Source organism: Rhinolophus sinicus, chromosome X (assembly GCF_036562045.2).
Source record: "Rhinolophus sinicus isolate RSC01 chromosome X, ASM3656204v1, whole genome shotgun sequence".
Lineage (NCBI taxonomy): Eukaryota > Metazoa > Chordata > Mammalia > Chiroptera > Rhinolophidae > Rhinolophus > Rhinolophus sinicus.
In genome coordinates, this window is record NC_133768.1 from 92081828 (window position 1) to 92153916 (window position 72089).

The following is a 72089-nucleotide window of genomic DNA, read 5'->3' on the forward strand; positions in this document are numbered from 1 at the left end:
CCTTGATTATAGACTACTTAAAAAGAAATATATACTTTTTAAGGTATATTACCTTTTCAAGGTATATATTTGTAAAAGATCACTAACAAAATATTTCGCAAGGAAGGCCCTGATGAGCCTGCTTTAATAACCAAGACTCATTTACAATTAACAGCCTCCAACTGCATAAACACAATATCCTAATAAAGAACTTTTCTCTTAAGTTAATATACCACTACCCCAACCCTCCTCATCTTGCTGACACTGTATATTGCCTTGAAAGCCCTTGCTTCATAGTCCAGAATAAGGTAAACTTCAGCCCAGAATGCAGTAGAGCTCAGTGGAGAGTTTAGGAGCTATCTCTCCAACCCAAGTGTCCCATGGAAAATGGAACTATGGGTAGTAACAAGCAATACATTCAACCCCAACCCCAACCCCACACATCCCCACACAGACACTCACACCCACATGGTGATCCTTGAAATGGAAGGGGGAAGGAGGAGGCAGGCAATTTGCATTAGACACAGTTTAATCACCTTCAAATAGATTAAAAGTTCTGGTTTACACTTCCCCCCTCCCCATTAAGTCATCCAGACAGGACCCTGGCTTAGAAAGAGAAAAACACAGGTGCTCTAGGAAATATAGCCACATATAATACATAAATCTTCTTCCCTGAAATAGAGCAGGTCCTGAGCAGAGTTGACTGAGGGACACAGCCCACCCACAGGGTGAAGTGACTCTGGGACTTTGCCGGTGGAAGTACTGGAAGAGTGAGGCTTGGAGGAAGCCCCCTGGTGTGGTTACCAAGCCCAAGGTGGGCCAAGGCCTTGGAGTGGGTTACCTGGGAGGGCAGCAGTACTGGGCTTCACTTCTCACTCAGCTGAGGCCTAATGGAAGTACTAGTGGTCGTTTTTGTTTCTTTTTTCTTTTTTTCTTTTTTGAGGGGACATAGGGGGAGAGGAGAGGAGAGCCTCTCTGTGCCTTGGTTTCCCCATTTGTGCATTCAAGGCCTTTGTAGGCCTCACACAGGGAGTCTGAGGGGGTAGTGTTTAAGTGAGCACTCAGGCTTCCTCTGATGAAAAGGAACCACCAAAGTGCAGACTTTTATTACTGCTATTCCTGCTCTTAATGGGAGCAAGAGTCAGAAGAAAACAAATTAAAAGGGGCAAATGAGAAAGGAGTAGAGATGAGACAGAGTGCAAGGGACTGTGACATTGGTATCTCATAAATTCTTATTGAGAATGGCATAGATATTAAAAAGTTTCTCGGTAGTCTATGAGAAATGTAAATTACTATCTATACTACAACTACTTACATATATCTAATTAGAAAAGAGTGGGGCTTGGGGTTTAGATAGTGGATGGGGGACAAAGGAGAAGCTACATGAATAAATACAACAAGTGGAAGCTACCTGACCCATTCCTAAAAGGATTTGCTGGCAATGTTGGCACTTTGTAGCCAGGACAATCCTCCAACCTCATTCTCCATCCTCTTCAATTCAGAAGGCCCCAAGAATCCAGATAGGATTCCCTGGCCAGAGGTCTCTGTGACTGCCTCTGGACTAATGCCATGCAGCAGGTGGAAAGGATTTGAGCCAGTCTCAAGAAACTTTAACCCCAGAATTGGACCAATCACCCCAAGCAGAAGAGCTGGGATCCGGAGAGAAGAAAGGAGAGTCCAAGGAGACTCCATGGCTGAGGCCGTGAAAAACCAGTGCCAGGGCCCAAGAAACCCATAGTTGTAGTTACCATAGGTCACTGACATCTTCTGTGACTGCCTTGAGACCAGGAAGGAAAAAAAAAACTTGCAGCATGAAAATGCCAATGTGCAATTTGGTGAACAAAGACCAAAGAAAAACCAGTAGAGTGGACAGCTTACTTGCTCTCTGTCTCAGGTTTCTCTTCTCCCCTTAAATCTCTTATAGCCCTAATTAAACACAAACAAAAGTCTCTTCCATAGATGGACTACTTGTCAGCTTCAGCCACCTCCTGTGGTGGCTCTGGGGGTTCCGGGGGTGGCATCTTTGCAGGAGTGCTGGTATCCTCTGGCATCTTGTTTGTGCTCAGATGTTCTGTTAGGGCCTGAGAGGAAAACATATCAAACTCAATACAAAGCTCACACTCAAAATCCACATGGAGATAATCAGTAGACACTGAGCTCTTCCTCTGAACCCATCACCACATCTATGCAACCACCGACACTAAACTCAGAACCAAGACCAGCCTATCATCATCTTCTCAGCAGAATGTAACTGGCATTTATTTGAGTTCTCGTCTTAACTGCTGTGGAGATATGCTTCCATTATTATTCATGATAATAATAATAGGACAACAAATAATTACACAGGCCCCTCTCATTTACAACAGAATGTTATAACATACTTGTCTAACAAGGTCTGATCCAGTGGTACTCAGTCTTGTTTCTGCTCTAACACACAGCTCACTAGAATAGTGATTCTAAACCAAAGAGGGTGGGGTGGCAAAATTTCGGGGTGATATATGTAGTTTGAAAATGTCTCCAAAATAATTCTAAAATACCACCCTTCCCCACATTCAACTGAGAATCAATAACCTAAATTGTTATGATTTAAGACCAGATTCATCAGAAAAATGATATTCAAAATGATAATAATATATAAAAATAGTTTTGCTGTACTTCAAAAAAGAAAATTCAAAATTTAGGAAATGCAAAGAAAAGAGCAATTATCTACCTTACAAAAAGCATTCACTTAAAGGTAGGATTCATTTACAATAACTTCAAAAAGAACAAAATAGTTATGAATAAATGTAACAAAAGAAGTGTAAAACTTATCCTCTGGAAATTAAAACCATTGTTGAAAGAAATTAAATAAGACCTAAATAAATGAAAAGACAGCCTATGTTAATGGCTTGGAAGACTTAACTTTCTTATGATGGCTATACTCCACAAGTTGATCCATCAATCCAATGTGTTCCCCACCAAAATTAAAGCTGACTTCTTTGCAAAAATTGAGAAGCTGATTCTAAGTTTCATGTGGAAATTCAAGGGACCCAGAATATCCATAACAATTAAATAAATAAATAAGAAAGTTGGAGGACTCACACTTCCAAATTTCAAAACTTACTATAACACCATAGTTACAAAGACAGTACAGCACTGGCATAAGAATAGACCTATTGATCAATAGAATAGAAACAAACTCTCACATTTATGGTCAATTGATTTTTGAGAAGGGTACCAAGACAATTCAAAGAAGAAAGAAGAGTCTTTTAAAAAATGGTGCTGAGACAACTGGATAGCTACATGCAAAAGAAAGAATTTGGACCCCCTACTACACCATATATAAAAATTAACTTAAAATGGATTGAAGACCTAAATGTAAGAGCTAAAACTATAAAACTTTTAGAAGAAAACAAGAGGCATAAATTTTTACAACCTTGGGTTAGGCAATGGTCTCTTAGATCTCACCACAAAAGCACAGCCACAACAATAAAAAAGACAAATTGGACTACATCAAAATTTAAACCTTTTAAAGGGCACCATAAAAAAAGTGAAAAGACGACTCACAGAATGGGAGAAAATATTTGCAAATCATATATCTGGTAAGGGTCTTGTATATAAAATATATAAAGAATTCTTACAACTCAACAATAAAAAATTGACAAAGGATCTTAACCGACACTTCTCCAAAGAAGATATATATATGACCAATATGCTTATGAAAAGATGTTCAACATCATAAGTAGTCATCAGAGAAATGCAAGTTAAAACCACAATGACTTAAAAAACCCACAATGATTACAACTAAACTACAGAACAACCATCATTAAGAATCACTTGAAGTCTAGCTGAACGGAAGTCCTATAACTAAGGATATATAGAAGAATCCACGTTGAGCCTGGCAGGAAGGATGGAGATGTGAAACGGGCTGGTCCCCCCACCCACTTATGGCTGTTAAAAATCAGGAGGTATATCTCGGCTGCAGAGGTCCCCCCTGAGGAGTGAGGGGGTCCCAGTCCCACACCAGGTTCCCCAGCCCAGGGTTCCACTGCCAGGAAGAGAAGTCCCCACAACTTGTAGCTGTGAAAACCAGAGGAAATTGTGACAGAGTGAGACAGAGGGCTGCTAGAGTCTCAGGCATTCCTCTTAAAGGGCCTGCACACGGACTTACTCAGTGCTGGACTCACTCACTCTGAGCTCCAACTCTGGGGCAGCACCTTGAAAGGCACCAGGGACATATGGGGAGGAACTGAATCATCTGGCTTCAGGGTGAGGGCTGGAAAGGCAGCTTTCTCCCAGACAGAAGTGCTAGCAGATGCCATTGTTTCTTTGGTGAGCCCTCCCCTCTCCCAGCATGCAGACAAAGGCAGCCACCACATCCGAGTCTTCATCAACCTGCCTAAAACTGTTGGCCCCACCCGGGTGATTCCCTGAGACCCCACCCCACACAACTTTCTGGCCCACCCAAGCCACTTCTAGTTGATTTTCCATACAAATAACCTGCTTTGGCTCATGCTGTGGACTTTCCAAAAATCTCTCAAAGATTCACAACCCCCAAATAAGCAGCATCTGGCCTCGGCATGCCCCCTACCTCTTGCTGAACATCCCCAAGTCTGGCACCAGTGGCAGCTAGCCTCAGTTTGCAGCTTAGCCTTTCCCAGGCACCTCCAAGCATAGTGTGGGTGGAAGACATCTGCAATCTGCCCCAGGAAGGGCACAGGCAGCAACTGAACTTGGCCTAGGGTAGGGCCCCTCCCAGGAGGCCCCAGGGCTAAGGACAGCACACCCAGTGACCGGCTTCCAACTGTGCTGGAGCACCACCTGGCTCCCTCTACAGGACACACCCAAACAGCAGATTGGGCACACCAGAGCCCTGCTAAAGTGAATCCCGCTCTGTAGGGTCAGCCCCTGCATAACAGCTCCTCCACTGTAGTCATGGCCAGTCCTCACAACCAATTTGCCTGAGGGTCAGCCCCTCCCATTGACAAACAAAAAGTAACCAAGGCTCAATCACAACAGTAGAGTACACACAACCCACAAAAGGGACACACCTGGAGCACCCACCCAGGTGACAAAGGAGACTGTACCACTAGGCCCCACAGGATACCTATTACATAAGGCCACTCTCCTACGACTGGGTGATACAGCAGCTCTTCCTAATAGATAGAAACAAACACAAGGAGGTAGCCAAAATGGGGAGACAAAGAAACATGCCCCAAATGAAATAACAGAAAAAGTTCCAGAGAAAGAACTAAATAATATGGAGACCAGCAATCTACCAGATGCAGAGTTCACAACACTGGTTATAAGGATGCTCAATGATCTCAATGAGAACTTCAACAAGATAGGAAACAACAAAACGGATATAGAAAACATGACAAAAAAAGTCAGAAATGAAGACTAAAATAACTGAAATGAAGAATAGATTAGAGGGAACCAATAGTAGATTAGACGAAGCAGAGGTTCAAATCAGCAAGTTAGAAGATAAGGTAGCAGAAAACACCCAATCAGAATAGCAAAAAAGAAAAAAGAATCCAAAAAAATCAGAATAGTTTAAGGGGCCTCTGGGATAATATCAAGCATACCAACATTCACATCATTGGGGTGCCAGACAGAAAAGAGAGAGAGCAAGGAATTGAAAACCTATTTGAAGAAATAATGACGGAAAACTTCCCTAACTTGGCAAAGAAAATAGACATAAAAGCCCAGGAAGCATAGATAGTCCCAAACAAGATCAACCCAAAGAGGCCCACACCAAGACACATCATAATTAAAATGCCAAAGGTTAAAGACAAAGAGAGAATCTTAAAAGCAGCAAGAGAAAAACAGTTACCTACAAGGGAGCTCCCTTAAGACTGTCAGCTGATTTCTCAACAGAAACTATGCAGGCCAGAAGAGACTGGCATGAAATATTCCAAATGATGACAAGCAAGGACCTATAACCAAGATTATTCTAGCCAGCAAAGCTATCATTTAGAATCAAAGGACAGATAAAAGCCTCCAAGACAAGAAAATGCTAAAAGAGTTCATCACCACCAAACCAATATTACAAGAAATGTTAACGAACTCCTTTAAGAAGATGGGGAGGGGGGGAAGAGATCAGAAATATCAATAATAAAATTGCAATAACTACGTATCTATCAGCATTTATTTTAAATGTAAATGGATTAAATGTTCAAATCAACAGACATAGAATGGCTGAATGGATAAGAAAACAAGACCCTTACATATACTGTCTACAAGAGACTCACTTCAGATCAAAAGACACACAGAGACTAAAAGTAAAGGGATGGAAAGAGATATTTCATGAAAATGGAAATGAAAAAATAAGGTTGGGTTAGTAACACTTATACCAGACAAAACAAATTTTAAAACAAAGGCTATAACAAGAGACAAAGAAGGAACCAGCAATTCCACTTCTAGGTATTTATCCAGAGACACCCAAAACACTAATTCAAAGGAACACGTGCATCCATATGTTCACTGCAACATTATTTACAATAGCCAAGATATGGAGGCAACCTGGGTGTCCGTCAGTGGATGAATGGATAAAGAGGTGGTACGTATATACAATGGAATACAGAATATTATTCAGCCATAAAAAAGTAATGAAATCTTTGAAACCTATGTAATTTTACTAACCATCGTCACCCCAATAAATTTAATAAAATAAAATTAAAAAAAAAAAATGAAATCTTGCCATCTGCAACATGGATGGACCTAGAGGGTATTATGCTGAGTGGAGCAAGTCAGACAAAGAAAGACAAATGCCATATGATTTCACTTATTGTTGAATATAAAGAACAAAACAGAAAGAAAAAAAAACAGAAAAAAACCATAGATAAAGAAAACAAACTGATGGTTGCGGGATGGGTAGGAGGTTGGGGGGATGGGTGAAAATGGTGAAGGAGGTAAGAAGTACCAATTGATAGTTACAAAATACTCACAGGGATGTAAAATACAGCATAGGGAATATAGTCAATAATATTGTAATAACTATGTATAGTGCCAGGTGGGTACCAGGTTAATCGGTGGGGTGGGGGACAGGGGAAATCACTTCCTAAATTACATAAATGTCTAATCACTATGTTGTACACCTGAAACTAATATATTATTGTATGTCAACTGTAATTGAAAAATTAAAAATATATATATTTAAAAAACACAATGAGAAACCACTTCACACACACTAGAATGACTAAAATCAAAATGTCAGATAATAAGTGATGCCAAGGATATGGTGAAATTTGAACCTTCATACACTACTGGTGGGGAAGAAAAATGGTGCAGTTGCACCACTTTGGAAAACAATCCAGCAGTTCCTCAAAAGGCATATAAGTCCATGCAAAAACTTGTACATGAATATTTATAGCAGCATTATTCATAATAACCAAAAGGTGGAAACAACCCAAATATCCACTGATTGATGAATGGATAAATAAAATGTGGTCTATTCATATAATGGAATATTATTTGGCCATATAAAAGAATGAAGTACTGTTACATGCCACAACATGGATGAACCTTGAAAATACTATGCTAAATGAAAGAAGCTAGTCACAAAAGACCACATATTGTATGATTCCATTTATATGATGTGTATAGATGAGGCAAATCTATAACGAAAAAAGTAAATTACTAGTTGCCAAGGGATGGGGCTGGGGGAACTGATGGGAAAGGGTGAGTAACTGCTAAAAGGTACAGACTTTTTTGCAGGGGAAAATGCAATGATTTAAAATTGATTATTGGGATGATTGAACAACTCTGTGAATACACTACAATCTAGTGAATCATACATTTTAAACAGGGATTTTATGGTATGTGAATTATATTTCAATAAAGCTATTACAAAAAAAAGTAATTTCAGATAATAAAATTTTAAGAACATACTTTGTAAAGTATATCGTGAGCAGGACAGCTGGGCGAGTTCCTACATCTACATATTCCAGTGAGGAAGCCTCTTTCTACCAAGGTAACCACACCACTAACTCCAACCCACTCCCCAACCCCTATCTTTGCTCCCATAGCATTTTATGCTTCCCTCATCAAGGTACTTTGCACGACATCAAGCTATAGCCTGTTTTCTGGTCTCTTGTCCCTATCAGACAATGAGCTCCTTGAGAGCAGGGACATCATTTGCCTTGTTCATTGGCATATCCCACACCTAGTACAGTGGCTGGCACAAAATGTCAAAGAAATGACTAGATCTTAATCTACCTCAAGGACACAAAGATCTGTGGCCATGTCAGGGCAGAAGCAGAGACAGGGAAGCTGGAGCGATTGGACATGAAATTGCATAATTTTATCTCTAAGGCATAAATTTAGCCTACATCCTCTATCATCAACTCAGCCTTCAAGTCTTAAAGTTAGGAACACTTACTGGGCTCTGTGGCAAGAGGCTGCTACTGGTCTCTTGAGTACTGGGAGGTCGACTTCCACTTTCCTCCAGTGGCAAAATACCCCTTCGATCCAGGACACTGAAGATAAGACAGTTAATAAAGCACTTTACATTCACCCCTCCACGCACCCACCCACTCACTGAATCTTGCTGTGTGTACTGGAAAACATAAACCTGTCCTTTGGCAGTCTAGCCTGATCCTAGCACATGCCTCCTGTCTTCCATTCACTTTGTCTTCCACAAACCAGGGAATACTTCATTAACCAGGGAACAAACAAATGAAATAAGAATGAAAGGTCATCCCTTCAACAAGTCTGTGGTCTATGGTCCATGCAGCACCAAGAGACAATCCCTGGGGAGATCTATTTGACACCAAGAGGCCACATTCAGAAGAAGGCATCAGACTAGGTAACAGGGATCAGGTTGAGTTGCTCATCCCAAGAATCCCAGGCACCTTCTAGTCCCCTGAGTACCTGGGAGGCAAGGGGCCACAAAGCACTTCACAGCAGTTCTTCACAATGTTGCCATGGCTGTAGGGATTCTGGACACGATTCTTGCCTGTCCATGAGCCTTTGATCTGCAAAATAAAATCTAAGGCTTACTTTAAAGATTATGTTGAAGATGAAAAAATTCTGGAGATGGATGGTGATGATGGTTGCAGAACAACATGAATGTACTTAATGCCATTGAATTATACTTAAAAAATGGTTAACACAGTACATTTTATATAATATGTATCTTACCACAATAGGAAAACAAAATACATGCATAGAGCCATGGAAAAATGTTCATAGTAGAGTGAAAAAGGCCGATAACTGAATGATATGTATTATTTTCACTTAAAAAATACAAAATATATAGTCACATAAACAAACATGGGAACAAGTCTAAAGTCTAGAAGAGAATATATATCATACCATTAACAATGATGATGTTTAGGAGGTAAAGTTACAGGGACTTATTTACTATTTTTTGTTCATCTGTATTTTCTGATTTTCTACAATGAACGTGGATTAAGTGATAACTTTTAAAAAGCAAGAATTTATTCAGTGCACCTGTCCCTGTCCATTCAAAATCCAGAGGCACCAACTAGCCTTTAAACACTTATGAACAGCTAAAGACCTTGTACCCACCCAACCATTCAACCTCTTCCTAATTCTCTACAGGCATTCAGCTCCAAACAAAGCAGTCTGCTTTCTCTTTCGCGCATCAGATTTAGCAATCTCCCACACCAGGTTTCTGCCTCCCTCGACCTCCCAGGCCCTGGACACTCAGTTCTCTAGCAGGTAATGAGAGAGCAGGCTTTTGGGCGAAGACTATGTGATCAGGAGAAGGGAAAGTTGACTCACGTCTTCATTGGTTGTCTGGTTGAGAGCCACGAGGAAAGTATGAAATCCAGTCAGTCCCACGACGGACCAGAGAGTGAAGAAGCAAATGAGTACTTCTAGAACAGTGAAGTGATGTTAAGGAATGTTGAAGATGCCACACCAGGGGGCTTGATGCCTCAGCTCATACTCATGGCACCAGTCACATCATCTTTACCTCTTGGAACATATATCACAAATGGCCAAGTATCCACATATAACAACAGATGAATTCTAAACTCGCTGAGCATATCCCTTATGAAAGGTAAAGGACTCCTGTTTATTCACTATTAGGAGCTCTCTAATATCGCTAGTGTATCTAATTATCTGTTTATTCATCACTAGTTCTTTGAAGAGGACATTTAGGAGGGGGCCATCACTGTCAATGGGAAATCCATCAAAAAATAAACTTTACAAATGAAAAATTGGTGGGAAAAACAGGATGTGGTTTATATAAATCCCATCTGAATCTCCTTTTCAGAAATGCACCTGCTGTTCAAAATAAGCCTTAGCCTTAACAGGAAAGTGGGACTTCCAGCAAATGACTTAAGAGATGTATTGAGGCAAAGATAGCCCACTAAAAAAGGCAGGGCTGAGCATAGGATCAGAATGATGTAGGAGGGAGACAGTAGAGAATAGGGTATAGGAAAGACCTCCCTTTACATACTGGCCACCTTCCATTCTGGTTGCTAACACTAAAACTAGATTTTCTTATTTTTTCTTTTTTTTTCTTTCTTATTTTAGACTTTGGCACTCTCTGACATCTGAAAAATGAGATGATGGAAAAACTGCAGAGAAAAAGCATGCTGGAAAATAATTTAAGAGGGATTCATAGGGACATACTGCCAGGGGAGGATATGTTCCAGGAGTTTCTTTCAACGTCTCTAGGAAGCCAATTTTCAAAGATTCTGTGAAATTGTGAGGGGGAGTAAAGAGAAAAATTAGTGACTTTAGTAAAAAATGCACACTTATCCTAGTACTTACTCACTTCCTTTCTTCCCTATCCCTTGTTATGAGCTGGCAAGAAATAAGCCCTCACTCAGACAAGGGACTCTCACCTCCAAGCCAGTAAGTTTCCTGAACAAAGGGTTCACATCTCCAGTGCGGGACCCAGCAGCACTGGACTAGAGAGTCAGGCAGAAGCCAAGCATTTGCCTCCCCTCCCCCTTCCCTAGCCCCCAACTATGGGCATGGAGAGGGATTCTCATTCACAGATGAAAGAAATCAGAAATATCTAAGAAAAATCCTCTCCTCATCAATCCATGCCCTCTCTTGTTCAAAATCCTGAGACCTTATCTCTTCCCAGAAAGCTGTCTTGATTAAGACCACTCCTGTAACTCCACATCCCATCCTCCCTTATTTGTTATCTGCTGATGTGTGTGTGTGCGTGCGCGCGCGTGCGCGCGCACGCACGCACATACACATGGGTGTGTATTTTCTATCTCCCAAAGTAAACCATGAGCTACTAAAAGGCATTTCTCTAGTATAACCCCTTCTACCACCTGGCACAGGGTAGGTCTTACAAGGCAGAAGAAGGGAGGATACAGACAGCCAAAATACATCCCCAACTTTTGGGATCACCTCAGAAATGCCCAGTACTCTGGGTACAAACCAGTTATTATGGCCACAGTCCCCAACAGAAGGCCAAGTGAAAAGGCCAACACACTTAGTAAATACTGATTGATGTGAGCTGAGGTTTGGCGCCCTGCTCAAGATCAGACAGTAGTGCTCATTTCTAACTGGTCCTAAGGTGCCTTCGCAATGGTAAAGTCCCACCAGGAAACCCAACTATTCCCCTAAGTTGTCCTCAAGTCCTCTCCCAACCTGCCCCCCACCCACAACTCCAAAAACAGGCACTGCCCTGCATACTCACTGAGGGCCACATAGACGATGTTGAAGGCGAAGACATAGATGGTGAGGAGGGAGAGAGAAAGGATGAAGAGGTAGAAGTAGCGGTAGTTCCTCTTTCCAACACAATTCCCCACCCAGGGGCAGTGATGGTCGAAGCGCTCTGTGGAAGAAAGACAGAGTCTAGTGCCAAAGCCTCCAAAACACAGTGCAACCCCACCATCCACATAATAACTAATTCAAAGACCCCAGGATCATTGCCTATTTCAATTGTAAAAAACTGGTTTCTGTCTTTCAGAATGTTTTCATAGCCATCTCATTTGATCCCCACAATCACCCTGGAAGTTGAGCAAAAGAAGATATTCTTTTCCCCATTTTACAGATAAGGCACTGAGGGGTTGAGTGATCTGTTTCACTGCCAGTTAACAGCAGAGACCTTGCTTTTCCAAAGAAAAATCTTAGTAGGTGGGCCTACGAAGTTGAGAAAGAATGAATAGATGAAAATTGCCAAGGAAATTTTCAACCATGAGTAAAATGTGGTTTTCTTAACCTCCAGTTAGTAAAAGACTATAAAACTACAATACTTAAAATGGTGTGGCACAGCTTCATGGAATGGAAAGTGCCCAGAAACAGACTACAATATATTATAAAAACTTACTGTCTAATAAAGGCAGCATTACAAAACCAGTACGGAAAGGAAGTATTTGTCCATAAACAACTCTGAGACAATTGGCTATTTGGTTAAAGTCAGATTATTTGGTTAAAGTTAGATTGGCTATTTGGTTAAAGAAAATAAAGTTAGATTTTTTTCCCCTCACACTATCAAAATTAACTCCAGATGAATTATAGAGTTAAATGGAAAACCAAAGTGAAACCATAAAATAACCATAAATAATAGATGGACACTTATCCCCCATATAGAGAAGGACTTTATGAACATAAAAGTAATGAGGTGGGGGAACACTGATCGGGGGCAGATGGGTGGCTCCGTTGGTAAGAGCACAAGCTCTGGGCAACGAGGCTGCTGGTTGGAGTCCCACATGGGCCAGTGAGCTGCACCCTCCACAACTAGAATGAAGTCAATGAGCAGCCGCGCAGCTCCCGGGTGGCCAGATGGCTCAGTTGATTGGAGCGCAGGCTCTGAAGCACAAGGTTGCCAGTTCAACTCCTTGACTCCTGGACTCCCACAAGCGATGGTGGGCTCCGCCCCCCGCAACTAAGATTGAACACGGCACCTTGAGCTGAGCTGCTGCTGAGCTTCCAGATGGCTCAGTTGGTTGGAGTACGTCCTCTCAACCACAAGGTTGTCTAACAACGGCAATGGACCTGGAGCTGAGCTGCGCCCTCCACAACTAAGATTGAAAGGACAACAACTTGACTTGGAAAAAGTCCCGGAAGTACACACTGTTCCCCAATAAAGTCCTGTTCCCCTTCCCCAATAAAAAATCTTTAAAAAAAACACACAGATGACAAAAATAGATTTGATTCCATAAACTTTAAAAATATTTTACATGTTAAAAATACTATAAAGAAAATTAAAAAGAAAAAAAAAACACAACAGGAATGTGTGTAAATTTTGTACCTTAGTAAATGGAAAGTCCTTACAAATCAATAACAAAATACTTCTTCAAGAAAATAGTCAAAAGGCCAAAAACAGTTAATAAATACCAGATAAATATATATTTAAATGTTCTCATATTCAGTAATAATTCTGTGCAACACTAGTACAACAATAAGACACTTTGCCTATCAAAATAAGAACATGAAAAGTAATATCCAATGCCAGTGAAGAGGGTAAAATGGACACGCTAATATACTGTTTGTGGGAGTATAAACTGAGAGAACCAGTCTGGAAAGCAATTTAGCAGTATGTAGCAAGCGCCTTAATAATGCTCATGCCCCTTTAGCAGAATAAATCCATTTCAGTAATTTCTCATAAGGAAATAGAGATATGCACAGAAATTTAAGCAATAATTTTTATTATATTTTTGTTGTGGTAAAATATATGTAACATACAATTTGCTATTTTAACCATATTTTAAGTGTACAATTAAGTGGCATTAAATACATTCACAATGTTGTGCAACCATCACCACTATCTATTTCCAAAAACTTTCATCACCCCCAAAGAGAAACTTTACCTATTAAACAGTAACTCTCCATTTTCCCCTTCTCCCAGCCCTTGGTAACCTCTAATTTTCTTTCTATCTTTATGAATTCACCTACTTTAGGTATTTCATATAAGAGGAATCATACAATATGTGACCTTTTGTATCTGGCTTCTTTCAGTTAGCATTATGTTTTCAAAGTTCATCTATGTTGCAGCATGTATCAATACTTAATTCCTCCTCAAGGCTGAATAATGTTCCATTGTATGCATATACCACATTTTGTGTATCCATTCATCTAGTGATGGACACTTGGGTTGTGAACAATGTTATGGACACTGATGTACAAAAATGTCTGAATGTCTCTCTGTTTTCAATTCTCTTTGGTATTATTATGAACAGAATTTTCACCCCAAAATTTATATGTTGAAGCCCTAACCCCGAACATGACTATACTTGGAGATAGAGCTTCTAAGGAGATAACTAAGGTTAAATGAGGCCATAAGGGTGGGGCCCTAATCCTATAAGACTGGTGTCCTCATAAGAAGAGGATGAGACACCAGGAGTGCACAAGCACAGAAAAAAAGGCCAGGGAGGACACCGCAAGAAGGTGGCCTCTTGCAAGCCAGAGAGAGAGGCCTCACCAGAAATCAACCCTGTCAACACCTTGATCTTGGACTTCTAAACTCCAGAACTGTGAGAAAATTAACTTCTGTTATTTAAGCCACCTAGTCTGTGGTATTTTGTTATGGCAGCCCAAGCAGGATAATACAGGTATATATATACCCAGGAGTGGAACTGCTGAGTCATATGATAATTCTGTGCCTAACTTTTTGAGGAACTGCCAAACTGTTTTCCACAGTGTAACCATTTTACATCCCCACCAGAAATGTATAAAGGTTCTAATTTAACCACATCCATAAATTTAATAATTTTGATTGCAGCATTATAATAATGAATAAAATGTAATTGTGAATAAGATCTGATAGGAGACTGCCTAAATAAACTAGAGTATAGCCAGATGATGGATTATGCAGTCATTAAAATAATATATTCAAAAAACATGTATTAAAGATGTATTAAAAATGCTCAGGATATAATGTTAAGTGAAAAAGGCAGGATTGAAAAATCATGTGTGATCTAATTTTGCAAACAAGAGTAAGACTGGAAGGAAATACAGCAAAATGGAGAGTGAGTTAGGGATTAAGTTTTATTTATTTACACTTTCTGTACTTCCCATGTTTTTTACAATGAACATACATTATTTTAATGAACAAAAAAAGTACAAAGAATAAAATATATAATTTCTAAAGAACAATGAGCTGTGTAGTGATCAAAAAATAAGGCTGTAAGAATGGTACATCTCCCAGTTAAAGGGCTACAATTTATCTTTTCAGAAAAAGGAAAGATGTAGATAAAAATGACATGTTCGAGTCTTACTCTAAGAAAACCTGCCATATAAAAACATTGGAAATGCAGATTTATAGAAATATAGTTTACTGTATTTTAAATCACACTTTTTTTTCTGATAATACAAGCAATAAATGCTCATTATAGAAAACTTGAAAAATATTTTTTAAAAGATTTTATTGGGGAAGGGGAACAGGACTTTATTGGGGAACAGTGTGTACTTCCAGGACTTTTTTCCAAGTCAAGTTGTTGTCCTTTCAATCTTAGTTGTGGAGGGTGTCGTTCAGCTTCAAGTTGTTGTCCTTTCAGTCTTAGTTGTGGAGGGTGCAGCTCAGCTCCAGGTTCAGTTGCTGTTGCTAGTTGCAGGGGGCGCAGCCCACCATCCCATGTGGGAGTCGAGGAATCGAACCGGCATCCTTGTGGTTGAGAGGATGCGCTCCAACCAACTGAGCCATCCAGGAACTCAGCGGCAGCTCAGCTCAAGGTGCCGTGTTCAATTTTAGTTGCAGGGGGCGCTGCCCACCATCCCTTGCGGGAGTCAAGGAATTGAACTGGCAATCTTGTGGTTGAGAGCCTACTGGCCCATGTGGGAATCGAACCAGCAGCCTTCGGAGTGAGGAGCATGGAGCTCTAACCGCCTGAGCCACCGGACCGGCCGAAAAATATTTTTTTTAAATGAAGGAAACAAAATCACTCAAAATCCCACAACCTATAAATAACAAACTATAAGCATTCTGGAGTATTTTCTTGCATATCTCTTTATACAAACTTACATTTTTAAAATGTGTAACTGAAGTCACACTATACATGTAGCGTATCTTCTGTTTTATTTCATTTTGCTTTCTGGTGTGAGGTTTTTCCATAAAAGTCTATCATCCCACAATTTATTCGACCATTTATCTACTGGTGGACAATTAGGTTTATAAATTTTTATTATTATTATTATTATTATTATTATTATTATAATCCTGAGGTAAATATTTCCATACCTAAATCTTTTACCACATTCCTAATTATTTTCTTAGGATAAATCCCTAGAAAGGGAATCACTGGCATCAAAGGGTATGCATGTTTTAACGCTTTTATGAATCTTAGTAGGTTGCTTCCCAATTTTTTGTTTTCCAATTTGCCCTCCTACCCATGTAAGACTAAGCATTATCAGGTTCTCCTTGCTTATTTTCTAGATTTAAAAGATCCTGTTTTAATTTTCATTTCGTTGATTTTTAATAGGGATAAACTTTTTAAAAAAAATTTTATTAGGGAAGGGGAACAGGACTTTATTGGGGAACAGTGTGTACTTCCAGGTCTTTTTTCCAAGTCAAGTTGTTGTCCTTTCAATCTTAGTTGTGGAGGGTGCCGTTCAGCTTCAAGTTGTTGTCCTTTCAGTCTTAGTTGTGGAGGGCGCAGCTCAGCTCCAGGTCCAGTTGCCGTTTTCTAGTTGCAGGGGGCACAGCCCACCATCCCTTGCGGGAGTCGAACTGGCATCCTTGTGGTTGAGAGGATGCGCTCCAACCAACTGAGCCATCCAGGAGCTCAGCGGCAACTCAGCTCAAGGTGCCATGTTCAATCTTAGCTGCAGGTGGCGCTGCCCACCATCCCTTGCGGGACTTGAGGAGTTGAACTGGCAGCCTTGTGGTTGAGAGCCCACTGGCCCATATGGGAATCGAACCGGCAGCCTTCGGAGTTAGGAGCATGGAGCTTTAATCGCCTGAGCCACCGGGCTGTCCCGGGATAAACTTTTTTCATGTTAACTAGCAAATTGTATTTCCTGTTTTATGAACTGTCTGAAGTGTCATTTCTACTGAAATGTTAGTGCTTCTTTTTTAAAAAATGAATTTGTATTAGTTCTTTATATTTAAGAATATTAACACGTTGCATACGGTGGGGTTTAAATCCCTCATACCCCTCTGTTCCGGCAGGTTTTTAAAAGAAACTACTTTAAAATGCACTCTTCTCTTTAAAGCGTAAATGCTTCTATGTCATTTATTATTTTTCTATGGAATTTTTTAGGATTTACTCACCTATGATATTAGTAATCCCTCCTGGTGTGATACTGCAGAAAGCAGCTTCCTTTGTGCAGTGGGACACGGCAAAAATTGCATATGTACCGAGTTTCACTTCTCACTTTTTTGATGCGCACACTTTACACACCCGTGTGTGATTTTTTTTTTCTCTTCCCACTATGGGCTCCAGATGATGCATAGCCAAACCTCCCGAGAGCCTGGCCGGATTGTCTTCCTTGGGGGCCCGCTGCGTAGGCACTTTCACAGCTGGTTCCCTATCGCCACTCATCTCACCTCCCTGTCTTGGCCTCTCACTGCTCTCTGCCCAATCTTTTGAAATTCTCGTTATCCGTCCTTAACGCATGGCTCAGAAAAAAACAAAGATTCTCGTGATCCGTACGCAACGTGTTAATAAGGAGAGGGAATTCCTTATGAAAACCTTCACATCACACCTTCTTGAAATATCAAGTTTCCTGGTTCATTTCACATCAGTTTCAATTTATAAAAATCCTATCTACATACAGCCTTTTACCATATAAAATAAGATACATCTCAACCTTTGCCTAAAGTATTGGCTAATAAGAAGAAAGCAATGTACTCAGGCCTGTTCCATGGCAAACATAAAGAATGCTGGGAGTATGCCTATTGATACTATAAGGAATTGCATATATGCCTACCAATAGACATATTTACTCCCTGTTTCTGATCTTTCCCATGGTTCAGCACACACTAGGAAGTGATTACAATTAAGCCACATACATGCAAATAGAAGCACAGACCCGTGCATTATGCACACATATGCCCTCCATCCTTGCAGCAGCAGCGGAGAAAGAAGAAATGAGGGTTTTGGAATCAGACCTGTTTCAGCTTCATCTCTTACTAATTTTATGAACCTACACAAAGGTGCTTCACTTGAGTCTTCATCTGTAAAATGGGGTAATGCCTATCTCATAGGGTTCTTACAAGTCTTAAATGAGAGAAAGGGAAAGTACTTTGCACAGTGCCTAGTATATAGTAGGAACTCAACAAATGCTAGCAACTTTCTTTGGACCACTACGTCTTACATAGCCCTTCCTTCCCCGATGCTGCCCTCCAGTGGACTAGGGTTCTCCTCCCACTATGTAAGGAGGATTCTACTTGAAACAAGTCTAGTAGAGGAAAATCTAGATTTGAAAAACAAGTCAATTATTTCCTCATTTACCAAAGAGGTGTTTGTGTGTGTGTGTGTGTGTGTGTGTGTGTGTGTGTGTGTGTGTGTGTTTAATTTTAGACTGGAAGACATTTAAATTCCAATTTAATCTACAGAAGTACAGTTGATTTACAGTTATTCAAACGCTTACTTCCTATCTAAATCTATCTTCCCACTCCTACTGAGTTTTCCTGAGAAAAATCACCCTGACCCTCTTCTTCGACTCAGCCTTTCCCCCCAGACAAAGTCATAGTGGTTTTACTCACCCACACAGTTGTCACAGATGCTGCAGTGGGAGGCGCGGGGAGGTCGGAAGATCTTGCATGTATAACAGTATTTCAGCTTCACAATCTGGTTGTTTATCTGAAAATTCTTGATACGAGGGGGTGGTCGCTGGCCCTGAGGCACGGTACCATTGGTAGCTTCTGTAGATCAGTAAAGACCGTTAACATCACTGCTTCCCATCATTTGAAGCCAAAAGTCTCACCACCTCTCCAAAACCAATGGGAGTAATCAAAGATTTCCTAGGCCCACTGTCTTCTCCAGACTAGCATTTCCAGACTAGACTCTCAACATCAGTGTGCCCCCAAAATTCCACTAAGTGCCATGCAATTCTTCTGTGTACATATGAAAAAGTGCTTCTTCATGTTTTTTTAGATGATTACAAAGAAAAACAGTCTTAAAAGAAGAAATAAAAATGGCCAAAAAACATGAAATGAAAACATCCAACTTCAGTCATAATCGAAGAAATAAAAATTAACACAAACATAACATTTCCACCTACATTAACAAATATTAAAAAGAATAAAAATACTCAGTGCTCACAAGGATGGGGAGAAGGTATTTTTATACATTGCCAGTAAGCAATGTGGCAATGGTTACCAAAATTTTAAATGAGTTTATTTTTTGACCCAGAAATTCTGTTTTTAGGAACTTATCAAAATTTCAAAGAGATGTGCAAAACATGTTGACACAAGGATATTTGCACAGAGGCCCTTTTAATGGTGAAAAACTGAAAATAACTTCAATGTCACAGTAGGAGGTTGGTTAAGTAAATTATGATACATGCATAGGATGGAATATTACGCAGCCATTTAAAATGTTTTAGACAAGCAAACGATGACAGGGAAATTTTCACAATATACTGAAAAATGAAAATGAATTCCAAAAAGCAACACATATAAAAGGATATTACCTTGCAAAAATAAAATATATGCATGAAAAAAAGACTACTAATGCTTAGAATCAGAAAAACAATTATTTTAAAATAAGACTAATACATGCTTATTGTAAAAATTTTGGAAAAAGCAGAAAATATAAATAAAAAAAACAAAAATCACTGACAGTCTCTCAACTCAAGGGTATTCATGCATTTTGGTGTATTTTCTTTTATCTTCTCTTAACACATAAACATTCTTTTTTTATTATTAAATTTATTGGGGTGACAATTGTTAGTAAAATTACATAGATTTCAGGTGTACAATTCTGTATTACATCATCTATAAATCCCATTGTGTGTTCATCACCCAGAGTCAGTTCTCCTTCCATCACCATATATTCGATCCCCCTTACCCTCATCTCCCACCCCCCACCCCCCGCCCCCTTGAGATATTATAAATACCACATTGTATCCTGTGTTTTTCACTTAAGATTATATAGTAACATTTTTCCCATGGTTGTTAATTTTTTTCTCAAAACATTATTATTGACAATATAATATTCCATAATATGCATGTACTATTATTTATTTAACCATTCCATATAGTTAGGCATTTAAGTTGGCTCTGGATTTTTACTATTTAAATTATGCTGCATGCGAAAACTTAAAATATTACTGTTAAAGCTAAATCCCCTTTGATCACCACCTCAATCCCAATCTCCTCCTCCTTTCTTCAAGAATATATCCACGTGTTAAAATTAATTTTTAAAACATAAAAAAGAAAACTATGTTGAAATCTGAGCAGTAATATTTGAAGTTGCCAACATTAAAATAGCTAGGCCTATATTAAAAAGAAAAGAAAAAGAAAAAAAGAAGATGCACTAAAAATCCTTCTATAGTAATTCATTTAAATCTGTTTATTTCCATTAGCTAAACCCTGAGAGAATTGGAATTACTGGGTCAAAGAGTATGAACCAAAAGCCCATAACATTACTGCCAAATTGCTTCCCAGAGAGATTGTATAAATTTGCATGCCCGCCCATCTGCAGCATATGTGAGTGCCTGTGTTATTGCACATTCGCTGTACAGAATAATTCTAAAAACAGAATATTCTTTTCAATTCACTTTGATTTTTAGACTACCTGCCTTATGGAATGTTTTTCCTTTTTTTTTGCAGAGTATGGTGAATGCTGTGAAATCAAACAATAGCAGTGTGTCAAAAGTCTTAAAAGGATGGGGGATGGCTATTCATTAGAGAATGACATGAGCACCAGCATGTCACCTTTATATTTTTTTCCGTGTGCATTATATGAGGGCACCTGGGAGAGAGAGTTCATGGTTCATCCTCCTCGTGAAGTGCTATGACACAAGGGAATCATCCATCTTCTTCTCTCTGTTCCCCCCCCACACACACACAGCATACGCAATACAATAAGTCCTCACTTATTGTCATCAATAGATTCTGCAACGTTAAGCAGAATGATGTATAATGAAACCAAGTTTACCATAGGCTAATTAATATAAATAAGAGTTAAGTTCTTACAGCATGTCATCCACATTATAACAAAACTATGTTGAACAAAATGATGTTATCTGAGAACTTGCTGTACAGGGCTGAATGCTAAGTGTAGGTTGACAAAAACTTGCCAGAATAAAAATAAACATATGTATGAACTCAAGAACATACTCTTCTATCAAGAGAAACATGCTAAATGCAGAGATCACAACATGACGGCTCAATCCTGGACCCCAGGCCCAAGGATATGGCAAAACAGAGCCAACCTTGTTAACAATCTGCTGTGAGGTGCAAGACACAAGTCAAGGCACTCCAGCTGTGCCAACACACCTTACTTCTGCTTTTTTTCCCACCATTTCCATCCTCACCTCATCCCTAAGCAGTTCAAGCTCAGATGTGCACAAATCTATGCCCCTATAGACCAACTAAAACAGGCCAGAATTTTTCAAAAAGAAATTCACTAAGAAGCTAAAAGGAAACACAGCTAAAATAAAAGAAAAAAAATACAAAAGTTTGGACACTTTCAAAGCACCCTAAAAGAGTATCAAATCAACACATTGTACACCTTAAAATTACACAGTGTTATATGTCCATTATATCTCAACAAAGCTGGAGGGGGAAAAAGAAATCAAGTGGAAATGGGAGGCAATATTTCACTGACAATACTATGCATATAAACATTAGGAATAAAAATATGAGAAGTACAGAAACTAGATAAAGAAAACTATAAAATTTTTATTAATGGGCATAAAATTCAATGTGAAAATATAGAAAGACATACTATCTTCTTGGATAAGTAGATAATAGTATAAAATAACATGTAAATGTAATGCAATACCTATTAGAATCCAAATAGATTGTGTTTTTAATTAAATAATATTAAAATCCCCCCCAAAAACACACAAAAAAACACACACCCTAAAAGTATTAAAGGCGATCCAAGATGGTGGAGTAGATAAATGCTGTGCTTGCCTCCTCCCGTGACCACATTAAAATTACAAATAGGGGCGTTCTGATGGTTCAGTTGGTTAGAGCGCAAGCTCTGAATGACAGGGTTGCCGGTTCGATTCCCACATGGGCCAGTGAGCTTCACCCTCCACAAATAGATTGAAGGACAACTACTTGGAGCTGATGGGCCCTGGAGAAACACACTGTTCCCCAATATTCCCCAATAAAATTTTTTAAAAATGAAATAAAATAAATAAAATTACAAATAAATTATGGAACAATCAACCTGGAGATACATCTGAAGTCTAGCTGAATAGAAGTTTTATAACTAAGGACATAAAGAAGCCACATCCAGACTGGCAGGAGGGGCAAAGACATGGAACAAACGGTCCCACACTTGTGTGTGGCAGTTGAGAATCGGAATGGATATCTCAGGCACAAAGGTCACCCCCAGAGGAATGAGGGACTCTAGCCCCACACCAAGCTCCCCAGGCCTGAGTACAAGGCTAGGAAGAGGAGCCCCCAAATCTGGCTGTGAAAAACAGTGGGGATTCTGATCTTTCCGCTGGGAAATAAGACTGTGGGAGACACAGACATCCTCTTAAAGGGCTCATGCACAAGCTCACTTGCTCACAGACACTCACCCTGGTCTCTGGCAGAGGGACAGTGACTCAGGAGGCATCAGAGACTCAGGAGAGAGAGACACTGAGTTGTGTGGCTTCAGAGCAAGAACTGGAGGGGCAGTCACCATTTTCTCTGTGTAGAATGCTCCTCCCATGCAATGGGCAGGCGGGCGCCATCTTTCCTGTGTTACACACACACACACACACACACACATGCGAGCGCCCAATTTTAAATCTGCATTGGCCTGGTGAACTCCGCTTGCTCTACCCACTCACTCCACCTTGGTGACTCCCTGGGACCCAGCCCCAACAAATTCGCTTAACACCTGCGGCACTTTCTCAGTGAGCAGCAAGCCCACTGCAGTGCCCACCCTACACTCTTTCTTGGGAAACTCTCAGGAGTCCGTGGGAACCAGGATGGCAGCATCTGCCCTCAGGGTGCTCTGAGAATTTTGCTGAGTAGCCCCAGGCCCATCATTGGCACCAAACAAGAATCTACATTAATGTGGTGGAAACGTGTCCCTCCCTGGTGACTCTAACTCCCCATGGCATCCAACTCGCATAACACAAAAGACTCTAACAGCAGCTGAGACTAATGGGAGCTGGCAAGCAGCAGCAGGACTCCACATGTCCTGGGCTTTGTGTGGAGCTACTCCAGGCCCAGAAATGGTGGCAGCCATCCTTGGTTTGAAGCGTTGCCTCTAAAACATACCTCCAGGTCCAGCACAAGCAGCAACCAATCATGGATCACTTTGTAGCCACTATTCCCCAGTTGGTCAAAGACAGTGGGTTAGCTGGGCCTGTACTGGAGCCCCTCCCAAGAGGCTCTTGAACCAACATACCTGGAGGACAGCATCAGACCACAGCAGAGTACCACCCAATTAGACCCACAAGTGGCATGACCAAAGGGTGGCCTCAACAAGCACCAGGGCCCACTGGGGCAAATTCTGCTCTGTGTGGTAAGCCCACACACATAGCAGACTGTAAACTGTGGGTGTGGCCAAATGCCACAGCCAGCCAGCCTAAGGGTCAATCCCACCCACTGATGTGCCAATAGCAATCAAGGCTCAACTATACTAGGAGGCCATATAAAACCCATACAAGGGACACTCCTGGAACACCCAGCGCAGGTGACTACAGAGACTGTGCCACTGGGTTCCACAGTGCACCAACTACATAAGGCCACCCAGCCAAGCCTGGGAGACATAGGAGATCTACATAATACATGGAAACAAACACAAAGAGTCAGCCAAAATGGGGAAACAAAGAGATGTGTCCCAAATGAAAGAACAGGAGAAAAATCCTGAAAAAGAATGAAACGAGAGAGGCAAGTGACGTCATAGGAATGGCAGCAGCGAGGTGGTCTTCTTGAGTTCTTCTCCGGAAATTACCACAACTTGAACATCTATAACCCATCAAAGGACTCTCTGCTCATCACACAGAATAGCTAAGAGACTCATACGAGGATTACTTTAAGGTGGGCAAACTGGGCGAGCAGGGGAAGAGGGAAGGGAGCAGTGTGGAGATGCAGCCAGCATCCAAAGCTGCAGAGATGCAGGGGGTCCCGGGACAGAACAGAGACCACAAGAGCCAGGAAATAGACTCTTTCCCTGCTTCTCACAGCTGATCTCCCCAGCTGAGGAATAGTGTCAGATTACAGAGGAGCAGTAGCACTCAGGATCTGGGAAGACCTGGTTTGCAGCTGCTGTCACCCAGGGAAGAGGCTGGGAAGAGTGTGACACTGCTGGGCTGGGAGAGAAAAGACTACTCCATCCCCAGCCTCCACCCTTTCTGGCCTGCCTAGGGCAGGGCAATTACAACTGCAGAGACACACCTAGGGGTCAGCAGCAGGTGGCAGAGGCAGCTCTAGGCTTTCAGTAGCTCAGAAATCTCACATCCTACACACACACACACACACACACACACACACACATTCATACACAGAAGAAGTGCCCTAAGACTCAGGAGACCTGGACACAGGGCTGGCTGTGTTACTCTCAGTGCGCATATGTGCAGGCAAGAGCAGAAACTGCACTGACTTTGTAAAAACTACCATCCAGACCCCATAGCCCCACTCATCTAGAACTGCAGTGCCAGTGTCACTCTGGGCACCAGGTGGCTGGCTCTGCCTGCACAAGATGCAGAGGACTCTTTGGTACAGCAGAGAACAACCTGGAGATTACTTGGTGGGCTTAAGCCAAGACTGGTGCTGCTATTTTTGTTTTGTTGTGTTTTTTGCATTTTTGATATTTTTCCCTGTGTTGAGTGTGGGTTATCGGTTGTTTCTACATGTGACTGTACTTGGTTTCTTCTTTGTTGTTGTTGTTGTGCTTGGTTATTTGCTTTGTTCTGAAATTGCCCTACACAAGGGCCCAGCCTAAGAGGCACAAGATTCAATACACCCAGAGGTCAACTCCAGACCAAACCAGAGTACTACCGCATTTGACCTACAAGTGACACACCCAGAGGGAATTCTCTCAAGGCACAAGAGCCTGTAGGGGCAAAGCCTCATTTGAGCTGTCAACCCTCATGTAGCAGATCATCCACTGTGGGGAGAGCCAAGTCTCACAACCAGTCAGCCTAGGAGTCAATCTCACCTACTGACAAGCCAAAAGCAATTAAAGCTCATAACCCTAGTAAACATCTATGCACCCAACATACGAGCACCTAAATACATAAAACAGATATTGACAGACATAAAGACAGAGATCAACAGTAACACTATCATAGCAGGGGACATCAACACACCACGGACAAGGGACAGGTCTTCCAGACAGAAAATAAATATGGAAAGAGTAGGCTTAAATGACACATTGGACCAGTAGGATTTAATCGATATTTTCAGAGCATTTCACCCCAAAGTTGCAGAATACACATTCTTCTCAAGTGCACATGGAACATTTTCCAAAATAGAACACATGTTAGGCCACAAAACAAGTCTCAATAAATTTAAGAAAATTGAAATCATGCCAAGTGTCTTCTCTGACCACAGTGCTATGAAATTAGAAATCAACTACAGGGAAAAAAATTGGAAGACACAGATATACATGGAGGCTGAATAACATGTTACTAAATAATGTATGGGTCAACAATGAAATCAAGGAAGAAATCAAAAGGTATCTTGAGACAAACAAAAATGAAAACGCAATGACCCAAAATCTGTGGGATGTAGTCCTTAGAGGGAAATTCATAGCAATGCAGGCCTTCCTAAAGAAACAAGAAAAATCACAAATCAATGGGTTATCCTTACACTTAAGGAATCGGGAAAAATCACAGCAAAATAAGCCCAAAGGGAATACAAGGAAGGAAATAATAAAGATCAGAGCAGAAATACATGAAATAGATACCAAAAATGCAGTACAAAAGATCAGTGAATCCAAGAGCTGGTTTTTCAAGAAGATAAACAAAATCAACAAACATTTACCCCAACACACCAAAAGAAAAAAGAGAGAAAGGATCCAAATTAATGAAATCAGAAATGAAAGAGGAGAAGTGACGACACCACAAAAATACCAAAAATATTTAAAAATTACTATGAGCAACTATACGCCAAACAAATTAGACGATCTGGAAGAAATGGATAATTTCTAGAAGCATACAACCTTCCAAGGCTAACTCAAGAAGAAACGGAAAACCTGAATAGACTGATTACTACCAGGGAAATTGAATCAGTAATCAACAAGCTCCCAACAAACAAAAGCTCTGGACCAGATAGTTTTACAGGTGAATTTTACAAAACATTCAAAAAAGAATTATCACCTATTCTCCTCAAACTATTCCAAAAAATCCAGAAGGAGGGAAGGTTCCCAAACTCCTTTTACAAGGCCACTATTACCCTGATCCCAAAATCAGAGAAAGACATAACAAAAAAGAAAACTACAGGCCAATATCCCTAATGAACATAGATACAGAAATCCTCAAGAAAATATTAGCAAACAGAATTAAGCAATACATCAAAAAGATCATACACCATGAGCAAGTGGGATTCATCCCTGGTATGCAAGAGTGGCACAATATCCACTAATCAATTAATGTGATACACCACATTAACAAAATGAAAAATAAAAATCATATGATTATATCAATAGATGCGGAAAAAGCATTTGACAAAATCCAGCAGCCATTTATGATAAAAGCTCTTAAGAAAGTAGGAATAGAGAGACCATATCTCAACATAATAAAGGCCATATATCAGGGAGCACCGAAATACACCAAGCAACTACTAACAGAACTAAAGGGAGAAATTGACCAAAACACAATTATACTAGGGGACTTAAATACATCATTGACAGCTATGGATAGATCATCCAAACAGAAAATAAATAACGAAATAGTAGCCCTAAATGACACATTAGATGAAATGGACATAATTGACATTTATAGAGCACTTCATCCTAAAACATCAGACTATACATTCTTTTCTAGTGTACATGGAACATTCTCAAGGATAGACCATATATTGGGACATAAAATCAGACTCAACAAATTTAAGAAGATTGAAATCATACCATGCATATTCTCTGATCACAAGGCTTTGAAATTGGATATCAACTGTAAAAAGAAAGCGGGGTAAAAACACAAATACATGGAGATTAAACAACATACTTTTAAAGAAGGACTGGGTCAAAGAAGAAATTAGAGGAGAGATCAAAAGATACATAGAAACAAATGACAATGAAAATACATCCTACCAAAATTTTTGGGATGCAGCGAAAGCAGTTTTAAGAGGGAAATTTATCTCATTACAGGCCTATCTCAAGAAACAAGAAAACTCCCAAATAAATAACCTCATGTTACACCTTAAAGAACTAGAAAAAGAAGAACAAGTAAAACCCAAGGTCAGCAGAAGAAAGGAAATAACAAAAATTAGAGCAGAACTAAATGAAATAGAGAACAAAAGACAATAGAAAAAATTAATGTGACAAAGAGCTGGTTCTTTGAAAAGATTAACAAAATTGACAAACCCTTGGCTAGACTTACTAAGATAAAAGAGAGAAGACACTGATTAACAAAATCAGAAACGTAAAAGGGAAGTTATCACGGACACCACAGAAATACAAAGGATCATCCAAGAATACTATGAAGGACTATATGCCACCAAATTCAACAACCTAGAAGAAATGGACAAGTTCTTAGAAACATATAGCCTTCCAAGGCTGAACCATGAAGAACTGGAAAATCTAAACAGACCGATCACCAGTAAGAACATTGAATCAGTCATCCAAAACCTTCCCAAAAGCAAAAGTCCGGGACCAGATGGCTTCACTAGTGAATTCTACCAAACCTTCAAAGAGGATCTAATACCAATTCTGCACAAACTCTTCCAAAAATTGAAGAAGAGACAGTACTCCCTAACTCATTTTATGAGGCCAACATTACCCTGATACCAAAACCTGGTAAGGACAGCACAAAAAAAGAAAACTACAGACCAATATCTCTAATGAATACCGATGCAAAAATCCTAAATAAAATTCTAGCAAATCGAATACAACAATGCATTAAAAAGATTATTCATCACGACCAAGTGGGGTTCCTCCTAAGGGCACAAGGATGGTTCAACATACGAAAATCCATCAATGTGATACATCACATAAACAAAATAAAGGACAAAAATCATATGATTATATTAATTGATGCAGAAAAAGCATTTGACAAGATACAACATCCATTTATGATTAAAACACTTAATAAAATGGGTATAGAAGGAAAATACCTTAACATAATAAAGGCCATATATGACAAGCCCTCTGCTAATCTCATAATTAATGGAGAAAAACTGAAGCCCTTTGCTCTACGTTCAGGAACACGACAGGATGTCCCCTATCACCTCTGCTTTTCAACATAGTGTTGGAAGTCCTTGCCAGAGCAATCAGGCAAGAGAAAGAAATAAAAGGCATCCAAATTGGGAATGAAGAAGTTAAATTATCACTCTTTGCAGATGACATGATGCTATATATAGAAAACCCTAAAGACTCCACCAAAAAGCTATTAGAAACAATCAACGAATACAGTAAAGTTGGCTACAAAATCAACGCACAAAAGTCCATTGCCTTCCTATATACTAACAATGAAATCTCAGAAAAAGAAATACAAAAACCAATTCCTTTTGCAATTGCAGCAAAAAGAATAAAATACCTAGGAATAAACTTAACCAAGGATGTGAAAGACCTATATGCTGAAAACTATAAGACATTTTTGAAAGAAATTGAAGAAGACACAAAGAAATGGAAAGACATTCCGTGCTCATGGATTGGAAGAATCAACATAGTTAAAATGGCCATATTACCCAAAGCAATATACAGATTCAATGCAATCCCCATCAAAATCCCAATGGCATATTTTAAAGAAATAGAACAAAAATCATCAGATTTGTTTGGAACCACAAAAGACCCCGAATAGCCAAAGCAATCTTAAGGAAAAAGAACAATAATGGAGGTATCACACTTCCTGACTTTGGCTTGTACTACAGGGCTACAATAATCAAAACAGCATGGTATTGGCAGAAAAACAGACACATAGACCAATGGAATAGAATTGAGAACCCAGAAATAAAACCACATAAATATGGACAGATAATTTTTGACAAAGAAGCTAAAGACATACAATGGAGCAAAGACAGCCTCTTCAATAAATGGTGCTGGGAGAATTGGATAGCCACGTGCAAAAGAATGAAACTGGACTGCTATTTGTCACCATGTACCAAAGTTAATTCAAAATGGATCAAAGACTTAAGCATAAGACCTGACACAATAAACTGCATAGAAGAAAACATAGGTACTAAACTTATGGACCTTGGGTTCAAAGAGCATTTTATGAACTTGACTCCAAAGGCAATGGAAGTAAAAGCTAAAATAAACGAATGGGACTATATGAAACTTAAAAGCTTCTGCACAGCAAAAGAAACCATTGACAAAATAAAGAGGCCACCAACTGAATGGGAGAAGATTTTTGCAAACAGTGCCTCCGATAAGGGGCTAGTATCCAGAATATACAAGGAACTCATGCAACTCAACAACAAAAAACAAACAACCCAATTGAAAAATGGGCAGAGGACTTGAAGAGACATTTCTCCAAAGAGGACATACAAATGGCAAATAGACATATGAAAAATGCTCAACATCACTAATCATCAGAGAAATGCAAATCAAAACCACAATGAGATATCACCTCACCCCAGTCAGAATGGCTATCATCAACAAGACAAATAGTAACAAATGTTGGAGAGGCTGTGGAGAAAAGGAACCCTCATACACTGTTGGTGGGAATGCAGACTGGTGCAGCCGTTATGGAAGGCAGTGTGGAGGTTCCTCAAAGAATTACGAATAGAATTGCCATATGACCCAGCAATCCCTCTCCTGGGTATCTACCCAAAAATCTGAAAACATTTAGAGATAAAGACACGTGTGCTCCAATGTTCATTGCAGCTTTGTTTACCGTGGCCAAGACATGGAAACAACCAAAATGTCCTTCGATAGATGAATGGATAAAGAAGTTGTGGTATATATACACAATGGAATACTATTCGGCGGTAAGAAAAGATGATATAGGAACATTTGTGACAACATGGATGGATCTTGAGAGAGTAATGCTGAGCGAAATAAGTCAGACAGAAAAAGCAGAGGACCATGTGATTTCACTGATATGTGGTATATAAACCAAAAACAACAAAAGAACAAGACAAACAAATGAGAAACAGAAACTTATAGACACAGATAATAGTTTAGTGGTTGCCAGAGGGTAAGGGGGGTGGGGGGTGGGGGATGGGAGATGAGGGTAAGGGAAAAAAAAAAATGAAAAAAAATAAAGGCCATATATGATAAATCCACAGTTAACATCATACTCAATGGGGAAAGCTAAAACCATTCCCCTTAAGATCAGGAACAAGGCAAGGTTGCCCACTTTCTCCACTTCTATTCAACATAGTGCTGGAAGTTCTATCCACAGCAATCAGACAAGAAAAAGAAATAAAAGGCATCCAAATCAGTAAGAAGGAAGTAAAATTGTCATTATATGCAGATGACATGATACTACATATAGAGAACCCTAAAGACTTCACCAAAAAACCATTAGAGCTCATAGATGAATTTAGTAAAGTAGCAGGACACAAAGTTAATATTCAGAAATCAGTTGCATTTCTATATACCAATAATAAAATATTAGAAGGAGAAATTAAGGAAACAATCCCTTTTACAATTGCTTCAAAGACTATAAAATACCTAGGAATAAATTTAACCAAAGAAGTAAAAGATGTGTACTCAGAAATTTATAAGACACTGAAGAAAGAAATGAAAGAAGATACAAATAGATGGAAACACACACCATGCTCATGGATAGGAAGAATTAATATAGTTAAAATGTCCATACTGCCTAAGGCAATACACTCATTCAATGCAATTCCTATCAAACTACCAAGGATGTTTTTCACAGAAATAGAACATATAATCTTAAAATTTATATGGAGCCATAAAAGACCCCGGATAGCCTCAACAATCTTGAGAAATAAGAACAAAGTGGGAGGTATAACGATACCTGACATCAAATTATACTACAAGGCTACAGTAATCAAACAGCATGGTACTGGCATAAAAACAGACCCATAGATCAATGGAACAGAATAGAGAGCCCAGAATAAATCCATGCGCATATGGTCATTTAATCTACGACAATGGAAACAAAAATTTAAGGTGTGGTAAAGACAGTCTATTCAATAAATGGTGCTGGGAAATCTGGACAGACACATGGAAAAAAATGAAGCTGGACCACCTCCTTACACCACATACAAGAATAAATTCAAAGTGGATTAAAGACTTAAATGTAAGACCTGAAACCATAAAACTCCTAGAAGAAAATATAGGAAGAAACTTTACAGACATTACCCGGAGTAAGATTTTTACTGATGTATCTCCTCGGGCAGGGGAAGTAAGAGAAAAAATAAACATGTGGAATTACATCAAACTAAAAAGGTTTTTCACAGCAAAGGAAACCATCAATAAAACAAAAAGGGATCCCACCGAATGGGAGAAGGTATTTGCATATGACATATCCGATAAGGGGTAATATCCAAAACTTACAAAAAATTCACTCAACTCCAAAAAAAACAAACAACGCAATTAAAAATGGGCAGAGGATATGAAGAGACATTTTTCTAAAGAGGACACACAGATGGCAAACAGACATATGAAGAAATGGTCAACCTCACTAATCATTAGAGAAATGCAAATAAAAACCACAATAAGATGTCACCTCACCCCAGTCAAAATGGCTATCATCAATAAATCAACAAACAAGTGCTGGCAAGGATGTGGAGAAAAGGGAACCCTTGTGCACTGCTGGTGGGATTGTAGATTGGTGCAGCCACTATGGAAAACAGTATGGAGGTATCTCAAAAAACTGAAAATGGAACTACCTTATGACCCAGCAATTCCATTCCTAGGTATCTATCCGGAGAAATCCAAAACTTTAATTCGAAAAAATTTATGCACCCCTATGTTTACTGCAGCACTGTACACAATAGCTAAGACATGGAAACAACCGAAATGCCCATCGGTAGACAACTGAATTAAGAAACTGTGGTACATTTATACAATGGAGTATTATGCAGCCATAAAGAAGAAAGAAATCTTACCATTTGCAACAACATGGATGGACCTAGAGAACATTATGTTAAGTGAAATAAGTCAGACAGAGAAAGACAAATACCATATGATCTCACTTACATGTGGAATCTAAAGAAAAGAATAAATGAACGAACTAATCAGAAACAGTCTCAGAGACATAGAGGAAAAACTGAGGGTTGCTAGATGGGGGGCGGTGGGGATAAGGGAAAGGTGAGGGGATTAGAAAGCACAATTGTTAACCACAATATTGCCATGTGGATGCAAATGTCAATTTGGAGAATGTAATCAATAATGTTGTAAAGATTTTGTAGGGTATCTGATGGACACTTGTCTTATTAGGGAGACAACCTCAGGGATGATGTAGATGCCTGATCACTGCACTGTAAACCTGAAGCTGAAAAATAATGAATGTCAACTCTAATTATATATATATATATATATATATATATATATATATATATATACACACACATACATATATATATATATATATATATATATATACACACACATACATATATATATACATATACATATATTTACTAGAAGTGGAGTACAGCATTAGGAATAGCGACAGTGGAAACGTAATGGCTGTGTGCAATGTCAGAAGGGTAGTAGATTGGGGGAGGAGGGTTATCACTGTGTGAGGGATATAAATGATAAATGTCTAACTATTACATTGTTTTGCACACCTGAAACTAATAAAAACTAAATAAATAAATAAAAATAAATTTAAAACAAGAACTAAACAAAATGGAGGCAATAACCTACCAGATAAAGAGTTCAAAATGGTGCTTGTAAGGAATCTCAAGGAACACAGTGAGAACTCCAACAAAGAGATAGGAAACATAAATAAGGATATAAAAACCATAAAAAAGAACCAGTCAGAAGTGAAGAATACAATAACTGAAATGAAGAATGCACTAGAAGAAATCACCAGTGGACTAGAAGAAGAGAATCAAATAAGCAATTTGGAAAACAAGGTAGCAGAAAACACCCAATTGGAACAGCAAAAAGAAAAAAAAAATCAAGAAAAATGAGGCTAGTTTAAGAGACCTCTGGGACAACAACAAGTGTAAGAACATTCGCCTCATAGGAGTAACAGAAGGTGAAGAGAGAAAGCAAGGGATTGAGAAAGTATAAGAAGAAATAATAAATGGAAACTTTCCTAACCTGGCAAAGGAAATAGACATACAAGCCCAGGGAGCACAAAGAGTCTCAAACAAAATGAATTGAAAGAGGCCCACACCAAGACACATCATAATTAAAATGGAAAATGTTATCAACAAAGAGAGACTCCTAAAAACAGCAAGAGAAAGGCAACTAGTTACTTACAAGGGAGCTCCCATAAGATTGTCAGATGATTTCTCAGCAGAAACTTTGCAAGAAAAAAGGGATTGACATGAAATATCCAAAGTTATATATACCAAGACTACTCTACACAGGAAAGCTATTATTTAATATTGAAGGAGAGATAAAGAGCTTCTCAGACAGGAAATATCTGAAGCTGTTCATCACCAGACCAGTATTACAAGAAACGTTAAAGGGACTTCTTTAAGAAGAATGGGGATAAACAACATAAAGATGAACAATGACATGGCATTAATTATGTATCTATCAATTATCACTTTAAATGTAAATGGCTTAAATGCTACTATCAAAACTCACAGGGTAGCTGAATGGATAAGAAACAAGATCCATATATACTGTTTCCACACACCCACTTCAGATGGAGACACACACACACTGAAAGTAAAGGGATGGAAAAAGATATTTCATGTGAATAGAAACCAAACAGCTAGGGTAGTACCAACACTTACATCAGACAAAATAGACTTTAAAACAAAGGCTATAATAAGAGACAAAAACCACATGTTAGTCCTCAAAACAAGTCTCAATAAAGTTTAAAAGACTGAAATCATATCAGGCGTCTTCTATGACAACAATGGTATGAAACTGGAAATCAATCACAAGAAAAAACTGAAAAACAAACAAACACATGGAGACTAAATACCATGCTATTAAACAATGAATGGGTCAAGAATTAGATCAAGTAAAAAAAATCAAAAGATACCTTGAGACAAATGAAAATGAAAACACAACGACCCAAAATCTATGGGATACAGCAAAAGCAGTCCTATGAGGAAAATTCATAGCAATACAGGCCTAGAGTAAGAAACAAGAAAAATCTCAAATAAACAATCTAACTTTACACTTAAAGGAACTAGAAAAAGAACAGCAAACAAAGCCCTGAGTAAAAGGGAAAAAAATAATAAAGATCAGAGTGGAAATAAATGAAATGGAATCTAAACAAACAACACAAAAGATCAATGAAAGCAACAGCAGGTTCTTTGAAAAGATAAGCAAAACTGATACACCTTTAGCCAGACACATCAAGAAAAACAGAGAGGACACACATATATAAAATCAGATATGAAAAAGGAGAAGTCACAACTGACACCACAGAAATACAAAGAATTATGAGAAAATATTATGAACAATTATATGCTAACAAATTGGACAATCTGGAAGAAATGGGTAAATTAATAGAATCATATAATCTTCCAAGACTGAATCAAGAAGAAACAGAAAATCTGAACTGACCAATTATTATGAACAAAATCAAATCAGTAATCAAAAAACTCCTAACAAACAAAAGTCCTAGACCAGATGGCTTCACAGGTGAATTTTACAAAACATTCAAAGAAGACTTAACACCTATCCTTCTGAAACTAGTCCAAAAAATTCAGGAGGAGAGAAAGCTCCCAAGCTCATTTTACAAAGCTATCATTACCCTGATCCTAAAAACAGACAGACATTACAAAAACATAAAATTATAAGCTGACATCCCTGATGAACATAGATGTAAAAATCCTCAACAAAATATTAGCGAATCGAATACAGCAATACATAAAAAGGTCATATAGGGGCCAGCCGGGTGGCTCAGGCGGTTAGAGCTCCATGCTCCTACCTCCGAAGGCTGCCGGTTCAATTCCCATATGGGCCAGTGGGCTCTCAACCACAAGGTTTCCAGTTCAATTTCTCAAGTCCCGCGAGGGATGGTGGGCAGCACCCCCTGCAACTAAGATTGAACACGGCACCTTGAGCTGAGCTGCCGCTGAGCTCCCGGATGGCTCAGTTGGTTGGAGCGCATCCTCTCAACCACAAGGTTGCCAGTTCAACTCCCACAACGGATGGTGGGCTGCGCCCCCTGCAACTACCAACGGCAACTGGACCTGGAGCTGAGCTGCGCCCTCCACAACTAAGATTGAAAGGACAACAACTTGACTTGGAAAAAAGTCCTGGAAGTACACACTGTTCCCCAATAAAGTCCTGTACCCCTTCCCACCTCCAAAAAACAAAAACAAAAACAAAAAATCATATACCGTGATCAAGTGGGATTTATTCCTGGGATGCAAGGTTGGTTTAATATTCACAAATCAATTAATGTGATAGACCATGAAAAATAAAAATCATATGATCATATCAATAGATGCAGAAAAAGCATTTGATAGAATCCAGCATCCATTTATGATAAAAATTCTCAGCAAAATGTGATAGACGGAACATACATCAACATAATAAAGGCCATATATGACAAACACACAGCTAAGCTCATACTCAATGGGAAAAAGCTAAAAGCATTCTCCTTAAGATCAGGAACAAGACAAGATGCCCACTTTCACCACTTTTGTTCAACATAGTATTGGAAGTCCTAGCCGCAGCAATCAGACAAGAAAAAGAAATAAAAGGCATCCAAATTGGAAAAGAAATAGAACTGTCATTATTTGCAGATGGCATGATACTATATAGAGAGAACCTCAAAAATTCCACCAAAAAACTATTAGAACTGAAAAATGAATTCAGTAACGTGGCAGGATACAAAATTAATAATCAGAAATCATTTGCATTTTTATACACCAATAATGAACTGTCAGAAAGAAAAATTAAGAAACAATCCCACTTATAATGACATCAAAAAAATAATTAAATACATAGGAATAAATTTGACACAGGAGGTAAAAGACTTGTACTCAGAAAACTATAAGACACTGAACAAGAAATTGAAGAGCATACAAATAAATGGAAGCATATACTGTGCTCATGGATTGGAAGAATTAACATGATTAAAATGCCCATACTACCCAAAGCAATCTATAGATTCAATGCAATGTCTGTCAAAATACCAATGGCATTTTTCACCAAACTAGAATAAATAATCTTAAAATTTACATGGAACCACAAAAGATTCTGAACAGCCACAGCAATCTTGAGAAAGAACAACAAAATTGGAGATATCACGCTGCCTGATATCAAACTACACTTCAAGGCTAGTAATCAAAACAGCATGGTACTGGCATAAAAACAGACACACACTTCAATAGAACAGAACGAAAAGCCCAGAAATAAACCCACACCTATATGGTAATTTAATCTATGACAAAGGAGACAAGAACATACATGGGGTAATGACAGTCTATTCAATAAATGGTGTTGGGAAAACTGGACAGATACATGCAAAAAAATAAAACTGGACCACCTTCTTACACAATATACAAATGTAAACTCAAAATGAATTAAAGACTTAAATGTAAGACCCGAAACCATAAAACTCCTTGAAGAAAACATAGGCAGTAAACTCTGATATTGCCCTTAGTGGTATTTTTTCTGGTGTATATTCTTGTGAAAGGGAAACAAAAGAAAAAATAAACAAATGGGACTACATCAAACTAAAAAGTTTTTGCACAGCAAAGGAAACTATCAACAAAATGAAAAGACATTCTACTGAATGGTAGAAGATATTTGCCAATGATACATCTGATAAGGGGTTAATATCCATAATAAATTAAAAACGCATACAACTCAACACCAAGAAAACAAAAAATCTAATTAAAAAACGGGCAAAAAATCTGAACAGACATTTCCCTATGGAAGACATACAGATGGCCGATAGACATATGAAAAGATGCTCAACATCACTAATCATCAGAGAAATGCAAACCAAAAACCACAATGAGATATCACCTCACACCTGTCAGGATCACTGTGATCAAAAAGTGAACAAACAAGTGTTGGCAAAGATGTGGTGAAAAAGGAACCCTCATACACGGTTGGTGTGATTGCAAATTGGTGCAGCCACTACATAAAACGTTTTGGAGGTTCCTTAAAACATTAAAAATAGAACTACTTGGGATCCAAACCAAAATGCCAGCATGACGTGAGCCTCTGTAAAGCTCCGGTGGAATTTACAAATAATCGAACAACAATAACTCCACAAAGGACTCCCTGCACAGCAGACAGGCAAGACGCAGAGGCCCACTACTGAATTCACCTAAAGGTGGGGGAATCGCGCGAGAGGGGGAGGTGGGAAGGGAGAAGTGCGGAGACGGAGCTGCGCGGGCAAAGGATGCAGACCTAGCTCAGTGCTCCTAGCTCGGTGCTTCCCGGAACTACCGCAGCTGCGGGAGAGGGAAGAACTCAGACTGCTAGGCTCCACTTATGGCCCATAGGGCTGAGGGGGCAGCATATAACCCGGCTGAACCCAACATACACAGCAGAGACCTCGGAGAAAAGACTGAGGGAAGAAGGCTGAAAACGGTGGTATAAGCCCTCACTGCAAAGAAGAGAATGGAAACCTTAGGCACTGAGACTGGCCGCCCACTCCCTACCCTCCCAGAGCTCGACCCACCCCCACCTGCCTGGTGCTAGAAGCGGAACTCTAGCAGTGTCAGATAAAAAGAACAGAATATTTGCTGTTCTGAGAACTGTGGACCGCAGACACAGGTTCGCAGCCCAACTAGTTCGGGCAAAGCGGAGGGAGCTGTGGAAGCAGGATCAGCTGTGGTGGTGCTCGCTGCCATTGCTCTGGACCACCTCTCACAAGTCACTCAGCCCCTGGCCCCACCTATCTGGGTGGATCCCTGCAGGAGTAAACAGAAGTGCTGAAACATACGGGCTCTCTATCGGGTGCAGGAAGAGCTTTGGAACTTCAAAAGCTCTCCGCATACCCACACGGACACTGCGCCCTGTGACCCAGGCGAACTATTAACAGAGGAGAAGCCTATCTCCCACGGAATCCCCCCATTGTGTGAGAAGCTGGAATAGTGCAGAGAAAATATAGCAGTACCGTGTGAGAGAGAAAAAAAAGGCTGCAGTCGGAGAGAAAATAAAACATTCTACCAACAAGTACTGGAAAACAAAAGAAAGACCTCTTCCTATCAACCTGTTGCAGAAGCCACTCCTGTAGATGTCTAGGAAGAGAAATAATAAATCAGTAATTGCCATGAATAACCAAGGCAACAAGACAGCTCAGAAAGAAAGTGAAAAGTCTCCAGAAAAGGAACTTAAAGATATGGAAATATGTGACTTAAATGACAGAGAATTCAAGATTGCAGTTCTGAAAAAACTCAACGAGATGCAAGAAAACACAGAAAGGCAGTTTAATGAACTCAGAAACACAATCAAAGAACAACATGAGCACTTTACGAAAGAGATTGAAATTTTACAAAAGAACCAAACAGAATTTCTGGAGATTAAGAACTCAATAGAAGAACTTAAGAGTGAAATAACCAGCTTAGGTAGTAGAGTTGACCAGATGGAGGAAAGAATCAGTGACATCGAAGATAGAAACCTGCAAATTACACAACTGGAAAAAGAAAGAGACTAGAGAATTAAAAGAAATGAAAGAACTCTATAAGAACTTTCTGACTCCATCAGAAAGAGCAATATAAGAATCATGGATACCAGAAAGAGAAGAAAGAGAGAAGGGAATAGAGAATATATTCAAACAAATTGTTGATGAGACCTTCCCAAACTTGTGGACAGAACTGGATCCTGGAATCCAAGAAGCAAATAGAACACCTAATTACCTCAATCCCAACAGGCCTTCTCCAAGGCACATTGTATTGAAGCTGTCTAAAATCAACGACAAAGAAAGAATTCTCAATGCAGCCAGGGAAAAAAAGACAGTACCCTACAAAGAAAAACCCATTAGATTATCATCATATTTTTCAGCAGAAACTCTACAAGCCAGGAGGGAGTGGAACCAAATATTCAAACTATTGAAAGAGAGAAATTATGAGCCAAGAATAATATATCCAGCAAAGATATCCTTTAGATATGAAGGAGGAATAAAGACCTTTCCAGACATACAGAAGCTGAGGGAATTTTCTAATACACGACCTGCACTACAAGAAATACTAAAGGAGGCTATTCGACCACCATCAACAGGGATACTTTCTGGCAACCAAAACATAAAAAGGGTGAGAGTAAAGGCCTGAACCGGAATATGGGAATGGAGAAAGTAAGCGTGCTGAAGAAAATGAAATACTATAAATATCAAACTTTCTTTTACATAAACTTAAGGGTAACCACTAAAAAAAAAAATCCAGAACTGAAATATATACTAAATACAAGAAGAAACAGGGAAACATCATAGAATACCACCACACAGAAATAATAGACAAGAACAAAAAGACAAAGAAACAATGGAGACACAGCCTTACCAGAAAACTAAAGATAGAATGACAGGAAATCGTCACCTATCAATAATCACCCTAAATGTAAATGGACTGAACTCACCAATAAAAAGGCACAGAGTAGCAGATTGGATCAAAAAAATAAACCCAACCATATGCTGTCTCCAAGAGACACATCTCAGCTACAAGGACAAGCATAGACTCAAAGTGAAAGGGTGGAAATTGACACTCCAAGCAAATGGTACCCAGAGAAAATCAGGTGTAGCCATAATGATATCAGATGAAACAGACTTCGGGGTGAAAAAAATAACAAGAGACAAAGATGGACATTTCATAATGGTGAAGGGGACTGTACAACAAGAAGACATAACAGTCATCAATATTTATGCCCCCAATCAGGGAGCACCGAAATACACCAAGCAACTACTAACAGAACTAAAGGGAGAAATTGACCAAAACACAATTGTACTAGGGGACTTAAATACATCATTGACAGCTATGGATAGATCATCCAAACAGAAAATAAATAACGAAATGGCAGCCCTAAATGACACATTAGATGAAATGAACATAACTGACATATATAGAGCACTTCATCCTAAAACATCAGACTGCATATTCTTTTCTAGTGTACATGGAACATTCTCAAGGATAGACCATAAAATCAGCCTCAGCAAATTTAAGAAGATTGAAATCATACCAAGCATATTCTCTGATCACAAGGTTTTGAAATTGGATATCAACTGCAAAAAGAAAGCAGGAAAAAACACAAATATATGGAGATTAAACAACATGCTTTTAAAGAACGAATGGGTCAAAGAAGAAATTAGAGGAGAGATAAAAAGATACATAGAAACAAATGACAATGAAAATATATCCTACCAAAATTTTTGGGATGCAGTGAAAGCAGTTTTAAGAGGGAAATTTATATCATTACAGGCCTATCTCAAGAAACAAGAAAAATCCCAAATAAATAACATCAAGTTACACCGTAAAGAACTAGAAAAAGAAGAACAAGCGAAACCCAAGGTCAGCAGAAGTATGGAAATAACAAAAATCAGAGCATAACTAAATGAAATAGAGAATAAAAAGACAATAGAAAAAATTAATGTGACAAAGAGCTGGTTCTTTGGAAAGATTAACAAAATTGACAAACCCCTGGCTAGACTCACTAAGATTAAAAGAGAGAAGACACTAATTAACAAAATCAGAAATGAAAAAGAGGAAGTTATCACGGACACCACAGAAATACAAAGGATCATTCAAGAATACTATGCAGGACTATATGCCACCAAATTCAATAACCTAGAAGAAATGGAAAAGTTCTTAGAAAAATATAGCCTTCCAAGGCTGAACCATGAAGAACTGGAAAATCTAAACAGACAGATCACCAGTAACGATGGTTCAACATCCGCAAATCCATCAATGTGATAAATCACATAAACAAAATAAAGGACAAAAATCATATGAGTACATCAATTGATGCAGAAAAAGTATTTGACAACATGCAACATCCATTTATGATTAAAACACTTAATAAAATAGGTATAGAAGGAAAATACCTTAACATAATAAAGGCCATATATGACAAGCCCTCAGCTAATCTCATAATTAATGGTGAAAAACTGAAGCCCTTTGCTCTACGTTCAGGAACACGACAGGGCTGTCCTCTATCACCTCTGCTTTTCAACATAGTGTTGGAAGTCCTTGCCAGAACAATCAGGCAAGAGAAAGAAATAAAAGGCATCCAAGTTGGGAATGAAGAAGTTAAATTATCACTCTTTGCAGACGACATGATGCTATATATAGTAAATCCTAAAGACTACACCAAAAAGCTATTAGAAACAATCAACGAATACAGTAAAGTTGCTGGCTACAAATTCAACGTACAAAAGTCCATTGCTTTCCTATATACTAACAATGAAATCTCAGAAAAAGAAATACAAAAAACAATTCCATTTGCAATTGCAGCAAAAAGAATAAAATACCTAGGAATAAACTTAACCAAGGATGTGAAAGACCTATATGCTGAAAACTATAAGACTTTTTTGAAAGAAATTGAAGAAGACACAAAGAAATGGAAAGACATTCCGTGCTCATGGATTGGAAGAATCAACATAGTTAAAATGGCCATATTACCCAAAGCAATATACAGATTCAATGCAATCCCCATCAAAATCCCAATGGCATTTTTTAAAGAAATAGGACAAAAAAATCATCAATTTGTTTGCAACCACAAAAGACCCCGAATAGCCAAAGCAATCTTAAGAAAAAAGAACAATACTGGAGGTATCACACTCCCTGACTTTAGCTTGTACTACAGGGCTACAATAATCAAAACAGCATGGTTTTGGCAGAAAAACAGACACATAGACCAATGGAATAGAATTGAGCACCCAGAAATAAAACCACATAAATATGGACAGATAATTTTTGACAAAGAAGCTAAAAACATACAATGGAGCAAAGACAGCCTCTTCAATAAGTGGTGCTGGGAGAATTGGATAGCCACGTGCAAAAGAATGAAACTGGACTGCTATTGTCACCATGTACCAAAGTTAATTCAAAATGGATCAAAGACTTAAGCATAAGACCTGACACAATAAACTGCATAGAAGAAAACATAGGTACTAAACTTATGGACCTTGGGTTCAAAGAGCATTTTATGAATTTGACTCTAAAGGCAATGGAAGTAAAAGCGATAATAAATGAATGGGACTATATGAAACTTAAAAGCTTCTGCACAGCAAAAGAAACCATCAACAAAATAAAGAGGCAACCAACTGAATGGGAGAAGATTTTTGCAAACAGTGCCTCCGATAGGGGCTAATATCCAAAATATACAAGGAACTCATGCAACTCAACAACAAAAAACAAACAACCCAATTGAAAAGTGGGCAGAGGACCTGAAGAGACATTTCTCCAAAGAGGACATACAAATGGCAAATAGACATATGAAAAAATGCTCAACATCACTAATCATCAGAGAAATGCAAATCAAAACCACAATGAGATATCACCTCACCCCAGTCAGAATGGCTATCATCAACAAGACAAATAGTAACAAGTGTTGGAGAGGCTGTGGAGAAAAAGGAACCCTCATACACTGTTGGTGGAATGCAGACTGGTGCAGCCATTATGGAAGGCAGTGTGGAGGTTCCTCAAAAACTTACGAATAGAATTACCATATGACCCAGCAATCCCTCTCCTGGGTATCTACCCAAAAATCTGAAAACATTTATAGATAAAGACACGTGTGCTCCAATGTTCATTGCAGCTTTGTTTACGGTGGCCAAGACATGGAAACAACCAAAATGTCCTTCGATAGATGAATGGATAAAGAAGTTGTGGTATATATACACAGTGGAATACTATTCGGCGGTAAGAAAAGATGATATAGGAACATTTGTGACAACATGGATGGATCTTGAGAGTGTAATGCTGAGCGAAATAAATCAGACAGAAAAAGCAAAGAACCATGTCATTTCACTGATATGTGGTATATAAACCAAAAACAACAAAAGAACAAGACAAACACATGAGAAACATAAACTCATAGACACAGACAATAGTTTAGTGGTTACCAGAGGGTAAGGGGGGTGGAGGGTGGGAGATGAGGGTAAGGGGGATCAAATATATGGTGATGGAAGGAGAACTGACTCTGGGTGGTGAACACACAATGGGATTTATAGATGATGTAATACAGAATTGTACACCTGAAATCTATGTAATGTCACTAACAATTGTCACCCAATAAATTTTAAAAAAGTAAAACTGCTTTATGACCGAGCAAATCCAGTTCTGGGTATTTATCTGAAGAAATCCAAAACATTAATTCAAAAAGATACATGCACCCCTATGTTCATTGAAGCACTATTTATAATAGCCAAGATATGGAATCAACCCAAGTGCCCATCAATGTATGTTTGGAAAAAGAAGAGGTGGTACGTGTATACAAAGGAATACTACTGAGCCACAAAAAAGAATGAAATCTTATCATTTGCAACAACATGGACGCACCTAGAGGGTATCATGCTAAGTAAAATAAGTCCGACAGAGAAAGACAAATACTATATGATCTCACTTATATGTGGAATATAAAGAACAAAATAAACAAACAAACAAAATAGAAACAGATTCATAGATACAAAGAACAAACTGACGGTTGCCAGAGGGAAGCTAGATGAAAAAGGTGGAAGGATTTAGAAATACCAATTGGTAATTACAAAATAGTCATGGAGATGTAAAGTACAGCATAGAGAATATAGTCAATAATGTCTAAACAAAAATATATCATGCCATGCCAAGGGTGTACTACACCAATCGGAGGTTCATTGTGTAAATTACATAAATGTGCAACCACAATGCTGTACATCTGAAACTAATATAAATAATAGTGAATGTCAACTGTAACTGAAAAAAAATAATTTTTAAAAAAGAACCAAAGGCTAACCACAGACTGATGCTCCATTGGCATAGCTTTTAGTCTTACAAGTCCTGAGAATGCTGACTCAAGCTACTGGGGTACCGGACTTGAGAACAATTTAGGCAGGTACTGCTGTTGGGTCTGTTGGGCTCCCAGTCCCTACTAGCACTGACATCATAGCCTTCTTTCCCAATGTGAGCTCCCAGGACATCCCCTCCTCTACTCCTGGGAAGTTCTACTTCAGTTCTCGAAGCCACCTTGCTCCTGGATAATGGTAGTACTTTATCTCTGACCCAAAGAAGTTCTACCCTGAGCTGCAGACTGCTCTGTCATGAGCCTGCAACTGCTCTCATACCATACGTAGACCTCTCAATGTTTCCTGGCACCATAGCTGTCTCCTCTCACCTTATGTGTTCACCTAAATCAGGATTTCTTGGTCAGGGGCCCATGAATGTGCTTCAAAAGATCTATGAATCTCTGGAATTGTATCCAAAATTGTATATATGTGCACACATATAAAAATATTTTTATGAAGATAAGGTTTATAGCTTTCAAAAAGAAATCCTTTCAGAAACAGTGCATCAGACCTTGGTAACAAATGCCTTCTGAAATGCAACCCAACACAGGGAAAAAGGAAGCATATGACTTTCAAATCTTGCTACACCTGCCTAACCAAATTCATAGGGTGGTCATGATCTTAGATTCAGGATCTTAGAGGGAAAAGCCTAGAAGTGATTGTTAATCTGCAACTATTATTATGATTCCTTTCCCTTGCTGATTAAAACTACCCACTGCAGTGTCTTGCCAGTTATTAAACTCACCTATCTCCATTTCTATGAAAGCTGCTTCATCTGGTAGGGCACGAGGAATCACTCCAGGGTCACTAAAGCTGGTCCTCAACAGTGTAGCCATGGAGAAAAGGAAGAGCATGGCAGCAAACACAGGGATGGCAGGAGACAGCTGGACAGCCAGGTAGCGGCATCTGAAAAAAGCAGGCAATTGAATATTTAGTTATACCTACCCTATGCTGACCTTGAATCATTACCAGTATGTCAATCTGATCTCCACGACAAAATCATCAGTACACTGGGGGCAAGGACCACGCATTTTACTTCGGTTGAATAACCCAAAACTCCTAACACACGGTTCTGTACATAGTAGGGACTCAACAAATAAATGATTGATACCACCTATAACATACAGAAGACAGTTTCAAGGGATCTCTTACCCCCAAGCCCAGTCCCTCTTGTCAGCCTGCCAGGAGCCGCATTTCCCCTGTGCCTCAGGAACGGTCAGGGAAGCAACTGAGCCAGAACTTGCAAGTACCACAAGCTGCTTTCATTCTAGTAATGTCTACAGCTTTTCGTATCCACTGGGAATGTCAGGAGCTTTTCATACCCATTCATCTGGATCTGGCATTAGGCCTGAGCTACAGGAGGAGGAAGAAAAGATGAGGACTAGTCATGAAGTAGGGTCCCAGTGTCAGACAGAAAGTATGTCCAGTGTGCTTCTAGGCCAATGAAAATCTTCAAGGCTGCCAATTGACTTTGCAACATCCATTCCTCTGCTCTCAATTAGCTCAGCTAGTAGGTGACTAGTGACTATAAGGAAATAAGAAAATTGTATCTCCTAAGTACCCCTTTCCAACATCATGTTTGCTTCTCTCTCTCCTCATAATTCACCTGGAAGGCCATTCCTCTTCCTGTTTGGATAGCCCCAGTCCTACTCATCTTTCAGGTCCCAGAGACATCAATGCCATCATTGTCATCATCACAACCATAATTTATTGAGCACTCACCATATGCCAAGCACTGCACTAAGCTCTTCTCATGCTTCATCTCATCCAACTCTCACACTAAATCTATGAGGCAGAGTCTACTATACCCACTTGATAGATGAAAATCTGGGATTGAGAGAGGTCTTGCCTCCTCCAAAATGCCTATCCTAAACTGCATTAATCTCTCCCTTCTCTGCCCCTGTCATCCTCACTGCTAGAGCCTTGTATTGTTTCCTAGTTGTTTTTCACTATGTTAACCTCATCTCCCCCCAACTGGACTTCATAAGAGCAAGAAACTTGTCTTTTTGGAGCAGGAATGCTTGTATTTGAATTCTGGCTCTACTGGTTCTTTGTTGGAAAACTTAGTTAACTTTGGTCTCTTTATCTGTGAAATGAGAATAATAGTATTTCATGGGATCATTGTATGGATCAAATGCATGGATATAAATAATGTGCTTAGAACTGCACTTGACACACAGCAAATGTTAAATAAATGTCAGCTATTAACATTATCTTCATGGTTTTCTATCTCCCAGAGCTTAAGACAATGGGGATAAAGAAGCTATCAACAAATACTTGTTGAGTCTAACTGAATTTCAAACCAAATAGGAATATGTGATGAGAATTATCACTGACCTATTTTTATTCTCCTCTTCCTGAGGCACATTTTCTCCTTCAACACAGAGATCTTTTCTTGCATTCAGACTATAAGTGGATGAGCAAGGGCCAGAAGGAGAGCAGAAAAAAGTAAGCTAAGGAAGAAAAAGGCTTACCTCATGGGCATGGGGATCAAGCAAACCTTTAACCTGGGTTCTACATTCACTGCAGTTTTATTTTTATTTTTAACTTTTATTTATTTAAGTGTGTTTTTCCAGGACCCATCAGCTCCAAGTCAAGTAGTTGTTTCAGTCTAGTTGTGGAGGGCGCAGCTCACAGTGGCCCATGAGGGGATCGAACCGGCAACCTTGTTAAGAGCACCACGCTCTAACCAACTGAGCTAACCGGCCGCCCCCTCGCTGCAGTTTTAGAACAATCCCTATGAGATCCTCCCCTGAGTCCCCACCCCACACACAACTGATGGCGATGCAAATCAACTGTAATATTAGGCTGAACCATCTGTCATGAACGTGAACATATGTAGTGAACTTGCAAAATGATTTTTGTGGCTTTTTTTTTTTGCTTGTCTGCTTGTATGTTTTAACAAAACCCTTGGTCTTAGCCTGCTTTTGTATGATTTACTTCCTTCTCCTAAACACCAAGGGCAGGGAAACCATTTGGAGAACTAAAGATCTGGCTGAGTTTACGGTAATTAAGGTCCTTGTGTGGATTACCCTCTTTTCCATTGTTCCCCTTCACTGGTACACATAATCAAGAAGTGAATTCAGAAACGAAAGTCACCTTCACTTATCAGGGACCCAAAGGCCACAGGAGAAACACGAGGCTCCATTTCATAAACAAGTGAAGTTACCACACTAACAGAAAACAGAACAAAGAAGTGATGTCTCCAGGACTCAAACTGCACCGATGTGTAGTCTCCAATCAAAAGCCTTAGAAAAATTAGAGCCATCTGACTAGACACCAAAGGGAGTTTAAATTGTTTTATTATGGGGAAAAGATACAGAGAGAGTTGAACAACCACACACACGCACACACACAATTTAATGTTGCCCCCATGCACAGAAGGGTCTGCCCGAGCTTAACTAAGGCCTGTTCCAGCACCTGCTTGTCAATCGGACAAAGGACAACTTAGATTTGAATTACACTATGCCATCACAGATAAAGATCTCTGTAATCTCCACACAGACTATATTCTGCACCTGCTAAAACAATCCACTCTGTATGTCAACAAGTACACAACAGGCCCATTGTATTGTTCTCCAGAGATGAGGCAGCCAGTTGTTGCAAGTGAGTGGGCGTGGCTGGAAAGGCAGATGTGGGACCAACAGGGCCTTTCTACTCCAAGTAAGAGGAAACTTAGAGAGCCAGCAGCTAAAACTGTTGTGAACTACAACCCATCATGCCTATCTTTAATAGTTATGATCAAAAATACCCCCCCAGGTTAGTCCCATCATTGCAGTAAGCTAGAGATCTGTCTTTGACAGGAATAAGCTATGTGAAGATTTAGTGGTAATTCCCAATATCGACCTCAAAAGTCAGGAGTATTGTCAAACATCATTAGTTTTTCTTAAAGAAAAATTGGATCTATCATCCACAAATATAAGCTGTTTTTGAAACTCCCTACTGCTTTCTATCAATATCACTTCTTAGAATAATGATATCCATACATTTCTAGAAACACAACTCTCCTTTGTCTTCAAAGTATCAAGAAGCCTTCCCTTTTACAGGGGGTTAGAAGTTTCTCCCTTATGAATTTTATAAATGCAACCATGTCCCCATTTAGTCTTCATTTCTGCCATCTCAAGAGGCACTGTCATTTGAAGTCATCCTCTACCAACTTCTTGACTGGCCTCAGGCTTCCATAGCTGGGTTAGATGACTGGACTCCCGTATGTCCCATGATCCACATGGTGGTACTGACCAGCGGTAACTAGCACTGCCAGGCTGAGCTGGTGTGTCATGTCCCATCCCCCACCCCATCATGCTAGTTCATTGGAGGGACAATGATAATGCCACAGACTTCAATTCACACGAAAAATCTCAAAAGAGATTCCTGAGTGGAGCTGGTAAGAACCAGACAGATTCCATGGCAGGCCTCTGCCTCACAGACTGGCAATATGCACTGGTTATCTATACAATGCTCTTCTTCTAAATCTTTCTCGCAGCTTTCTTGCTATGTTTTTCATTGTTGCTCTTTGATCAGTACAATCAATCAGCCAACAAGTGTTTGTGGGTCTAACGAATGAAGAACAGAGAAATAGGAGTTAATGTTGTTGGGAAAAACATAACTAACATATGAAACAGCTAAAGAATAAGGTAAGACCAATAATCAAGTGTTAAGATGGTGATTCAGATTCTAAGGAGTATTTAAGTGGTCAGAGAAGAGCTCCCTTGGGAAGCTGGTGGCTGCTTGAAACTGCTCCCATAGCAGCTGTTAAGGATCGCTTTAAGGAAGAGCTGTGCTTGGTACAACAGGAAGCACCCAAGGATTAGAGACACACAATAGCCCTTGGTACCATATAATAGAAATAAACCTTTGCTATAAGTCCTCCCTGATATGGACGGCTATCTGTCTCCCTCTTACATAGTACCTACATCTAGAGCATAGTAAACATGTAGAACCACCCATAAGAGTGGTTCAAGGTTCTTCTGATAACATTCAGAGTTTTCTGAGAGGGAAAAATTTTCCTAAAAACATAATTTAAAACCAGTCTCTAGATTTACTGATATGGGAAGGTTAGAGGAAAATGTATAACTGTTTTGCACCAGTAGCAATGGGGAAAATTAACCAAGTGGACATTTTCAATCCTGGTATGATGAGCCATCCTCTCACTAAGGAGGGCCAAAGTCTCTATTCAGGCAAACCTGCTAAGTACCGTGTTTCCCCGAAAATAAGACGTAGCTGGACAATCAGCTCAAATGCGTCTTTTGGAGCAAAAATTAATATAAGACCCTGTCTTATTTTACTATGATATAAGACCGGGTCTTATATAATATAATATAATATAATATAATATAATATAATATAATATAATATAATATAATATAATATAATATAAATTATCGGGTCTTATATTAATTTTTGCTCCAAAAGACACATTAGAGCTGACTGTCCGGCTAGGTCTTATTTTCGGGGAAACAGGGTAGTTGCCAAATTTCAGTTATAATAACAAATTTTACATTTCAATTATAACAAATATAACAAATTTCAAATATAACAAATAACAAATTTCATTTTTAATATACTCCTGCTCGAGAACTTAGAACAAGTTCCTGCTGCCTATAATATTAAGACCCAAACTCCACAGGACAGTATTCTGAGGTTCTTTAGTAAATGACCTTATCTAATCATCATCATAAGGTTCATGTCTTCTCATTGCTCAGATCCAGACGCATCCCCCCAATTACCCTGTATTTACTAGCTTCTTGCTGTTGCAAGAAGCGTAAGGTGCCTCCTTTGTTCTTAAACACAATATTCTCTGAGGAGAAAGATTTAGTTCTCTTCTCTCCCTCAATAAACATCTCAACTGTTATCAGCAAGCTGGGGGACATCCCTGTTCTTTGTGCTCACTTTCTCAAAATAGAAGACCACTATACTCAATTAAGAGATTCTGAAAAGATGAGAGATGTATTCAGTGGAGACTGACAGTGTGAAACTTGTTACCATAAAAGGTAGTAAAAGCTGAAATATACAGATAAATTCTGAATGACAGAACCACAAAGAATTGTTAAAGGAAAGCACACTCTTCAGGAGACATACAACTCAACCTTTCTCCAGGAACATGCTTTATCATGAAGTTCAACTTAGCTAAGTACTGTAACAGATTGATATCAAAGAAGCAACTACGCCTTTCTAAAACCGTGATTTGGTTGGCCAAGTCACAGACAGAATCTTGGGCTAAATGAAGCATAAGACTGAACCCCCACAAAGCAATTCTCCAGAGAATTATCTCTGGGTTAGAGATCATGATAAAGTCCCTTTTTCCTCTTCCCAAACTCACCTTAGGAACTTCAGGAACCTAGACCTCATCATTATAAGCACAGATATTCTGCGACATCAGAGTTTGGCTTTGGTCTGCATATGTCTTCTCAAACCTGGTAACTCTGTGTTGTCAGATTGCCTTTTCTCTTCCATCTGCTCTCAGGGACATGGTGCCCTTTCATCAGGATTATCCACAGAGTAACAAGGCAGGGAGCACACATGACTTACTTTTCCTCTGAACCATCCTGACTCTGGCAGCAGAGATTAGCAGTGGCCAAAGAGGTGATGGTCCCTCATAACTCACAAACCTTACTTTCAGATGGGATTCCCTGTTCATTCCAGAATGCTGTCAGTGTTCCACAAACATGCCTTCATTTTCTACAAGCATGAGCTGGGAGGCCCAAATAACCTAGATGCCACTATGTAACATATGTAACAAACACTAGCTAGAAAGGACATATAAGATACTGGTCTAGCATTGGGCACTATGTGCATCTTTAGTAATCTGAATATCTTCAGGACTCCATATTCAAAAGCTAACAATGAGATGAAAGATAGTGTCATATAGAGGCATCGGGCTGGCCAACCAATCTTAAAGTAACTTCACTTTCTGGGCCTGGTTTCTTCACCTGCAAAAGGGTGGGGATAGTCTCCAAGGCCCCTTCCAGCTCTAGTATTCTATGATTCTGTGAGTAAAGACTGTTATATTTTAAGTGCATCCAGAATGTATTAATTCTGCAACATTTATTGACTACCTACTCTATATAAGGCCTGGTGGAGGGCACTGTGGAGGCCACATAGACATAGGAGATAGTCCCTGACATTGAACTAGCTCAAAGTATAATAACCATAGAATTCAGAAATATAAGAAATGTCAAATGATTATATGTTAAATGAGTTGTATGTACATTTAGTCCTACGGATGCAGAAATTACTGGAAAGTTTTCATGAAGACTCAAGAAAGGGCTTGAAAGAGGTAGAATTTGGATAGGCTAGGACTGAGACACTGACTAAGTAGCACTACAAAGCTTTTTTCAGTTCATTCAATTCAATTACTCCTCTGTACCTCACAAGCACCCATGAGGGTCAGTGCAGCAGGGTTTGATAGTGCCTTGATAAGATTTCCTCTATATACAGCACAGTGAGGCATAAGCACTGATCATAGCAGCAAATAGCTTCTACTTCAGGGGTCAAGAATCACATAGTCATTCTTGTCACAAGAGAAGTCTGAGGACTTTGACTCCACTAGCAATCTGGTCACAAAGTTAAAAGCAGCAACTAGGGAGCCAACTCCAGAAAACAGTGCCCTTGGTCCTTTCCCCAAGCTTTATCAGGAAGTGGAGTTTGCTAAATAGCACATTTGCCTTTCAGTAGCTGGATAGTTCACAGGTTGCCACCGTTATTCTACTACAGTGTCCTGACATTTCCGGCCAAGCTGGTGGCTATGTGTTCATCACATAAGCTGACAGGGTTTAGGCAGAAAGGACTGAGAAGGGTTCATGTGCTCACAGCTGAAACTGGCAGATACACTCACATTGCCAAAATACCTAAGAATAAATTAGGAAATTTTTTAAGCACTGTATAATTTTGACTCTGTTTTTAAATTCAAATACATTCACCATAGATACAATTACATTTAAATGCATAAATATATTTAAATACAGCTACCTACTGGCAATCTTCTCTCCTTTTGTATGTGTGTATTTGACTCTTTGAGATAGACACAAGAATTATACAGAATTTTGGACTCTGCGAGTTGCAAGAGGCTTAGTGATAATCTAGTCCAATTTCCCATCCTGGGCAGGAATCTACTCTGTAACAGAAATCCTGAGAGATGGCCACCCACCTTCTTTAGAAGCACTTGTAAGAATACAGAGATAACTATCACATGGATGGACAATCTTTTTTCATTCTATGTATTCAACCTACTGTCTGTCCACTGAAAATTACTAGTCCCTCCTTTGAGACGTCTAAACATGTAAAGGCAAGATCTAAAAATAAAAAGATGTCCATTGGCACTACTAACACTGCATGTTTTCAATCAAGGGGCGCCCACACTCCTGACCAGATTTCCCAAGCCATCTGGCTGACCCAGGGCTATACCACATACAGCTGTACATCAACTCACACTGGTTCCTAAGCACTTGCTGCAAGCAGGACCCTGTTACTAAAATGCAAGTCTAGATATGCCTCAGGATCTGGACTCTCTTCCCCAGGGCAAAAATGCAGCAGCCAGAGCAGGTGACGTCTATGCTCCTGGACCATCTGAGGATGAAAATAGACAGCTCTTTGTCACTGATCTTTCAGACACCCTTACCTGCCTGAAGAAGGGGGCTAGATCAGCTAACTTCCTGAGGTCTCGCTAAGTTCTAATACTAATGAAGGAGCCCATATTCTGCCTCCCAGAAACTATCCTCAGCTGGTGGTTGGGAGTAAATTACAGACTCCAGAGAAAAAGGTTGACCATTAAGTGACTTCATTCTTCAGAGGTATGCTGGATTCCCTCGTACAGCCTGTCATTGGATAGGCACAAGGCAGCCAGCACCTAAAGTCTCTCTCTCTCTCTCTCTGTCTCTCTGTCTCTCTGTCTCTCTGTCTCTCTCTCTCTCTCTCTCTCTCACACACACACACACACACACACACACACACACACACACACATTCACAAACATATTCCACCATTCTCAGTAAAAAAGATTCATCACCAGTGTCTTCTCCCCTTTGGTCAGAGTTATACTTCCCCATTCCACTCTTCAGCTAATACATTTACTTCCTTCTCCCCCTTGCCTTCTCCCTCCCCCAGGCCTACCCCCCAAAAAATATTCATTCTATTGCTGAAACTCGAGGCAGTTTACAAGCAACCTTACCCTTCATATCTGGGGGCAAAGCATGAGAAATAACTTGGGGGGAAAGTCATCTTGGTAGAGAACTCAACCTGCCTCTGTCAAATAGTAACTTGGCTAATTATAAGCTTTATCCCACAGGCAGTTTTCTTCAGAGGCCTTCGGGGCCTAAGAGGAACAGATGAAAATCAGACTCTGCCTGGCTCTCAGATACAAAAAGGGCCAGGCACAAATACCTCCCAATTTCAAGTTCCCTTGGCCAGTCAAACCAGAGGTTTCCTGGGTCCAGAATTACCAGCTCCCTCAGGGCCTAGAAACAAATATTTCTGTTTTGAATGGTTCCAATCACACACAAAAATAACCATGGAATACTATTCGGTGGTAAGAAAAGATGAAATAGGTCCATTTGTGACAACATGGATGGATCTTGAGATTATAATGCTAAGTGAAATAAGTCAGACAGAAAAAGCAGAGAACCATATGATTTCACTGATATGTGGTATATAAACCAAAAACAACAAAAGAACAAGACAAACAAATGAGAAACAAAAACTCATAACACAGACAATAGTTTAGTGGTTACCAGAGGGTAAGGGGGGAGGGGAGTGATAGATGAGGGTAAAGGGGATCAAATATATGGTGATGGAAGGAGAACTGACTCTGGGTGGTGAACACACAGTGGGATTTATAGATGATGTAATACAGAATTGTACACCTGAAATCTATGTAACTTTACTAACAATTGTCACCCCAATAAACTTCAATTTAAATAAATAAATAACCAGAAGGCAGAGGGGTGGGGGGCAAAAAGAGCTAGTGATTTGGTGGGGCATGGAGTGAAAAGAGAGGGGGGATGATAGACAGCAGAGTTCAACTCTGAACTTCCAAAAAGAAGCAAGGCAGGAATAAAACAAAGAAAACTTGGAGAGAAGGGTCAGGAAAAGGGGGAAATTTTCAACGTTATACATATGCATGCCTAACTGAACATAATCACTTGTACTACACAAAAGTACACACACACACACACACACACACACACACACACACACTCAGCCATGAAACTCAGACTGGGATGCAACTAAGAAGCCATAATCAAACTGGTTGACTTCACCAAATACTTCACAAAGTCGGCAGCAGCAGCAACCAAAGTGCATTTCATTTGACAATGCACTTTTCCTAACCTTGTCATAAACTGGGTCTCCCTCCTCTCCCTACTGTTACTCAAGCCAGCTGCAACCATCAAGAAGTCTGGCAAATAAGCCAAAAAAAATGCTCTTGATGTACTGGGAAATCCTGAGTCCCTTACAGAAGAAGGACAGAAATGAGCCCAGAGACCAGAGCTCATTTTAACTACCCACGAAGGCTAGCCAAGGAGCCTCCTCCTCCCTGCTATGGCCACGCTGCAGCATGGGAGCTCTAGTTCCAGGTCATCAGCATACAACAATTACAGCAGGCTCACAGTCTAACACATCTCTTGGCTCCTCAAGGCTCTCTTCATAATAACCCCAAACCAATTAGCATTGCTCCCATCCCTAGAGTGTACAGCATTCTCAGCATACCCAGAAGTCAAGTCACAGTACCCTAGAATCCACCTGGCCACCTCCCTAGCACGGTGGCCTACACAGACTTCAAACGGTGGCTCTAGTACTGGCTATTACATTATATCACACACACGCATACACATACACACACACACACACACACACACACACACACACACACACACAAGTAACTCCAAGGTTGGTTTCAAGCACACACAAAATAGTGTTGTTTACGTTGAGTGATTTTGAGTGAAAGAGCAACTCACACTTAATAAGCACATATGTACCACACACACAGCTAGTTTGTGGCACAGCTGAGGCTGGGACCAATCTGCATGTTCCCAGTTCAGTTGGCTTTTCAATTTAATAGTTAGCTGAGAGCTGAGCCCTAAGGAAATAGGACCCAGAATAACAGAATAGGTGAGTATAGTGGGTGGACTTATGACCACAAAGGGTGCCTCTGGGCTCCAGAGGCAGTCTGTCACTAAGCACCTAAGGAGACCACTGAAAAGGGGAGTTGAGAAACAAAGACAAACTCCTTTATTTCCCAAGTGTGCCTGGGATAGCCCCAAATCTATGCTATAAAATTGATCAAAAGTCTTGGTCTTTTTAGGCAGCACGTACTCTGCTATAAGCAGAAAACAATGAATTAACTTGGCATGATCTATAGACACTGCTCAGGAGGACAGTGACAACCATCCAAGGACCATCCACAAACTCCCCAGAAAGAAGGTTCTTCCCCTAGACCCAGAGCAACCATTATCAGGCAATTCCGCTCAATGGAAACTCACTCGAAGGCGAAGAAGAGTGTACATGTCCCCAGGATGAGGAAGAGGGTCAAGTAGAAGATGCCCTTTTGCCGGGCCATCATGACGCGGCCATCGCAGCAGAAGGTATTCCTGCCTGGGAGTTTCTCCCATTTCCGTGTCACCTTCTTTCTCACCACGATCACAGACATGATTGGAATTCCGGGTCCAAATGGGCTTTGTGATTATAAGAGGGAAGAAACAGAAGCTGAGCCCAGCTTTGAAATCACGTTGCCTGCTATTGCTTCCACTGGGTCAAGCATCATCAAAAGTCCAATTTTTAGCCCTAAGAAAAAGCACACACACACACATGAAAATGAGGCAGGAACATGAAAATGCAGTTCAATCCTCCTTTCCCGGAGGCAGAAGATAAGCACTACCTGAAAGGGCGGGGGTAAGGAAGCGGGAAAAGTATATTTCCAATCTATGTTTGTCCTCTAAAGGAGAAAACGTTAAAGATTCTCAAAAAAAAAGAAGGGGGCTAGTATATCTTCTTAAAGAAACCCCTATGCTTCCAATTCAATACTGATGATTTGTTCATCATAGATCCTTGGAGTTAGAAGGGTTTTTATTGGTGATAGCCCCAATTATTTTGTGTTGGAAATGAGTAAAGTGAAGACCAGCAAGAGGAAATAACTTAGCCAGGGTCACACAGCCACAAAGCTAAGCTAAGAAAATGCGTGTGCAGACTTTCAGTCCAGGGCACTTTGCACTATACCACATTGTTTTATAATCATCATTAAGAGGATTCTAAAAATAATAGTAGTTTCTGTCCTAGGAGCCATTCCCTCCTCTCTGCATCTTCACCTTTTTTCTTCAATAAGCCACTCAAATATGAATCACATCAGGGAACAAGTCCTCCTCTGGCAGGGCTAAGAGGTTCTGGACACTTCGGATACATACTCAGGTTGTGTTTACTCAAAACAGATTTCCCCTAATCAAACCCTAGGTAAATCCCTGAATCTGGGAAATAAACCAATCTTGCTGGTCTAGCCTAACATTTGTAGGAATCTTAATGAAACCACATCAAAGACCTGTAGGTGGAAGGCTGACTTAAGCAGGAAAGGTTCTGGAAGGGTTGGAGGGGAGGTGCAGAGGGAGACGGCAGCAGTTAACAACAGTCATAAAGGTGCTTTCTGGGACGTTTCATCTACTTAGCATCCTGAATCCCCAGGCCAGTCTTTCTCAGCCACTGCCACCCTTTCTCCTCCCCTCAAGTGTGGTGCTGTGGCTCTCTATTTACTGACACTACATGCCCCCACGCTGGCAAGACTGAAGCGGAAGCCTGCAGCCCGACTGACTGATGAGAAAAAAACAACTTGAAATCATTCCTGGGTCAGAGAGGGCAAGGTTCCAAATAGAGACTAGACGATCAGCCGAGGAAGGAGACGGTGGAGGGCTTAGGAAAGGGGAGGAGACACCAAGGTGCAGAGAACACTTCCTTTGTGTAAAACTAACCTGGAAAACAATTTCCTGATAACCTGGCCCAGCGGGAGGAGAGACCAGGAAGGGGAACCGGGCCTGAGAGAACAAAGATCAAAATCCGTCCAAAACCAGCGACCCACCCACCCGCCGGGGATCGAGGCCTGAGTCTGCGACTGGCAGCGGGCGCGGCCTCAAGAGGCCAGCCCTGCCTCCGCCACGCAGCGGACCACCGCCCCAGGCAGCTTGGGACGTGCGCCACCTCCACAAGCTCGTACACACTCACACACGCCCCGCCACGTGTAGTCACCCACGGCTGGGGGGCTAGGCTGCTGGCGACTTGAACAGAGCAGTGCCAAGGTTCGCGCGTCCCGACGCAGCAAAGGGGTTGGCAGCCCACCACGCGGCCAAGCCCCGGGGCCCCCACCCCCACTCCCCCCCCTTGTTACCTGAACCCGGGAGCCCGAACTCCGCGGGGCACTGAGGGCAGGAGTGGACTGTCCTAGGGGACCGCGTCTGCCGCCCGAGGTGGCAGCGACGTCTCCTCCCCAGCCCGGAGGCTACCTCCTCCTGACAAGGGGCCCCTACAGTCGGGGCCCTAAAACAGCTGTGGCGACAGCCCACCGCTGGCAGAATGGAACGCTCCTCACGTCACCAAGTCGTTCCAGTAGTTGCTCGCCTTCCATTGGCTGATCGGCCTCCGCGTTTCAGCCTCTGCCACCCCTGCCCCGAACTACCATTGGCTACTCCAACCGCCAGTCAACGATGCCTCCACCCCACTCCACCACCCATCTCCAGGCTTCGTGCCCACCTGCCAAGCCACTACCAGCCTCCCTTTGGCTTCCGAGCGCCAGTACGTGAAGTGTCGCCTTCTATTAATATAGCTACACAGAGACAGAGGTGAAGGGTAGGGCCTATGGGACAAGGAAGGACCGGGACCAGCCTCCCCCACCCCCCCTCCCCATCCCCCCACCCCCCCACCCCTCCCCCCCCCACCCCCCCCACCCCCCCCCCCCCACCCCCCACCCCCCACCCCCACACACACACACACACACACACACACACACGGCGAGATGCTGAAGCAGCACTGGCTCACAGATCCGGGTGCTCAACCCAAACTGGGTCCGCCCTTGGGCCTGCTGCCCTACTTGCACGAAAGCAACCGCGACTCAGGATTTTACTCTTTAATGGCATAAAAACAAGTCCTCTACCTCCCAAGTACCATTCACTAGTTAGAGACCCCATCTCTGTCCCAGTCACCCTGGCCTGCATCTCTAAGCCTTTCAGAACAAAACAAATATCAAAAGGAACTGGAAAGGAATAGCTGTCCCCAAGAATATAGAATCATTTTGCAGTACTGAGAACAAATAATTGACAGTGAGGAAGTTAGAAAATCTACTGACGGGACATAAATTCTTCCAGGTTGGTAACGAAGTAAAGATTTCCAAAAAGATTAGAAATTCCTATTAGCTTTGGAGAGCTTAAGATAATTGGGGAGTGGGGAGCTGGGATCCAAGGCAGAATCCCCACCCACCAACCACATTGACTCTTTTTTTATGCCACCCCTCTCTGAAGTTACTGCCACAATGAGCCACTGCTACTGATCCCAGTGAGTTGCATCCTTGAGAAATTCAAGATTCGAGTGGGGAAAACAGTTCAGAACTATGGCATTAATATTATATAGTGGACTTTAAGAAGCACTGGGTCTTTTTTCACTGGTATGACTCTAGGCTTCCAAATATAAAGGGGAATATGAGAAAGGGCTGAACGTGGCATTTCCTTACCTGTCACACTGTTGGAGAGAGTGTCTAGGTTGCCACTTATTTTCCTGAGCTTGAATAAAGTTTCTCTGGGGTGAGCATATTTTAATTAATACAGAAGAAACTGACAAAGGTCTTCCCAAGGCAGTTTTTTGTGTTAAAGAACCATGTTCATGGTCAAGAACTATTTCTCTTTTACACTGTTTGGGTCCTACATGATATGAAGCAAAAAGGTACCTAATAATCACATTTGACACTTTCATAACACCCTTCAACCAAAAATTTAAAATAATTTAAAAATCACTAGATAATTTTCTTATGAATAATGTGTTATAAATAATTTGTAGTGGAAAGCATATTTTTTATAAAGCTTCTATTGTTCCTTAGCACTCATGCTGATTATAATCATCAGTTTATTCCTGATAAACCATATGATCAATATCATTTCCTCCAATTCTCCCCCCCCTTTGATTCTTGGAAGGTGTTGGTATTGCACACACTTGGAATGAAAGGGAGAGGAACTTCCCTTAGCCCCATCAGACCCCTGGATTCCTGAGCCTGTGTACACCAGATGCCCTTAGTAATAGCAAGGTCACCCCAGCTGCCATTTTCCTGACAGTGAAGCAGTCAAAAATAAACTTCTGCACATCCAAACATACTTTGTCCATATCTCAGGTGCAGATGAAGCCCAGGGAGTCCTGAAATCGATGTGTCACGGCAACACATTCCTGAGCGCTGCCCCCTCCCTGCTCTGGGTCACATTCCCGCTGGGATTAAGTGGCTGTGTAGGTCAGGCTTCTTTTAGGTCAGGCTGTTTTAATACAACCTGTAATTATTTGTGTTCACCACTAAAAGGAAAGTTTATATGGACAAACATGCCATAGCACTTCCTTCTATGTAATTACATCGTTTTACACAATCCTCAAGTCTTAATATGCACACAACTAAATTGTGACTATAAACTGAGATTGTTTCTTTTCTTCTCTTTTCTGTTCTTTTCTTTCTCTTCTCTTTTCAATAGACCTCCCAGACTTCATGCTTCGTGTTGGCTCCTTTGAAGGGGAGTTGCAGTCACACGGTGAGTACTAGACATACCACTGGAATAAAGGTACAGGCTTCCATTGTGTGGTGGCATACATTCTGATGTGCTTATTTAAAAATGCCTGTGTCCATATTTAGGGTTCCTATATGAGTGTGTTTGTTGGTGTGTGGATGTAAAGAGCTGTTTGAATGGCCGCAGATCCTGAGTACCACCATGGGGTTGCCACTTCCCAGTTTGTGTTGCTCCAGATATCTCTTCTACAAAAACCCAGAGACCCATTCAATACTGCATGCAAGAACAGACCCATGAAATCAGCCCCCATCCTGCATGCAAGCTCATGATGGCCCTTTCTTTCCCCTTCAATTTATCTAGCCTCAACCCTCCTATGTCCCCTTGCCCTACCCTCTATACATGTGTCTTGTCCCACCTTACCTACCTGACCTGCACTCCTCTCCCTAGCTATAAATAAATATATATTTGTAGAATGAATTGATAAGCAAAATAACCACAGGACACCCTGCCCACACATGACCAACTAGTATTCTTAACTAACAGCTGTTTCCCTTGATGATTGGACCGCTATTACTGACTTAGAGGAGGCAGGATGGTATCCATAGCAGAAAGCACAAAAGCTTTATAGCCAGAGAGACCTAGATTCAAATCCTGGCTCTGCTACTTGATAGTTTGTGTAAACTTCCTCAAGCAATTGATCCTTTCTGAGCCTATTTCCTCATCTGTAAAAGAGATCTGATATCTACTTCACAGAGTTATGAAGGGGATCAGAAATAATGTGTGCTAAATGTCTGGCATAGAGGAGAGATACAATCAATGAAGTATGTTAGGATGGTGCTTATGTGTTAACTGTCCTCTCTCACCTCCCTCTTTTGTCTATAGTGTCAACTGGGAGGAGAGCAGTAAGAAGGAGACCCATTCTTCACTTTCTTGAACATGTGTCATCCATGTGCCATCATGTTTTCATTGACCTTAAATTCATCATTGAAGTTAACCCTTCTCTAACTGACAGACCATTTGGCTTCTTAATCCTGAGGCACCCCACTCCCTTACTGGGAAAAGCCTGGGCAGTAATCCTGTTCTAGTCAAATGGCTGGCTGTTCTCTCACACCATCCTCTCAAGTGAATCCTCAACCATCGCCACCACATTCTGTTCCAACAGGCAAGAGATGGATGGGATCTCTTTCATTACAAACCTCCTATGTTCACAGCACTGTGTGGGATGGTTGGCTCCTGTCAGAGACTGAGAAGTACCTTTCAGATGCCACCGAGTGAATGCCAAACATACAGAAAGCCCAATATAAAATGCCTACAGTGGCGTGGAAGATGATATCACAGTGCAACTGAACTGTTCAAACCGAGCCTCTGTTTCTGCCTCTGATGACTATCTGCCCCTACTGGTTCTCAATTTTGTTTTGTCTCTAGCCTGTGGATTCCTGTCTCTACCTGGAATGGTTTTAGGTGCTATGCTTGAGCCCTCAACACTAGCCCTAAGACTACCCTCTAACTAAACAAGAGTCATCATAACACCATTTTTGAGGACCTCCTCCGGGCCAGGGATTGTACCAGATGCCTTATATAAATCTGGTTCCAAGATTATGATCTAAACTTAATGTCCAAGTGAAAGCATCTGATACTGACCCATCACAGCCCTAGTCTCTGATTCTGCCCAGCCCTCTCATTCCAGGAGTTGATCTCAAGGGATTGTGTTGCCTCAGAATATAAACTGGTTTATCAGTCAATCATTAAGTATGTATTGAACACCCACAGTTTGTTCACCCTGTACTAGGCATTATGGGAAATACCAAAGAAGTATTTGACATGATCCCAGCCTCTAAGGAACTTAAAATATTCTAAAAGAGAAAAGATCGAAAAATGGCGGAGTGAGGTGAGCCTCTGTAAAGCTCCCCTGGAATTTACAAAGAATCGAACAACAAAAACTCCACAAAGGACTCCCTGCACAGCACACAGGCAAGACGAAGAGGCCCACTACCGACTGAAATCACCTACAGGTGGGAGATTCGCGCGTGGAGGGAGGAGGAGGAAAGGGAGAAGTGCGCGGGGACGGAGCCGCGCGGGCGCAGGACTCAGACTCAGCTCAGTGCACCGAGCTCGCTGCTTCCCGAAACTGCCGCAGCTGCGAGTGAGGGAAGAACTTGGACTTCTAGGGCTCTGCCAGGGCTCCACAGGACTGAGGGGACAGCATATAACACGGCTGAACCCAACGCTCACGGCAGAGACCTCGGAGAAAAGACTGAGGGAAAAAGGCTGAAAACGGTGGTTTAAGCCCGCACTACCGAGCAGAGAATGGAGCCTTAGGCATTGAGACTAGCCGCCCCCTCCCTCCCCTCCCAGAGCTCGCCCCGCCCCCACCTGCCCGGTGCTAGAAGCGAAACAGTAGCAGTGTCAGATCAAAACAACAGAAAATTTGCTCAAAAAGAAAGTGAAAAATCTCCAGAGAAGGCACTTAAAGATACAGAAATATGTGACTTAAATGACAGAGAATTCAAGATTGCAGTTCTGAAAAAACTCAACGAGATACAAGAAAACACAGATAGGCAGTTAAAGGAACTCAGAAACTCAATCAAAGAACAGCATGAGCATTTTACGAAAGAGATTGAAATCTTAAAAAAGAACCAAATAGAATTTCTGGAGATGAAGAACTCAATAGAAGAAATTAAGAATGAAATAACCAGCTTAGGTAGTAGAGTTGACCAGATGGAGGAAAGAATCAGTGACATCGAAGATAGAAACCTGGAAATGACACAGATAGAAGAAGAAAGAGACTTGAGACTTAAAAGAAATGAAAGAACTTACAAGAACTTTCTGACTCCATCAGAAAGAGCAATATAAGAATAATGGGCATACCAGAAGGAGAAGAAAGAGAGAAGGAACAGAGAATATATTCAAACAAATTGTCGATGAGAACTTCCCAAATTTGTGGACAGAACTGGACCCTCGAATCCAAGAAGCAAATAGAACACCTAGTTACCTCAATCCCAACAGGCCTTCTCCAAGGCACATTGTATTGAAGCTGTCTAAAATCAACGACAAAGAAAGAATCCTCAAGGCAGCCAGGGAAAAGAAGACGGTAACTTACAAAGGAAAGCCCATTAGATTATCATCAGATTTTTCAGCAGAAACTCTACAAGCCAGGAGGGAGTGGAACCAAATATTCAAACTATTGAAAGAGAGAAATCATGAGCCAAGAATAATATATCCAGCAAAGATATCCTTTAGATATGAAGGAGGAATAAAGACCTTTCCAGACATACAGAAGCTGAGGGAATTTTCTAATACACGACCTGCACTACAAGAAATACTAAAGGAGGCTATTCGACCACCATCAACAGGGACAATTTGTGGCAACCAAAACTCAAAAAGGGGAGAGTAAAGGCCTGAACCGAATATGGGAATGGAGAAAGTAAGCGTGCTGAAGAAAATGGAATACTCTAAATATCAAACTTTCTTTTACATAAACTTAAGGGTAACCACTCAAAATAAATCCAGAATTGAAATATATACTGAAATAAAAGAAGAAACAGAGGGAAACATCATAGAATACCACCACACAGAAATAATAGACAACAACAAAAAGGCAAAGAAACAATGGAGACACAGCCTTACCAGAAAACTAAAGATAGAATGACAGGAAATCCTCACATATCAATAATCACCCTAAATGTAAATGGACTGAACTCACCAATAAAAAGGCACAGAGTAGCAGATTGGATCAAAAAACTAAACCCAACCATATGCTGTCTCCAAGAGACACATCTCAGCTACAAGGACAAGCATAGACTCAAAGTGAAAGGGTGGAAATTGACACTCCAAGCAAATGGTACCCAGAGAAAATCAGGTGTAGCCATAATGATATCAGATGAAACAGACTTCAAGGTGAAAAAGATAACAAGAGACAAAGATGGACATTTCATAATGGTGAAGGGACTGTACAACAAGAAGACATAACAGTCATCAATATTTATGCCCCCAATCAGGGAGCACCAAATACACCAAGCAACTACTAACAGAACTAAAGGGAGAAATTGACCAAAACACAATTATACTAGGGGACTTAAATACATCATTGACAGCTATGGATAGATCATCCAAACAGAAAATAAATAACGAAATAGTAGCCCTAAATGACACATTAGATGAAATGGACATAATTGACATTTATAGAGCACTTCATCCTAAAACATCAGACTATACATTCTTTTCTAGTGTACATGGAACATTCTCAAGGATAGACCATATATTGGGACATAAAATCAGTCTCAACAAATTTAAGAAGATTGAAATCATACCATACATATTCTCTCATCACAAGGCTTTGAAATTGGATATCAACTGTAAAAAGAAAGCGGAAAAACACAAATACATGGAGATTAAACAACATACTTTTAAAGAAGGACTGGGTCAAAGAAGAAATTAGAGGAGAGATCAAAAGATACATAGAAACAAATGACAATGAAAATACATCCTACCAAAATTTTTGGGATGCAGCAAAAGCAGTTTTAAGAGGGAAATTTATCTCATTACAGGCCTATCTCAAGAAACAAGAAAACTCCCAAATAAATAACCTCATGTTACACCTTAAAGAACTAGAAAAGAAGAACAAGTAAAACCCAAGGTCAGCAGAAGAAAGGAAATAACAAAAATTAGAGCAGAACTAAATGAAATAGAGAACAAAAAGACAATAGAAAAATTAATGTGACAAAGAGCTGGTTCTTTGAAAAGATTAACAAAATTGACAAACCCTTGGCTAGACTTACTAAGATAAAAGAGAGAAGACACTGATTAACAAAATCAGAAACGTAAAAGGGAAGTTATCACGGACACCACAGAAATACAAAGGATCATCCAAGAATACTATGAAGGACTATATGCCACCAAATTCAACAACCTAGAAGAAATGGACAAGTTCTTAGAAACATATAGCCTTCCAAGGCTGAACCATGAAGAACTGGAAAATCTAAACAGACCGATCACCAGTAACTAAATTGAATCAGTCATCCAAAACCTTCCCAAAAGCAAAAGTCCGGGACCAGATGGCTTCACTAGTGAATTCTACCAAACCTTCAAAGAGGATCTAATACCAATTCTGCACAAACTCTTCCAAAACATTGAAGAAGAGACAGTACTCCCTAACTCATTTTATGAGGCCAACATTACCCTGATACCAAAACCTGGTAAGGACAGCACAAACAAAGAAAACTACAGACCAATATCTCTGATGAATACCGATGCAAAAATCCTAAATAAAATTCTAGCAAATCGAATACAACAATGCATTAAAAAGATTATTCATCACGACCAAGTGGGGTTCATCGCGGGGGCACAAGGATGGTTCAACATACGAATCCATCAATGTGATACATCACATAAACAAAATAAAGGACAAAAATCATATGATTATATCAATTGATGCAGAAAAGCATTTGACAAGATACAACATCCATTTATGATTAAAACACTTAATAAAATGGGTATAGAAGGAAAATACCTTAACATAATAAAGGCCATATATGACAAGCCCTCTGCTAATCTCATAATTAATGGAGAAAACTGAAGCCCTTTGCTCTACGTTCAGGAACACGACAGGATGTCCCCTATCACCTCTGCTTTTCAACATAGTGTTAAAGTCCTTGCCAGAGCAATCAGGCAAGAGAAAGAAATAAAAGGCATCCAAATTGGGAATGAAGAAGTTAAATTATCACTCTTGCAGATGACATGATGCTATATATAGAAAACCCTAAAGACTCCACCAAAAAGCTATTAGAAACAATCAACTAATACAGTAAAGTTGCCGGCTACAAAATCAACGCACAAAAGTCCATTGCCTTCCTATATACTAACAATGAAATCTCAGAAAAGAAATACAAAAACAATTCCTTTTGCAATTGCAGCAAAAAGAATAAAATACCTAGGAATAAACTTAACCAAGGATGTGAAAGACCTATATGCTGAAAACTATAAGACATTTTTGAAAGAAATTGAAGAAGACACAAAGAAATGGAAAGACATTCCGTGCTCATGGATTGGAAGAATCAACATAGTTAAAATGGCCATATTACCCAAAGCAATATACAGATTCAATGCAATCCCCATCAAAATCCCAATGGCATATTTTAAAGAAATAGAACAAAAATCATCAGATTTGTTTGGAACCACAAAAGACCCTGAATAGCCAAAGCAATCTTAAGAAAAAGAACAATAATGGAGGTATCACACTTCCTGACTTTGGCTTGTACTACAGGGCTACAATAATCAAAACAGCATGGTATTGGCAGAAAACAGACACATAGACCAATGGAATAGAATTGAGAACCCAGAAATAAAACCACATAAATATGGACAGATAATTTTGACAAAGAAGCTAAAACATACAATGGAGCAAAGACAGCCTCTTCAATAAATGGTGCTGGGAGAATTGGATAGCCACGGCAAAAGAATGAAACTGGACTGCTATTTGTCACCATGTGCCAAAATTAATTCAAAATGGATCAAAGACTTAAGCATAAGACCTGACACAATAAACTGCATAGAAGAAAACATAGGTACTAAACTTATGGACCTTGGGTTCAAAGAGCATTTTATGAACTTGACTCCAAAGGCAATGGAAGTAAAAGCTAAAATAAACGAATGGGACTATATGAAACTTAAAAGCTTCTGCACAGCAAAAGAAACCATTGACAAAATAAAGAGGCCACCAACTGAATGGGAGAAGATTTTTGCAAACAGTGCCTCCGATAAGGGGCTAGTATCCAGAATATACAAGGAACTCATACAACTCAACAACAAAAAAACAAACAACCCAATTGAAAATGGGCAGAGGACTTGAAGAGACATTTCTCCAAAGAGGACATACAAATGGCAAATAGACATATGAAAAATGCTCAACATCACTAATCATCAGAGAAATGCAAATCAAAACCACAATGAGATATCACCTCACCCCAGTCAGAATGGCTATCATCAACAAGACAAATAGTAACAAATGTTGGAGAGGCTGTGGAGAAAAGGAACCTCATACACTGTTGGTGGAATGCAGACTGGTGCAGCCGTTATGGAAGGCAGTGTGGAGGTTCCTCAAAAATTACGAATAGAATTGCCATATGACCCAGCAATCCTCTCCTGGGTATCTACCCAAAAATCTGAAAACATTTAGAGATAAAGACACGTGTGCTCCAATGTTCATTGCAGCTTTGTTTACGTGGCCAAGACATGGAAACAACCAAAATGTCCTTCGATAGATGAATGGATAAAGAAGTTGTGGTATATATACACAATGGAATACTATTCGCAGTAAGAAAAGATGATATAGGAACATTTGTGACAACATGGATGGATCTTGAGAGAGTAATGCTGAGCGAAATAAGTCAGACAGAAAAGCAGAGAACCATGTGATTTCACTGATATGTGGTATATAAACCAAAAACAACAAAAGAACAAGACAAACAAATGAGAAACAGAAACTCATAGACACAGACAATAGTTTAGTGGTTGCCAGAGGGTAAGGGGGTGGGGGTGGGAGATGAGGGTAAGGGGATCGAATATATGGTGATGGAAGGAGAACTGACTCTGGGTGATGAACACACAATGGGATTTATAGATGATGTAATACAGAATTGTACACCTGAAATCTATGTAATCTTACTAACAATTGTCACCCCAATAAATTTAATAAAATAAAATAAAATAAATAAAAAAATAAAAAATGCTCAACATCACTAATCATCAGAGAAATGCAAATCAAAACCACAATGAGATATCACCTCACCCCAGTCAGAATGGCTATCATCAACAAGACAAATAATAACAAATGTTGGAGAGGCTGTGGAGAAAAAGGAACCCTCATACACTGTTGGTGGGAATACAGACTGGTACAGCCGTTATGGAAGGCAGTGTGGAGGTTCCTCAAAGAATTACGAATAGAATTGCCATATGACCCAGCAATCCCTCTCCTGGGTATCTACCAAAAAATCTGAAAACATTTAGAGATAAAGACACGTGTGCTCCAATGTTCATTGCAGCTTTGTTTACGTGGCCAAGACATGGAAACAACCAAAATGTCCTTCGATAGATGAATGGATAAAGAAGTTGTGGTATATATACACAATGGAATACTATTGTAAGAAAAGATGATATAGGAACATTTGTGACAACATGGATGGATCTTGAGAGAGTAATGCTGAGCGAAACAAGTCAGACAGAAAAAGCAGAGAACCATGTGATTTCACTGATATGTGGTATATAAACCAAAAACAACAAAAGAACAAGACAAACAAATGAAAAACAAAGACTCATAGACACAGACAATAGTTTAGTGGTTGCCAGAGGGTAAGGGGCGCGGGGTGTTGTGGGTGGGAGATGAGGGTAAGGGGGATCGAATATATGGTGATGGAAGGAGAACTGACTCTGGGTGATGAACACACAATGGGATTTATAGATGATGTAATACAGAATTGTACACCTGAAATCTATGTAATTTTACTAACAATTGTCACCCCAATAAATTTAATTAAAAAGAAAAAAGAAATACAAATTGGTAGTTACAAAATAGTTATAAAAAAAACCCCACCATTTTCCAATAATGAAAATAACTAGAACTTGGAATGAGACAGAGCAATTAATGGAGGTTGTAACATTGGGCCTATAAAGAAAACCTAATCACGGCACATCCCTGGGCTTCACACTGAAAAATACTTATATAATCATAATAATGTAAACACTAACTTTAATTATTTTCAATTTTAGGAATCCAACCTAGAGACAAATCACAGAAAATTTAATTATGACTACAAAGTGCAAAATAAATTTTAACAAACTTAATGTAAAAGCATAGTGTACAGAAATTGGAAAGTAGACAAAGGGGAGGTAGAAGGATATGTGGAGGCACTAATATTCTAATTTTAGAAAGTGTAGAATCAGGAGATACTATCTATAGATAATGGAACAAGAGATAGAGATTTGTTTGTGTTATATCCAGGCACACAAAGATACATGTTAGAATGGTTGTCTATGGGGACGAGAACTAAATAGGGGAACTTAAAAGAGTGTGCTGCAATGTAAGTGAGTTAAATCCCCATCTATTACAGCTGGAAGTCACTAGATGATGTCTAGTGCTGGTACAACGAGGAAGGGCAGTATATGCATATCATTTAGAGAAAACTAATTATTACAGTATTCCACTTACTGGTCTCCTTGCTTCCACCCTTGCCCCCTTTCCGTCTACTATTAATACAGCAGCTAGCAAGATTCTTTTAAAAGTTAACTCAGAGGGCCGGCCTGGTGGCTCAGATGGTTGGAGTGCCAAGCTCCTAACAACGAGGTCTCCGGTTCGATTCCCACATGGACCAGTGAGCTGTGCCCTCTACAGCTAAGATTATGAACAATGGCTCTGCCTGGAATGGGGCTGCCATGAGCAGCCGGAGGTCGGAGTGAGCTGCTGTGTGCTGCCGGGCTGCTATGCTGCCAAGGGCTACCGTGTGCTGCTGCAGGCTACAGTGTGCTGCCAGGAGCAGCCAGTGGCCAGCATGAGTGACCGGCAGCCAGCGTGAGTAGCCGGCAGCCATTGTGAGCGGCTGGCAGCCGGCGAGAGCTGCTCTGAGCGGCCGACCAACGACAGGTGACCAACTACCTGGGGAGTGGGGGAGCACAAGGCACATAATACCAGCATGAGCCAGGGAGCTGTGTCCTACACAACTAGACTGAGAAACAACAGCTTGAACTGGAGTGGCGTGGGGAGGTGGAAGAAAGGGAAAAAAGAAAAAAATGTTAACTCAGACCTTGTCACCCATGGCTTGTCCAATGGCTTCCCATCTGTGAAATTTCATATATCTATATCTATATAGATATAGATATATGAAATATATATATAAATTTCATATATATATATATATACACACACACACACACACACACACACACACACACACACATACATATATATCTGCCCCCAGTTCCTGGAACAGAGCTCCTAAAACCCTTGTAAATTCATAAGTGATAAAAGCACCAGGAGCATCTTTTCTTCTAATACTTGCTCTTTGACCACAGTTCCTGACACAGGGCTCCTGAAACCCTTATAATTTCCTGGGTGATAGGAGTATCTTTTGTTCTAATGAGGTGACGGGGTGGCTCCTAGATGAGGGCTGGTCACCCAAAAAGACAAGCCATGGGGTTACAATCTTGGAATTTTGAGCCCCACCCCTATTCTCTTGAGAAGGGAAAAAGGCTAAAAATAGGGTTAATAGTTATTCATGCCTACGTGATGAAGCTTCTGTAAAAATCCCCAAAGTATGAGGTTCAGTGAGTATCTGCTTACCTGAAGGGTGACATATCCCAACTCCACATGGACAGAAACTCCCACACTGATGACCTTCCCAGACCTCACCTTATGTATATGTATTTCTTCATCTGGCTGTTTATTTGTATAATTTATCACATCCTTTATTAAACTGGTAAACCTAAGTAAGTGTTTCCCTGAATTCGGTGAGCCACTCTAGAAAATTAAACCCGAGGAAGGTGTTGTGGGAACCTCAGATTTATAGTCAATCAATCAGTCAGAAGCATAGGTGACAACCTGGACTTGTCATTGGCATCTGAAGTGGGGTATCAACAATCTCATGAGATTGAGCTCTTAACCTATGGGATCTGACAGTATCTCCAGGTAAACAGTGTCAGAACTGAGTTAATGTGTAGGACACTCAGCTGGTGTTGCAGAGAACTGCTTGTTGTAGGGAAAAACCTCCACATATCTGGTGTCAGAAGTGTTGTGAATGTGGTAGCAGTGTGAGAATAAAGGAGAAACACAAGAAGGAAGAATGAGGTTGTTCTAATACATTATCTCTTTCAGAGCAAAAGCCAGTCATCTTAATGACTTACTGGACCTTACACAATCATCCATCCCATCATCCCCCAGTCCCTGCTACTCCCTCTTGCTTACTCTGCACCAGTGGCCTCCTTGCTGTTCCTTGAACAAACTGGACATGTTCTCCCACAGGCCCTTTGTACCAGCTGTTATTTCTGCCTAGAATGATCTCTCCCCATATTTTGCACGGCTTGCTCTATCACTTCTTTAAGGTCCTTATTCTTTTTTTTCTTTGTCTTTTTTTAATTAAAGTTTATTGGGGTGACAATTGTTAATAAAGTTGCATAGATTTCAGATATACAATTCTGTAATACATCATCTATACATCACATTCTGTGTTCATCACACAGAGTCAGTTATCTTTCCATCACCATATATTTGATCCCCTTTACCCTCATCTACCACCCCCCACCCCCACTTAAACTCTGGTAACCACTAAACTATTGTCTGTGACTGTGAGTTTTTGTTTCTTCATTTGTTTGTCTTGTTCGTTGTTTTCATTTTTATATACCACATATCAGTGAAATCATATGGTCCTTGACTTTTTCTGTCTGACTTACTTCGCTTAACATTATAATCACATGATATATCATATTGCCGCAAATGGTACTATTTCATCTTTTCTTATGGCTGAATACTATTCCATTGTGTATATACACCACAAGTTCTTTATCCATTCATCTATCAAAGGGCACTTTTATTGTTTCCATGTCTTGGCCACCATAAATAAAGTTGCAATGAACATTGGAGCACATATGTCTTTATGGATAAATGTTTTCAGACTATTTGGGAAGAAACCCAGGAGAGGGATTGCTGGGTCATATGGTAATTCTATTCATAATTTTTTAAGAAACCTCCACACTGCCTTCCATAGCGGCTGCACCAGTCTGCATTCCCACCAACAGTGCATGAGGGTTCCTTTTTCTCCACAGCCTCTCCAACACTTGTTATTATTTGTCTTGTTGATGATAGCCATTCTGACTGGGGTGAAGTGATATCTCATTGTGGTTTTGATTTGCATTTCTCTGATGATTAGTGATGTTGAGCATTTTTTCATATGTCTATTGGCCATTTGTATATCCTCTTTGGAGAAATGTCTCTTCAGGTCCTCTGCCCATTTTTCAATTGGTTAGTATGTTTGTTGTTGAGTTGTATGAGTTCCTTATACATTTTGGATATTAACCCCTTATCAGAGGCACTGTTTGCTAAAATCTTCTCCCATTCAGTTGGTGGCCTCTTTATTTTGTCGATGGTTTCTTTTGCTGTGCAGAAGCTTTTAAGTTTCATATAGTCCCATTCATTTATTTAAGCTTTTACTTCCATTGCCTTTGGAGTCAAATTCATAAAATGCTCTTTGAACCTGAAGT

General features: G+C 40.1%; 1 protein-coding gene across 2 annotated transcripts; it reads right to left on the bottom strand.

Moving 5' to 3' along the window:
* Positions 1-490: 490 nt before the first annotated feature.
* ZDHHC9 (zDHHC palmitoyltransferase 9) lies at positions 491-57668 on the bottom strand. 2 transcript variants are annotated; one of them, XM_074323204.1, is made up of 11 exons: positions 57482-57668; positions 57069-57131; positions 55596-55896; positions 44867-45027; positions 18545-18703; positions 11594-11731; positions 10580-10628; positions 9706-9808; positions 8830-8933; positions 8339-8435; positions 889-2060 (listed from the first exon to the last, which is right to left on the bottom strand). In XM_074323204.1, the coding sequence occupies exons 3-11, from the start codon at positions 55760-55762 to the stop codon at positions 1944-1946; spliced, it is 1095 nt and encodes a 364-aa protein (XP_074179305.1). In that variant the 5' UTR covers positions 55763-55896; positions 57069-57131; positions 57482-57668; the 3' UTR covers positions 889-1943. The 2 variants fall into 2 exon arrangements, with proteins under 2 accessions (XP_019572571.1, XP_074179305.1); XM_019717012.2 differs by lacking the exon at positions 57069-57131 and having other exon boundaries at positions 491-2060.
* Between the last annotated feature and the right edge of the window lie 14421 nt (positions 57669-72089).

Bases quoted from the DNA above. Each gene is read 5' to 3' on its own strand.
- ZDHHC9 (XM_019717012.2), bottom strand. From the start codon at position 55,762: ATGTCTGTGATCGTGGTGAGAAAGAAGGTGACACGGAAATGGGAGAAA. The intron at 10,629-11,593 runs GTGAGTATGCAG...ACAATTTCACAG, and splicing joins CATCGTCTATGTGGCCCTCA to AATCTTTGAAAATTGGCTTC. The intron at 2,061-8,338 runs GTAAGTGTTCCT...TTTTCCTCTCAG, and splicing joins GCCTCTTGCCACAGAGCCCA to GCCCTAACAGAACATCTGAG.